This window comes from Camelus dromedarius, chromosome 5, assembly GCF_036321535.1.
Source record: "Camelus dromedarius isolate mCamDro1 chromosome 5, mCamDro1.pat, whole genome shotgun sequence".
Taxonomy (NCBI): Eukaryota; Metazoa; Chordata; class Mammalia; order Artiodactyla; family Camelidae; genus Camelus; species Camelus dromedarius.
In genome coordinates, this window is record NC_087440.1 from 89,851,584 (window position 1) to 89,921,911 (window position 70,328).

Sequence of the window (70,328 nt, forward strand, 5' to 3'; positions counted from 1 at the left end):
CCAGCCATACCCCACAATCACGCCACCGCCTCCCTGTGTTCCCAGATCTTACCTCACAGGCCAAGCCCAAGTGCCACCTCCTCCCAGAAGCTTCCCTGACCTGTGAGCCCAAGCTAGAAGCTCTGGTCACTACACGATAGGAAAGAACCTTTATACTCTATTAGCAGTTAATCACTAAAGGGATGTTGCCTATAAACTTACGTTACACATAATGGCCCATCTCTGGGAACCCTGACACCCAGGTAATGAGCATTAAGCTAAAATATCTGTGTTTTAGCAGGAAACATCCCCACCAGGTCCACCTGTGAGTGACTAGAGGCAGGAGGAAATAAACACATCCTCGCAGGAGTCTGAGCAGAACCAGAACGTTACTCCCTCCTCTGTTAATATAGAAGCTGCCTGAATTCTAATTCAGAGGAAGACGGTTCTTTCGGCTGCTAGTCCCCCATCTTCTTAGTCTGCTGCCTTTCCAAATAAAACCGCTATTCCTTGCCCCAACAATTCGTCTCTTGATTTGTTGGCCTGTTGTGCAGTGAGCCGTATGAGCCTGGGCTCAAAACAACTACCTCTGGGACCTCTGTCTTTCCTATCCTGCCCAAGGGACAGCACAGCCCCTGGACACAGACAGACCCGGCAGCTCTGCCTCTCACCTGCTGGGTGACCTTGGGCATACCACTTGACCTCGGAGCCTCGGTTTCCTCACCTGTAAAGTGGGGCTGCTCCTCTACTTCTCAGAGTGGTTGTAAACAAGAGCCTGTGTGGGAAGCAGCCGAGACCTCACCTGGCACACAGCAGGCCCTCAGTCAACAGCACTTGTCAGCAGGGAGAACCAGGCTACTCGCGGATGGCCAGAAGCCTCCATGGGGCCCTTGGCCTCTGCACAGGGACCCAGGCCCTGAGCACTCCTGTTAAGATTTAATTCATGACACCTTTTTGACTTAGTCATTTTCAAACACGTGGCTTAAGGATAAAATTAAAACCAACTAGAGAAGTCTGCCCTGATTCAGTAGGGGGAGGTTTCTAGCCACCCTCCACTCACAGACGAACCCAATCAGGGTTGAACATTTGGAGCAGGGGCAGCAGCGTCAGCCCCATGGGCGGGAGCCCACTCCAAGCCAGAAGTCAGACCCTTCTCCAGGTCATGCCAGCACCTCCCTTGGGCCGACAGTAAGCTGGGAGCCCTCACTCTCCCATCTCACAGCGGAGGAAACAGAGGCTCAGCGGGAAGTGGAGGCATGAGCTCTGGCTCAGGCTCGTCTGGCTTGCGTGCTCCGTGGAGCTGAGGCTTCCAAATCGAAGGTCTGGAAGGTTCTGGGTCTCCAGGGCCAGAGCCTCCGCCCAAGCCCGGTGTGACCGCATGGCCGCCAGGCACAGAGGCAGCCCAGGGTGGGCCCACTGCAGACTCAGTCATCTTTTGTCTATTCTCACCTGTCTGTAGGTCGTGTCAAGGTTCACCTGTGCAGGGCGTGCTCCTGGACCTGAGAGCCGGCAGAGACGTGTCTGAAGCTCAGACCTTGTTCAGGGTGTGAGGCTTCTAAGCGCCTTCACTGCCAACACCAAGCCAGTGCGAACACCTTCTGAGCTGGGGCTGGAGCTGGTCCATGGACAGAGGAGGCTGGGGGTTGAAATGCTGGAGGCAGGAAGATGCTCAGGTACCCCTCACAACACGCACACTAGCACACCATGGAAGTCAGAGTCGACCAGTCAGGCCCACTGGGGGCTCTGTTGGGGCTAGGATCACCCCCCACTGGGGTACAGTGGCTAATTCAGCAGAGTAGGGAGGGGGTAATGTGGAATCGCTGGCAGAGTGACCAGCCCCTGACATGTTCAGATATTTCAAAACCCCCAGGGTGTGGGAGAGCCCGCTCCTTAGAGATCTCTCCGGGGTCTATTTTTCAGCTTAACATGGTTGCATTTTCAAGGGGTAATCAATGTTTGTGGCCCACACAAATCCAGAGAGCCTCAGTGGCCTCAGACATATCCCCATCTGCACCGCCTGCATCTTCCTGAATCCCAAGAGAAGGGCGATGCCCCCTGCCACACCCAGGGCCTCCCATCACCCCCACTGGAACAGCCCTGGCCATGTGTCCTCAGCCGTGAAGAGTTCAGACATGGGCTACCTTGCACCTAGCAGCTGGCCTCACTCTCAGCGCCAAAGATGGGACGGAAATGTGAAAAGCCTGTTGTTGGCACAGCAGGAGGAGGGCCAGGAAAAGGAGACAGGGTGTCTTACGCAAAACCTGTAAAAATAAAATGAATGTAGATTCATCGCTAGAAATGTCTGCCAATACACCCACATCACAGAGTATTCTGACCAACATCTTTATGTGCTATGAGTGTTCCCATGTGTCTGTGTCCCCCTGTGCGTCTGTGAGTGTGTCTGCGAGTGTGGCATCTCGCTCTGTGTGCGTGAGCATGTGTTCCTACACAAACGAACCCTCTGGAGCAGCCCTGAAAGGACACTCCCAAGGGGAGAATGGGGGCAGGGATTACTTCTGGGAGGAGGGGCTGTAAAACCGGGGTTTTCATTTTAACGCTAGGTCCTGTTTGAGTTTTACAAGCTTAGATCATTTAAAAGAATAATAATAAAAAAAAACCCAACTATATGGACCAAAAACAAAAAATGTTGCTGTCATCAAGCCATCAGCCACTGCAGCCACCCCCCCAATGGTGGCCCTGAGGGCAAGTCAGGGTGGAGAAAAACTGGATACTGGCCAGAAATAGTTAAGATCCATATCAAAGATATAATTTCAAGAAGCCCAGACTCTTGCACAGTAAGGCACTAAAATCATTAACTTGAGATGTCTGGTTTTTGTGATTAACATCTTTTGATGTTCGACTACATTTTTTTTTTTCAGCAAAAACTCCTGTCTCCTGGTTCCTCCCTTCCCTCTTTGGAACAGTTTCTGAGAGCTATCTGAGAGGTAGTCTTCTGGACCGTAGTCTTCAGTAAGGTCACAAATAAAACATAGTTATCAGCACTTAAGTTGTGCTTTTTTTCCCCAGTTGCCAACTAATTTATTATTTTATATTATTATTGAAGTATAGTCAGTTTACAATGCTGGTCAATTTCTGGTGTACCAGTTGCCATGTAATTTAATGTTTTAAAATTAGCTAATTTCTGGGGGAGGGTATAGTTTAAGTGGTAAAGAGCTTGCTTAGCATGCATGACGTCCTGGGTTCAATTCCCAGTACCTCCTCTAAAAATAAAAAAAAATAAATAAAATTAGCTAACCTCTCTGGGTCAGCATCGCTGGGGTTGGACTCCTCCATCCCCACAGCCCGCCCGCGCCCCCTTCTGGCTGGGAGGTCCACCAGCGTCCCGAGTCCTCGCTGGGTTAAGATCGCCCAGTGGTCTTTGCCGGTTTGCCCCTGGGAACCCCACCCTGCAACCCCCAATCCCGGCCCACGGAGGCAGCTCAGCTCCGAAGGCCACGTCCCACTGCCCACCCCAGCTCCTGCCCATGAATCTTCCCCCACAGCGCCCGTCCCCATCCCAGGGCTCCCCCGGGACAGGGATAGGTGTGCAGCCCGTGGGAACCGGGGCGCCGGCGGCCAGAGGGCTTCCCCCAATCCCACCCTCCTGCGAGCGAGGGCCCAAGATAAGAAGGCCCCAGAGGGTGGCAGCGCAGGTTCAGCGCCTAGCGGGGGACAAAAGGAAGGGAAAACTTCACTTTTGAAATTCTTATTTTCTGTCCCTTTCTAGGGGAGGGGGCGCAACAGGCCCCTCCGCGGGCCACTCAGCGCCCTCTGCTCCCCAGACGCCAGCCACGCCCATCCCCGAGGCGCGGGGGAGGGGACAGAGGCCCAGATGCCACAAAGGCCTTGCCCGTGACCGCGGTGGGGGTGGGGATTCCTAATATGGGTTCCTCCGGCCTTCAAAGACGAGGGGACAGTTCCTGACCAGAGAGAGAAGAGGAAAGAGAGTTCCAGCGGAAGGCACCGCTGGGCAAACGCCTGGCAGCGGGAAGGAGCCAGCAGGCTGCGGCGGGAGAGGCAATGGCCGGGGGCTCGGGAGGGACTCCCGAGAGTGGGAGGGGAGAGGAGGCAGATGGCACACAGCCACCAGAGAGGACTATTAAAAGTCCTGTTAAACGAATCCATTCAGGAGTGAACCCTCTCTTAACATTTCTTCTTGGGTCCTTGCTCCTGGGGTCAACTCCACAGGGGCTGGGTGGGGGACACTTCCACCTCTGCAAAGAGAAAAAGGGACTGCAGCTGAGGCCTTGAAGGAGAGAATTGCATCGAGCAAGTCAGTCAATGGTTGAACCAGGGGAGGTGGGCAAACCTCTTGTTAGCCCTGTCAGAGAAAATGAGTTTGCTGCCCCCCAAAGGTGGGGTGCTGGAATGGCCTGCTCTAGGTGAGAGCAGAGACCATGACTAATATAACCAGGATGAAACCCTTGCTGATTTAATCACCCCGTGGGCCTAGGGCCCTGGCTCATTGAACCCTACCTGTCTCCCTGGCACTGACTGCAGCTTTCAAACCCCATTCACTGACTCACTGCACCCCACCCTTTATTCATCCATCAGCCACAGGGACAGGTTTGGAGAGATTTACCCAGGGCCAACACAGGGTCACACAGAGGGTGGGAGGGAGGGCCTAGCGCTCAGGTCCTGCACCTGCCCCAGAGGGAGTCTCTAGGGTTCACTAGCAGCACCCCTAGGCAGGGTCTTGGACCGGCCCCACAAAACTCTCTCCTGAATGCTGCTCTCATCCAGCACCCCGTCGCTGGCCCTTGAACACTTTCCCACTGCTAAGCCTTTGCGCAGGAGTTCCCTCTGCCTGGAATACCCTCACTTGGGCCTGGCAAAAGTTCCACACACCCTTCAAAGGGCACTTATTTGGAGAAAGGTTCCCAGACCCATCCCTGGAGCATGGCTCTCCTTGGCCTGCACAGGGCAGTGTATCGCTGGGTCCTCAGGCCACACAGTAGCTGCCTATTAGGTACTGAGTGCTTTCCTCAACCACTCACTGAAGAAAGACTCAGCCTGCATTTTGAGCCTGTTTCCCATCTGTGGATGGGATGCTGTTAAGAGCAGGCACCACCTGTCGCTCCCAGAGTGACCTGGTGCACAGGCATGACTTTGGGACCAATAAGAACACACCACCTAGAAGCCCCTGGGCGAAGATGCCAGCCCAGAGACTTCTACCTGGGGACTTTGGAGCAGGATGAGGGGATGTTTTCTCCTTCCGGGACCAAGCCCAGGGGTGCCTTGCATGTCTCATCTCCTGGCTACCTACCCAGACCACAGAGGACAAGAGCAGAGCCCACATGACAGGTGGAGACACCAAGGCTAGACAAGGAGCAGGCACTTGCCCTGAGTGGAGGGATGGAGGGGGGCAGGGCCCAGTGACCCCGAAAGACAACAGAAGCCACCAGCCTGAGGTGACCTCAGGACGCTGCCAGGGGCATTTATAAACAGCCAAGCCAAACCACAGATACCAATGACCAGTAAAATGAACTCCTTGGCATTCTCTGCTGCCCTGATTTCCACCTTCAGTAGTTTGCAACAATGGATTTGACTCAGGTCACAAGTCTCCTATAAAAAAAAGCTGAACGAGTTACATTCCCTCAACTAAGACTCACTATTAACTCATCACTTGCTGGGTGCCACGCCCTGGGGCGGGGAGGGAAGCAACTATTATTTTTATTGTTATTATTACAATAACATATAGACAAATAACATACAATAATGTTGAGTGAAAGAAGCCAGACCCAAGAGGGCACATACTACCTGATTCAATTTTTATAAAGCACCAAAAAAAAAATTAATCTATGGTGGTAAAAGTCAAAATAGTAGTTGCCCTTGGTGGGGGCTTTGGAGAGGCTGAAATGTGCTATACCTTGATCTGCATGGAGCCATATGGAAGAATCCATCTGGTTGCTTACATAAAGTCTTACATTTTAATGTAAATACACCAATAAAGCTGATATAATCATATACCAACATAATGGAAAAAAACTGAAAAAAAAATATAAATGTACGTAGGTATATGTATAACTGAAGCTTTGCTGTACACCTGAAACTAACATTGTAAATCGACTACACTTCGATAAAAAATAAGAATTAAAAAAAAATAACATATCAAAATACTAATGCTCGTTGTCCATTTTCGAGCCCCTTCCATGGTGGCAGGAGGGCCGTCTCCACCGCCGTGTCCTCCCAGCCAAGCTCAGGGCAGCCGCCGGCTGCAGCTCTCCCTCTCCAGCCTCACAGCGTTTACGGCCATGGATGGAAACTGTGGTTTGGTAGAAGTGGGTCTTGTTGGAAGCCAGTGCTCTTCCCAGAAACTTCTGGGCCGCAGTAGCTCTAGGAGGGGAGGCAGAACCATGAGTGCGAGGATGGAGCCTGAGCTGCAGGTGGCCGGGTGACCAGCTACAGCGGCCAGGCTGTGAGGGGCCAGAGGAGGGAGGGACTAATGCTTCCAGCAGGAGCTGAGGTTCAGGCTGAGTCTTAAGACAACGGGTGAGGTTGAGACCCGCAAAAACAGAAGGGAGGACGGCAGCCCAGGGAGAAGAAACAGGGGAAGCAAAGGCCTGGAGGGAGGCAAGTACAAGGTGTGGGCAGGAGAGGGGTGCCCTGCTTGGGCTGGCACATGGGAGCTAAAGGAGGCTCCACGCTGCAGGTGTGACCGGCACAGCCATGGGTTGGCACCAGACAATGCTGGGTTCTTTTGGGAACTCTGGGGTTCTGAGAAACTTCCAGAAGGCTTTAATAAGAGGACAGCAAACATAGTTTGCTTTTTAACTAGTGTCGGTCACACCCAGATTCACAAAAGAAGCTGGAGAAAGAGGAGCATCAAGGCAAGACGGATCTGGGATCTGACGCCATCTCCCGCTCCTCCCCCACCAGGCACTGAGCCTTCTCCACCCAGGTGGCTCCTACTGAGACACAGCTGTGATCACTGGTAAGGATACAGGACACCTTCCAAGTGGCCTTACGGAGGACAGGGACTCTTGGCAGCCCAGGCAGTGACGAAGGGTTCAGAGGGAAGAAAATCAAGATGCCCTTGATTTCCATCTTGAACATGACCCCCGTTAGCCCTCTGCAGGGATCGTGGAACAGAGGGGAACAGAGTTTTGTTTTTGTTCAAAAAGCTGTTACAACATCAGTGGAGCATCTTAAAAATCAATGACATCTTACACAAAAGGTCAAGTTATATATATACAATACAAATAGATGTATTTACCTGATGTTTGTTTTCATTTAAAATTATATTGTGAAAAGGAAGGAAAGACATGATAGTGTCATCATCACTCATAGCTGGGAGTCAATAGATACTCTTCAGAGAAATAAAGGAGTAAACGTGTTATATAAAATCATGAGGGGGAGGGTGTAGCTCAGTGGTAGAGTGTGTGCTTAGCACGCACAAGGTTCTGGGTTCAATCCCCAGTCCCTCTGTTAAAATAAATAAATAAACAAACCTAATTACCCCCCCACAAAAAAATAAGTAAAAATAAAATTATAGAGGCAGCCATAAGTACATAGCTGCAAAATTCCCAAAATATCAGAAGAAACGTTTGCACCCAAATTAAGCAAATATTTTACAAACTACAAAAATAGAAAGCATAAAATAAGATGACGTCATTGAGTCTAAGACAGATTTGTCACATCAATATATGCAAATGGATTAACTCATCTGTAAAGGGAAATGCCTGTCAGATGGTTCACATTCAACTCTAAGCTGGCAGCAAAAGACACTCCCCAAACCAGAAGACTCAGAAAGAATGAAACTAAAAGGATGGTGCAAGGGGTAACAGGCAAATACAAACAAAAGACAGCAGGGGTCAAGTTCAAGGCAAAACATTAGATGGGGCCAAGAGGAGTACTTTAAAATGAGAATGAATGCAAATCACAGCGAAGATATTGCATATCTAGCATGTATCAAACAGTACGCATTATTGATATTTCTGCATCAAACAACACAGTATCCACATTCATACAATGAAAGAAATACAAGGAGAAAGAGTAAGAAGTACATCAGTGGAGGAAATTTTAATTCCTCTCTCATAGATATGTGTACAAAAAATTAAGATTAAAGAAGACTTAATAATTATTGAGATAGATTTAATTAATTTATATCAAACTTTCTACCCTGAAAACAAACTTATTCTTTGCAGATGGACATCTGAACAGTCACAAAGATCGGTCACATGTTAAACCATTTTTTAAAAAACAAGATATTCTTTTTAGAATTAGTAAACAAGATATTTAGTTTTTAGTAAATATAGGAGAGAAAACACTCTCCAATCACAATGTAAATCAATAACCGAACTACAAAACAGAAAGACATTACTACCTGTTAATTTTAAAACTCTTAAATTGCTCTCAGGTTAGAAAGGAAATCAAATTGAAATTTCAGAATATCCAGAAACAACCATAATTGAAACACTGGATATCAGAACCTAAGGTGGTAAGTTAAAGCAGTACTCAGAGGGAAAGTCATAGCTTTAAATACTTCTATTAATAAGGATGAATAGAAATTAATGAACTAAGTTTCTAACTCAAGCTAGAGGTAAAAAAACAGCACCATCAACAAAAATTCAATACAAACAGTAGTACAGAAATAATAAAGATAAAAACGTGAAATGATTTAGAAGGGGAAAAAAGTAGAACTAATCAATGTAAAATGAATCCAGATGAAATAATTTTTTAAAAATTGAAAATAGTTATATCAGTAGTTGATCTCATCAAGAAAAGAAAGGAATAAAATACAAATACATTAAAATGATAACAGGGTAAACTTTTTACTGCACACCCTTTGGTGCCTTTAGAGCTGAACTTTCAAGGGGAGAGAGGCCATAGCAAGACAAATCAGTAAGGTTCAATTGCTTGTTTTGGCAAAGCCCTTGCTCCCATGTTCTCCGCAGCAGGACGTGCCACAGTCTAAGGAGAGTCTGTTTACCCTAAACTCTGCTCTGCGCTTTCTGTATTTTTGATGCTAAGTTACACGCCATTTTCATGGGCTGAATACTGTGTGCAAAGGATCCTCCCTTGGATGTTTTCTAAGGAGTATCTCCCTTCCCCCCGACCATCTGAAGGGTCAAAGTTAGTCACTGGTCTCCATCTGGACCGGTACAGGTGGAGGTTCGGAGAGGCCAGAAGACACCTTCTGGCTTCCCAGCCTTCACAAGGCACCGCTGGCCTTGGCAGAGGCCTCCCCGTCAGTTGAGGGTGAACCAGCTTCAGCCTTTTATTTCTCCTTGATGGACACCAACTAGCCTGGGGCCCTGGCTGGGGAGGGGGGCCTCTGCCTCCGGGAGAAACATCACCAGATAACGATGCTTCCAGGTCAAGAGAAAAGCACAGAGGTCTGGAGAGAGCGGGGGAGGCCAGCAGCCGGGGCTCCAGGGAGGGCTTCCTGGAAGAGGCGGTGTGGTGCACGCTGGGACTCAGAAGTCAGGACTTCACAAAGGGGGAGAGTGCGTGCTGGGGGGAGGAGAGGGCACTTGTAACTCCAGCTGCCCCGCAGACCCCTCACTCACACCCTCGGAAGCTTAGAACTCAGGCTCCGCAGAGCGGGGTGGGACCGTGACGAGGAGTGCTCACTGCGCGGTAAACGCCAGACGCGACCTCGGCGAACACACCTGTCCTGGAACGTTCATGAAAGTCGGTCTTTCGGCCGAGTGGACGTCCGGGAATTGCTAATCGTCGCCCCGCCGCGGGCCCCTTAGTAGCGCGTCCAGGCGGCCCGAGCCGCCCTTTGCCGCCCCCTGCCGGTCAGTCTGTCCGCGCCTCGCTGCGCCGCCAGGCGGGGCAGATCAGCCAGGTTGAGCTCCCGAACACGCCGGCCCGGCCCTGCCAATGCGAGGATTGGCCGCCCCGGGTCAGGTGCCTCCGCCCCCGGCCAACCAGCGAGGGAGGCGGAGTCTCACCCGGCGCGTACCCTTGCCCGGCCGGGCGGCGGGCGGGGCTGAGGGTCTGTTCGCGCCGCCCAGGGCCGCGGGCGGGGGCCGGGCTGTGCCCTTCCTGTCCCCTCGGGATTTCAGGTCCCGGCGCCCCGGAACTGTTGCTCCCACCTCCCTTCCCAACTCAGCGGCCGGAGCGAGGTTTTCAAACCCCAAAGTGGCTTTTTGGGGGATAAAGACAAATTCTTGCTGGGCTCCGAGGCGCTGCGGATCCGAGCCCTGCGGCCTCCCCTCCTCCCTTCCGGCCTCGTCTTTCCCGCCGCCTCCTCCTCTCCGGCCACCCTGGCCTTCCGCCACCTGCTCCCTCCTGCTCGGGCTTTTACGTCCTGTGCCCGGTGCCTGGCCTGCCCTTCCCCCCACCTCTCCTCAACTGCAGCCCCCTCCCCCCATTCTCCCGCTACGCTGACCCAGGCCAACTCCCCTATCCAGGCCGCTGGGGCTTGGCGCACGCCCTGCCTTCCGGGGCCGCCCAGCCCAGCCCAGCCCAGCCCAGCCCAGCCCCCATCACGTTGTCAAGCAGTCTCTACTTTCCAGACTCCAGTCGTGCTCAGAGTTTGCAGCCACCACTCCACTAGCCCCACCACTGTCCGAGGACCCGCAGATGCTGAGATCTGAGTTCAAACCGAGCCCTGTGCCCGACACATTTGTGGCCGCCCTGGGAGAACAGCTCATCAGCGTGCTTGCAAAACAATGACTACTTAGGGAGCACTCTGATTTGCTGGCACTGAGCTGGGGCTTTGGTGGACACTAAGTCTCCACAACCCAGCCTGCAAGGTCAGACACGTGAAAAGGGCCTTTCAGGTTCATAAAAGACTTGTTGACATTAACCAGCAACATCTGATAGTGAAAATAACCTGTCTTCAATATCAGAGTCTGATCTCTCTGGCCAAACGGTCTTCTGCCCCAATCCCAGAATCGGGTCCAGTGTGTCTGCAGGGCTCACCTCCATCTCAAGTCTGAACCCTGCCTCAGCTCTGAATCCCGTGTGATCTTGGACAAGTTACTTTACCTCTCTGATCCTGTTTTCTTTCTCTCTTCTTTATTTTCAATAAAATTAACAGGTACACTTTTAAAATTTTAAATTATTATTATTTTTAATGGAGATACTGGGGATTGAACCTCATGCATGCTAATCATGCACTCTATCACTGGGCCATACCATCCCCCAAAAGGTACACGTTTTTAAAGGACAAATATAAGGCTTATAGTGAAAAAAAAAATAGCAGTTTCCTGTCCCCCTCCCACTCCCTCCAGAGGCAGCCATTTGTGTTCTAGATGTTTCTTCTGGCACTCACCTCTATATGTGTGACAACCCCTACAGGTGTAAGTGACAGGTTTACGCTGAATTCACCGATTTTTCACTTTTGGATGCGATCCAACGATTGCCTGCTGCTGAATGATGGGGATTTAACCGTTAGACCCTGACACCCCCACACTCTCTGTTCTGCCCCACTATGTGACCACACCCCTCTAAGTCTCCCTCACCTGTAACAGGTGCTGTCTCCCCAGGCCTGGTGCAAGGAAAAAATGACCCCCTGGATCCTAGGAACATTTCACACACAGCTTGGCACACAGCAGATAATCAATAAATGCAGCTACTAGTGATAAGTATCTGCTGAATGGTTCAAGTATGTTTAAATTTTTTTATTATGAGCAGTTTCAAACATACATAAAAGTAGAGAGAATTAAAGTCTGATAAACCTCCAAGGACCCATCACCAGCGACAGCTACCTCAACCCACAGGCCTAAGGGCCACCACTTTATATTATGGGTTTTCCTTTCATCATTTCTTTCTAATGTAAAAATGTATATTTGTATGCCCCTTACTTTTTTAGACAGATGATGAGATAATATATAAGAATCAAGTGTTTTTAGGTAAACAAACAAAAAATGATTACAAATGTAGTAAGTTTATTGCAGAAAATCCAAAACACACATACATCTATAATCTCACTGCCCAGCTCTAAGCAGGGACCACATTGCAGGAACATGTGGAAATTGACAAAGATGTAGATGTTTTCATATATACTTTTTAATAACACATTTACTGAGATGCAATTCTCATAGCCTAGAATTCACCATTTAAAGTGTACAATTCACTGGTTTTTAGTATATTCAGAGTTCCACAACCATCACCACTAATTTTAGAGCATTTTCAACACCCTAACATGTTGTACCTAGTAGCATTCATGCCCCATTTCCCACCCCCAACTAATCTGCTTTCTGTCTCTTTGGATTTGCCAATTCTGGACATTCTATGTAAATTGAATCATACCAAAAAAATAATAAATTGGATCATACAATATGTGGCCTTTTGTCGCTGGCTTCTTTCACTTAGCATGATGTTTTCAAGATTCATCTATATGGTTGCATGTGTCAGGACTTCATTTCTTTTTATGGCCATATAATATTCCTTTGTGGTTATATATTGTTTTTAACTTGCTTTAAAAAAAAACTTTTTTAAAAAAGCATATTAGGAAGGTAACACACACATCATTGCAGGCAGTCCTCTCTGAAATGTCAGCCCTGCAAGGAGCTTAGAGAATATGGCAGGGCATGACTTTGTTATTCATTCATTCAACAAACACCTGCTGAGCACTGGTGTTGAGTTGGGCCCTGGAGACCCAGAGATGGAGCAGCCCTGGCTGAGTCCTTGTCTGGGTGAGTCCAGCAGGAGAGCCTGAACTGACTGCAAACCCCTGAAATCAATGCAGATGCTCTCAGAAGAGGTGGTCAGACAGTCAGGACTAGAGTGAGGGGGATTCCACACTGGGGTTGGGGCAAGAAGAGGCTTTCCAAGGAGACAGTGGAGTTGGTGGTGGCAGACGGGGCAAGGGGATGGGATAGAAAGGCCTAGCAGCGGGAACAACATGTGCAAAGGCCCAGAGGTGTAAAATTTGGCCCTGTGCTTCCGTTTTAAGTAGACCCACCCAATCATGAAGGCTTTTCCTCCCTCTGCCCCTCACCCCTCCCACTGTTCTCATAGCCCCTCTGACACAAGCCTATTACCCACAGCAGGGTTTTTAACCTCAGTTCTACAAAAAGAGGGGGAGACCAAAGGATAGAATTCAGGGGTTTCTGAAATTGAACAGAAAAAATTTTACATCCTCATTTCCACACACCTCTGACTACTATTTACTTTATCAATTAGGAATAGGGGGAACAAAACTTCAGTGGTGTCTGCTGCATCTGTGACTTTGTCAACAACAGAAATCCAGATATTTTCAAATCACGTGCTCACTGAAGCAAAATTTCTAGATATCATTTATACTCACTGCTACTTCAACAAGATGAATTTTAGACTTGCAGCTTTAGTCTTATTTAATGTGCTAATAAAATACACTACTACACTGTTCATGTGTTTAAGCTGAGGCAGGAAGGAGGGGCGGAGTCCCTCAGAGCAGCCTAATGCTGCAGGTGGCCCCAGGCTCTGCAGCACCACTCACCTTGTCACCCATCCTGAGCAGCTGCCTGACAGGCGAGGGGGCGTGGTGTCCAGAACATGTGCTTGCTTTGGGGCCATCGCCTTTGTGGGATGCTGGCTGGTGCAGGTTTCCTCTGGCCTGTGGGGGCGATTGCCCAGCCGCTGCCAAGGGGCCTACGGACTCAGATAAGCCAAGCCTGTGTGGGCCATGCGGGAGGGAGGTGGGCACAGCCAAGACAAAGACAAGGCAGGGCACAGCCTAGGGAGGCCCAGCACTGGGCAGAGGTCCCAGGGATGCCACCCCCTCAACAGAGGGATCCTCAAGGCCAGCTGTAATGTGACAGAATCTCAGCTCTTCTTTACAGATGTGAAAACTGAGGCCCAGAGAGGCCAAGTGACTAGCTTGAGGTCACACAGTGACTTGGTGGCAGGGACAGGAGGACCCAGGCCCCTGGACTCCCTGAGAAGGCAGTAGGTAGAGCCTGTGATGTGTGATACCAAGGTAGGGGCCAGAATGCACATTTCTGTGTTCCCAAGGTAAGATGTATGTTGTAAGAGAAATGAAAAATTTGGGCCCCCAAACAGGGACACATAGTTTGACCTTCAACTATATTTTTTAAAGAGCTGGTAGGAGTAGGGTAGCGTAGGGTATGGTGGGGATCTCAGAACCAGATTGCCTGAGTTAAAATCCAGATCTCAGTTGTTCCTGTGATCTTTGACTTTAGTGCTCTGTGCCTCAGTTTCCTCATCTGTAAAATAGGATAGTATATACCCATTCAGGTAGGTTACTAATGTATTTTTAAAGTTGGGAAGAAATGCCCCAATAGTTATCAGTGAGATTTGGGGAGATTTAATTTTGTTTTATTTATACTCATATCTGTACAGTGCAAGCTGTTTTATTTCCTCCTCACTGGAAAGTCCCAATATGATTGGAACCTGTCTGTCTTAGTTACTGATATATCCCAGCACCAAACATGATGGCTGGTACAGTTTGTTGACAGAATAAGTGAACTATCATAAACAATGCCTGTCCTCTTGGAATATCCACTTGACTAGAGAAAACTTCTACCCAAAGCAGTTCTGATACTGTGCAGAAAGAGAGAGCTACAGGACGGAGGGAACCCACAGCTAAAGGGAAGGGGCAGGCTTCCTGGAAGAGGCGACATTAGTGGCAAAGGGGTCGGGATGGACCAGACTTTTGTAGGGATCTTCATGGACAGACACTAGATGGGTCACAAGCTCAGCCGGGGACAGCATTAGGGAAGGGTGGACAGGCAGTCTGGGCACCGCTGAGGGCCGCGAGCATCTTGCTGTAGATCTGGATTTCACCTGGGGGCGGTGGGGACCGGTGGATGGTCTGAGGCAGGAGAGTGCTAGGATTGAGGTGGAGCTTTGGGAAGACTAGCTGGGGGAGCCCAGGGCAGTACCCCTTAGGGTGCCACAGTGGCCCAGCTGTGAGGTAGTCTGGTCTGGGAGGATGGAAAGGAAGGCATGACATTTTAGACAGAGAAAGTTGATCAGGAGTCGAACTTCCCAGAGAGCAAACTGCCAGCCCAGATGGCTTCCCCTGTGACTCTCACATGCATTTAAGGAACAAAGAGTTCTACTCTTACCCAAACTCGGATTGCAGAAGAAGAGGGAACTGCCCCACTCATTCTGTCACACCTTGACATCAACACCTGATAAGGGAAACGTGAAAAGAAAAAGTACAGGGACATCTCATTCAGGAAATATTTGCAAAAAATCCTACATGATTAACACACTGAATCCAGAAATATGTGAAAAGGATAAAACAACTCAGCCAAGCTGGGTTAATCCCCAGGGTGCAAGGAGATGGGTTCAGTATTGGAAAACTCAGCATAATCTGTTGCTTTAACAGAAAAAAAGAAGTCACACCATCTTCTCTACGATTGCAGGTAAAATTCAAGATCCATTCATGAGAAGAATGTTAGCAAACTAAAAATGGTCAGGACTTCCTTGCCCTGCTAAAGGGTAGGAAGCTACAAAACCCTGTGACAAGCATCACATATGGTGGTGGAGCACTGAAAGCTTTCCCTTAAGAATGGAAACACAACAAAGATGCCCATTGTTATCACTTCCAGTGTGGTTCAAACTATACTGGAGGTCCTGGCTAGAGCAGTAGGGCAAGGAAAAAAAGGTACAAAGATCCGAAAGAAAGAAACAAAACTGTCATTATTTAGAGATGATAGAAAAGTCACAGAACCAACAGATAAGTTACTAGAACACAAGGGTTTAGCAAGGTTGCTGGATATAAAAATCAACATAAAAAAAACCCCCACCCACATTAAAAAAATTCCAGCTGTAACAATTAGAAAATGAAGTAAGAACAACCACTTACAAGAACATCAAACACAGGCCTCTTAAAAACATGTACAAGGTCTCTGGAGAAAATCATAAAACTCAACTGAGATAAAGAGGCCTCCGTAAGTGGTGAGATATACCATGTCCATGGATTGGGAGACTTAACATTCATTATAAAGAGATCCACTCTCCCTACATGCTACATAAGTTCAATGCCATCCCAGTTAAAGCCCCAACAGGCTGTACCACAACACTGCACTGGAGTTACCTGCAAGGAGAAGGCAGGGTCGTGGTCAGGACAGGGCACAGACTCTGGGGTGCAGCAGTGGTTTTATGGGGGAGATCATTTTCAGGTGAAACTGGTCCATTGTTGCTGGCCTTCTAAGTTGGTGCATCCCTTTGGGGGCAAAATTTGATCATTACATATCAAGGTCTATGAGAGTGTTCCAGTGCTTTGACCCTGTAATTGCTCTCCTGAGAATAATCCAGAAGAAAAAAAAAAGTAAGAAAACCCCTCAATAGCCAGCAGTGGGGTTTGAATTCTGGCTCTGCCACTTACTAGCTGCTTGACACCAGGCAAGTCCCTTCTCCTCTGGGCTTTAGCTTCCTTCTGTGTGGAATGGAAGGAATGGTGCCCAGCCGCTTCGGATGATGGCACGGCATCTGGCACCCAACAGCCCCCTCAAGCCTTTCTGGAGTGAGTACAAAGGTTACATCCCCTTCCCATTCCCCATGCTTCCGGGAGATGACTCTCCTGAGGGTGATACAGCCAGCTGGGCTCAGCCACCAGCCCGGGTGCACCAGAGACAACGTCCCTACAGCTCCAAGCCCCCACCATTCTGCTCTGTTCAGCGCTTCACCCTGGCTTCCTGGACTCACCTGCAAGCCCCATCCTGAGGGGCCCCAGCCAGGCCCGGCTGTCACTGCTGTCACTGTCAGAGCAGACAGCAGCACCCGGCCAAAGCACAGCACCTGCTCATGCACCTGCTGGGCCCAGGCTAGACCTGGCTTCAAGGCAGCTGCCTGTCCGCCCACGGCCACTCACATCTGTTTGGATCAACTACCATTTCCTGAATTTCCTGTGCTCTGACTGACTTGGCACACGGTGAAAGAGGTGGCCCCCTGCCCCAGGGGCTCACGAGCTCCAGGGTAAGTTAGTGACCAGCTCCTGGGCTGACAGCTGTCTTCCACGAGGCCAGAAGGCCTCAACACAGATGCTGGGTAGAGGGAGCCCCTCCCCAGTCCTGCTAAGGGGTGCTCCTTGGTCTGCAGTCTCTCCACCCTGGGTCCTGAGCCCCTGAATGCTTCTGCATGTTACAGATAAAAGCCTATGAGATCTTTTCACATTTTAAATAAATGTTCTTTTGAACCTAAAAAAAAAAAAAGCCTATGAGAAATTAGCAGAAATGGGCCACACTGTGACTTGCTGGGATACTTTTCATAGTACCGTAAAATATGCCCATTTCAGCCTAAAGAGGACCTATCCAAAGCCACGTGGAGTTAGCGGAGATAAACGGAACCCAGGTCTCTGACTGTGGCCTAGCACCTGCCCCTCCCTCCTTGGCGCCAAGCTAAGGTGCTTTACACACAAAACCTCACTTCATTCTCACAACCACCTTGAAAGCCAGGCCTGTTTCCCCACTGGGACTCAGAGACGTTAGGTCTCTTGTCCAAGGTCGCACAGCTAGTAAGGAGTAATGATTGAAGCAGGGGCAGCTCTGTTCTTCCTATTCGGTTTCCTGCTCAGATTGCATTTAAGACACAGCAATGGAAGCAAAGAATTTGAGAGATGGAGGGGCAGGCGCTGGAGAAGTCCAGCTCACCCATGGCCAAAGCCCACCAGCTGCAGGGCTTCCCACGCTCACTGCAGCGGTCCCTGTAGTGTTTCCCTCCACAACCAGAAAGTAAGCAGAGTGGGGCTCCAGACCCAGGGTCCAAAGCCACGTGAGCCCACGAGCCAACACAAGCGCAGGCTGCTCAGCCTCCACTCCCCCCCGTCTTCACACCCTTTGTCCCACTTCACTCCTTTATCACCCACTCCAGGTCGTTTTGAAGGACAAATTCCCACGGAAAGGGACTGCTTAGTAGGAGCTCCAGGAAGTCGGCTCCATCCAGTTTGCCCCCCTTACCTCTCCTGCAAATCCAGGCGGCTTCCTCACCTCACCTCATCTTGAGACAGCTGTTCCACGCTAGATAGCACATATTTGTCTTACAACTTTTAAGCCAATACAGATTCCAGCCTCCTTTAAGGCAGAGTAGTTTCTTTGTCCCTGAGGGAAGCCTAGAAACCTGCCCTTGGGACAAAAAGTCACACCCAAGACACAGGTCCTGCTAAAGTTCTTTGATGGGTTTGGGTTGCTGGTGGGATCAGAACCTTCTAAAACCAACCAGCAACTAGGCTTAGTGGAGGGGCCTGGCCAGTTAAAACCACCCAGGGAGTACGCAGTGTGTAAAAGACAGGCGGGATTTAAAGCAGGAAGTGGCGGCGCTACTCAGTTCTACCCTCTCCCTGACGCCGAGGGCCCGTGGGAAACTGGAAAGACAGAGACTCCTGGACGGAAGTCACTGTCAGGACAGCTCCCACAGTAAGCCCCTGGCCTGGGATACCAGCAGTTCGCCCGGAGTGCTGCTGTGAGGTGGGTGTGGCCAAGGTGACTTCTACTCAGCAGTGGGGACGTGCTCTTCCACGTCCTCCTGTCCTTGTGCAGAAGGCACAACCGATACACAGCGCCTGTGCTCAAGGACGTCACTACAGGCACAAGAACCAGTTCAGAACTACACACTGAGATACTGGGGAAGGGATAACGGGGAGGGGAGGCTGCTCAGCAGGTGGTGAGAGGGGCTCTGTCTTGGTCAGTCCCGGCGCTATAATAAAGTACCGCAGGCCAGGTGGCTTATAACCGACGTATTTATTTCCCACAATTCTGGAGGCTGAAAGCCAGATCAGGGTGCCAGTGTGGCCGGGTCCTGGTGAGAGCTCTCTTCTGGGCTGCAGAGCAGAAGGAGCAGAGGGGCTCCCATGGGCTCTCCGTTATTAGGGCACTAATCCCATTCACAAGGGCTCCACCCTCCTGCCCTAATCACCCCCCACATCCCCACCTCAATACCATCCCCTTGGGGACTGGATTTTAACACATGAATTTCAATCAGGGAAACATTTAGTCCTCAGCACGTTCTCTGCAGTGGTGATATTTTAAATGGACAGAGTTGACACAATGAGTGAGTTTACAAAATCATCGGATGGGCTGAAAACAATGGGCCAAAGATCCAAGAATGGCTGACTTCCCAACAAGGGCCCAGACCAGGAAAGTGGGGAATCAGGCCACCAGCGGGAATGCCGAGTTCAAGGGTGTGCAGCACGGTGGTGCCCCAGGCATAAGAAAACAGTGCGGCTGGTGCTGCTGACTGCCTCTGGCATTCAGAAAGCGGAGGCATGGATAAGCAATGCACTGGTGTCTCTCCGATCTCGCCAGACAACAAAGTCCTGGGAAGCCTTGCACGGAGAGATGCTTCATATGAGAAACAGGCTGAACGCGACTCCTCTCCACAGCCTCTGTCTTTCCAATTCCCAAAGCAAACTAGCTAGCATCACCACTCCCTGCCTTAACCCTGGCCTGTCATTTACACACTGAGTACACCTGCATGCACCGCAGCTTTAACACTTTACTTCGGCCTTCCAAAATTGGGCGTCTGATTGAAGGAACTTGATTTTCACCCCAAACCCCAGCTACCAGGGCGTCTGGGAAACAGTTTTTATCATCCTGGTCTCTGCAGTCCCAGAAGCAGTGCCCAGCACACCCCATTCCCAGGACCAAGGCGGGCAGGAGAGAGGAGAACTTCCCACAGACCTGACACTGCTGGTCCAGGGACTGATGGGGAGGAGGAAAGAAAGCGGCAGCACGATGATGAGGGGAGGGCCAGGTTCAGCTCCCGCAGAGCTCAGAAGCCTCCTTTCCCCTGGGACGGTGGGGAGCTTTTCTGTAGAAGAGCAATGATCCAGGGGGAGAAAAATCAATGAAAGCCCATTGACTGAAAAAAAATAACCTGGGCTAGAATTTTTCTAGGGGGGGAAGCTCCAAACCATAACTCATCTACTGCTCTATTAGTAACACATAAAGCCACAGCTGATAGATAGAACCAGTGTGAAGTGTTAACTATACAAAAAAGAGAGGAGCCCAGTGAAGCAGGGGAGGGAAGACATCCGGGCACAAGAAAAGGGAAAAGGACAAACACAGAGAGGAAAGTGCAAGGAGGGAAGAAGCCTGCGAGACAAGATGCAAAAAGGAGAGGACAAGGAGGAGGGAGGGCTGGGGCAGAGAGACAGGGAAACAGTGGGCAACGCAGCCCAGCAGAGGCAGCGAGGGGGGGGGGGGGCAGAGGACCGCGTTCTCCCTACACAAGAGCTCTATTCAGCCCACCGTAAATATCAAGGATGTGCCACTCTTCTGGCTTCTGGAAGCAGCCTCCAACTCTTCTGCCCCGGTCACTGACGTAATCCATAACCAGGGCAAAGAGACTCGATTCACTTTTCAACCCGCTTCCTAGTGACCCAGATGTGCGCTGCCTGGCTCCTTCTAGCTTCAGGGCCTCTTATTTCACGCACTAGCTCAGAGTTCAACAGATAAGTTTGTTTCTAATTCTTTAGGCTCTCCCTGGCCTAAGGTAACCATTACTAACTAATGAGTGGTATCCTCCCATTCCTTTCTTCAAGCTCACATAACAGAAAGATACCTACAGAGAGACAGAAAGACAGAGAAAGGAGGGAAGGGGGTGGGGAAGGAGGGAGAGAGAGGGAGGGAGGGAGAGAGAGGGGGAAAGAGGGAGAGGGGGGGAGAGGGAGAGAGAGAGAGGGAGAGAGAGAGAGAGAGAGGAGGAGGAGGAGGAGGAGGGAGCGGAATGGAGGGAGGGAGGAGGGGGAGGTTTCAACATACACATACAAGCACAATTCCAAGCCTGAAGCTACATGTAACATAAACACCACGCTGACTGGAGACCACAGTTGCTCAAAGAGGGAGGGCTTATGTTGGGCTGGAATGCTGAGGAGGTGGCCTCAGATGTGGAAGTTGAAGGGTCCAGCGTCCAGAGGCGGAGCTTGGGGAGGAAGACGTTCCAGGGGGAAGGCAAGGCAGGGAGGGACAAGGCACATCTGAACAAGGTCAAGGTAGAATACCTGGCAGGACTGCAACGGGGGAGGGACACCTTGCACGATCAGAGCTCACGGGTGATGGCGATCCAGGAGGCTGAGAGCAGGAAAGGCACTTTCCCTCCAACCTACCACCTGACCGCCTCATCTGGGTGCCTCAGGGGGCTGGACTAAACCAGTTCTGGGGTCTCTGGACTCAATTCTACAACTCCCACCAAGCCAGTGAATTCTAACACCACTTCCTCCACCTGAAAAGAGAGGTTCCATGAAGAGCATCTGGTACCCAGTGGCTTGTTTCTGGCTGAACTCTGGGTGCCCAGCAGGGTGGCTGCCACGTGGGAACACTTGATCGTCAGCGAACTGAGCTCACTGTTTTCTGGATAGTTCGCTGGGGGAGACGGATGATGTCACCACAACCTAGTGAGTACATTAAAGGGATGCCCGGGGTTGTGGGGACACAGTGACTGACTCCCCAGGGCAGTTTCAGAGATGTGGAGGCCAAAGTGTTCTAGGGGAGATTTTCGGGGATAAGAAGTCATGCATGCTAGGCATGCACTCTACCACTGAGCTCTACTCTCAGGAAATGGGAAATGGGGACAGGAATGGAGTTTCAATCTTACAAGATGAAAATTCTAGTTCTGGGGATGGATAGTGGTGATGTATGCACAACAACTTGAGTGTACTTAATACCAATGAATGGCACACTTACAAATGGTTAAGATGGCAAGCTTTGTCTTTTACAATTAGAAAACTGAAAAATAAGGGGGAGGAGGATATAGCTCAGTGGTAGAGTGTGTGCTTAGCATGCACAAGGTCCTGGGTTCAATCCCCAGTATCTCCATTAAAAAAAAAAATGAAAAAGGAAAATACGTATGTAATAATGGCACACAAATATAAAGTCAAAAAAGAAACCAACTGCCCCAAATCCTAGTTCCCAGAAGCAAATGACATTGTTTTGACATATTAATGTTCCAATTTTTTCTATACTTTTTCCCAAAAAAGGATTATAACTTATACACAAGGTGCTATATTTTTGCTTATGATTTTATCATAGCATTTTTCATATTAAAAACATTTTCAAAATTAAAAACCATTACATACAAAATTATGGTTTTATAACATTCCATATGGGTGGACAGTGAAATTACCAAGAGCAAACACTTTAGACAAGCAGAAGACTAACCTTCTTCGATGTTCCATTCCCGCCATCCCACTCCCCATCCTCTTGTCCCCCCTCACCCCTGCCCTGGGGAAACCACTTACAGTCTCACCTGTGGCAATGTGGTGAGAATGGGCCCCTGCAAGTTACTGGCACTCCAGGACGAGGGTTTACACGAGGCCAGTGGTAGCAGCGGGTTCACGGCTCCACAGGGCCTGACCACTGACTCTGCAATTCTCTTAGCCTTTTCCTCACACTTGTAAGATAATGCCACAGTCCTAGCCATCACACCAGCTCTAGGGCAGGCAGGAAGATAAGCCTCTCTAAGAACACATATTTTCCTTGACATTTCATCGGCCAGAACCGGGTCACAGTCTCATCTCCTTCTCAGATTAAACACTGGCTAAAGGAAATAAAGCTGCCTGGGCTGTTTAGCCAATCGTGATGTATCCCCCAAGCTTAGGGAACTCCATCCCCTCCCCAAGGATGCTATATGAAGGAAAACGTGAGGCTCTGTAAGGAGGGAGTGCTGGGTGCTGGGAGGAGTGGTCACTGGCCAGGCAACAGTGCATGCCCTAGGGACCCAATGTATTCTGCTAAACAAATCGGCACGCATGCTTCTGTGTGACATACAGTAACATCTTCAACCACTCCTGGAGGTGGTTTCTAGACTGTATTCATGATGTCTAACACCAGCTTATGCAAATACAGGCCATGTGAGAGTGAGCTGCTAACAGCGAGCTGGCAGGATGACCTGCTGGATGACAGTCAAGATGGCTCCCAACTCCACAGGTTCCTATGACAGATGCAGCCAATCAGATGAAGGTTTATGTCTGATAGGTAACATGTAAGTTACTAAATTAGGATCCTAAAAAAACAACAGATTGAATATAGGATGGGAAATGCGATTTAAAAGCTCCATACGTGTGAAAGCAAGCAGTGGCTGGTCTGAGACTGAAAGGGATGAGTTCTAACGGGTCCTGACACCGTGGAGTCACCACTGAACATGGCTACACCCGCTTCAGGTTGAAGCCAGAAATGGATTGGTTCTAGTCTAGTCTCTTGTCGAGTAGGCTTTGCATCTAGAATTCAGCAGTTTTGGGGAGGTGGGGGGAAGGGAAGGGAGATGAGCAGAGAGTCCAAGAGAAATTGCCACTTACTGGCTGGAAGAGAAGTGTGAGCAGATCTATAAAGCACCTCTCTCTGCTGTTACCCAAACAGCATTGTTACCGGCTAACTATTGGGTTAATACAGGAATCAATAAGGCATTTATTTTGACAGGAAATGGTCTTTCTACACGGACTCCCTCTTTGTTGTGGTGGCTACAATGGGAGCCGGTCAGGATAAGATTATCTTTCTAAAGCAGTCTATGTAAAGGGTTACCTTCCTGGATACATTTTTGAGAAATAATTAGGAATATACACTTTCATGTAGTTTGGGGCAAGCAATATTCTTTAGTCTCTTTACATTATACACTAATGACTTCTCACTGTTTGAATTTTCTAGAATTATGTCGTTTCCAGACATTTGTTTATTTGCTTGCAAATGCGGAAATTTGTATTACTCAAAAAATCTTAAGGACAAGTAAGCTAAACTCAGAGGTCCCGAAGAGTTTGATTAAGCTAAGGCTCTGACACCCAGCTTAGCCCATGAAACAGCATTTTCTCGTCTACCTCCCATTTTCCCTCTCCAGCCCCCCATCAAAGTAAACAACCATTTAACTCTTAGTATGTTCCAGGCCCTGAATAGCTACAAAAAAGCAGAAAACATCCCTGCCTTCCAGATGCTTCCAACTCAGGAACAAGTAATTAAAGTAATTAAAGTCAAAGACAGCTCTAGCTGATAGCAAGTTGGGAATACTATGTGTACTATGGCCGTTATATTACAGGCTGGGGAACAGGAGACCAGGGAGGGGTTATTTGGAACTGGAGGGCGTGGGCATGCCTTGAGGCAGCATCTAAACTGAGCAGAGAGGCTGGTAGACAGGAGGAAGGCATTCCTTAATGAACGGGGTGTGAGCAAAGACATGGAAAAGCAAAGGGCATATTTACCAACAATGGAACTTTCGTGAGGTCGATGTGGTGGGGGGAGGATGGAGGAGAAGAGAGAGAGAAAAACAGTATAATGCTTCCAGGAGCTTGTAGGTATTATTTCAGTTAAGCTTTACAACAGTCTTGAACAACAATAGTCCTATTTTTACAGATCCAGAAACTGGCCCAGAGAGGTCAACAAACTCACCTGAGATTGCTTAACTGATAAACCGTGGAATATTCAAATCCAAGTCTGTCTAATCAAAGCTCCTATTTTTTTTCTGCCATGCCATGTGTCCTTAAAGCCTAGCTAAGGATTCTGGACTTTATTCCACAGGCAGTAGGGGTGGAGGACACAGGGATTAGCGTCAGCAGGTGTTTCTGCTCAGACAGGACCCACCACTTGTCCTGCATTGGGCAAATGAGAAGCTGTCCCTACCCTCACAGAATGTGCAGCTCTGTGGTTAGTGCAGCCACCTTCATTATAACGTGAGTACAATGACAGACGTTTGGGCAGAACGCTATGGAGATATCGTTCCAAGGAAGCCTTCCTAGAGCTGTCATCTGAGCTGTTTTGGAAGCGGGGTGAGGTTGAAGGAGGTGGGAAAGGATATTCTAGGTAGAGGAAAACAAGCAGTCTAAAAGCAAAGGTCTGAACCATCATGGGGCATGTATCTGGGGTAGCAAGAAGGGTGGAGAGTGAGGCAAGTGCTTTAGGAATGCCTTGCCAAAGAGCTGGTCCATCCTGAAGCACCCAGAGGCTTGAACTGGAGCAACGTGGTTCCATGTGTGTGTTAGAAAAATTTAGAAGCCTTCAGAAAAGAGGGCTGGGGGCAGAGAAGCTGGTTGGCAAAGGTTTAGGTGAGAGAGAGAGCGCGAGCCGGGGTCTGCACAAAGACAGTAACAGCGGAAATGGGGAAAAGTTTGAAAAACATTTAGGAGGACTTGGTGGCTACACATGGGGGATTATGGAGCCAGAGGACTCAAAGATGATCTCCAGATTTCGATCCTGGGCAACTGGGTGACTAGGGAGGGGTTCTAGAGTAGAGCAGAGAAGGCTGTGAGGCTGACCCCGTGGGACAATGAGCAGGAACAGTGGATGGGGGCTTAGGGCTCTGGGGAGAATCCAGACTAGAGACAGAAGCAAAGAATGGTCAGCACACAGGCAGCTGTTAAGCCATAAGGACGGATCAGGTGACGCAGGACAGTACGCAGAATAAGGAGAGGGGCTAGAGGAGGAAAAGTCAGAAGCAAGAAGATGGAGAAAAAGGAGAGCAGAGCCAAGGAAGGGATCTGGGGACCAAGAGGCTGGCCTCATCAGGTGCAGGAGAGGTTAAGAAAACGAGGTCAGAAGAGCCTGCGCCTGCTCGGGCATCACACGTGGATGCCGAACACCTGGGAGACTGTGGGAGACGCGGCCCAACAGGGGATGCAGAGACTGTTGACGTAGGCCTGGGTTCAGGAGGCTGAGCTGACCATGGAAAGAGGCGGGCAGTGGCTACAGGGAGACTCGGAGTCAGTTTTTAAAGACCAGGAGCAACTTAATCCAAAGGAAAAGAGCCAGGGACAAACGGCAGGTCTATGAGAGAAGACACGTGATGGCACAGGGACAGAGAGGAAGCCGAGGAGCAGCCTGGGCACAAGTGGAGGACACAGGCCCAGCTGGGAGCAGCCGAGCATGGCCAAGAGTGGCAGGAGCTCGTCAGTTATCTGAAGGGGAGATGGCACAAAGGGACAGCTGGCATCTGGGGAGATGAATTCTGACCTCTCCAACTCTTTCTTGAAGTAGGAGGCCCTGGAATTGGACTATTGGAGGAGGGTGGGGAGATGGACACAGGCAGATTTCTTCTGGAGTTGGAGGAAAGTAATTCAGAAAATTTGCTGAGCAACATGGTGAAGGGGGGTTGAGTCAGGACACATCAAAAGAACTGTCCGGTGACATCAAACACAGTACCCTGGTGGGGCTGGGGACCATGAGTATGTCACGGCTAAAATCTACATACACGAGTGGTGTTTCCTCCAGTAGATCCCAGGATTTCAGCAGTATGCAAAAGTGGGCTGATCCAAGTGTGATGTTTTATCAGATGTAAGTAGTACAGGAAGCTGAGGATGCTAGTCATCAACAGGGAGTTCTAGTCGGGGAAGGAAAGAGGGATGAGAAAATTGAAGGCCTGAGGCTGAAATAAAGGGATAGCAGGAAAGAAGGCGTGAAGAGTTGGAGAGGATAGGACATTGGGAGTTTAAGATTCCAGATGTGGGTTGGCTCCTAGGAAGGACAGGGGCCAGGACGTGGCAGCCGAAGAGGTGGGAACGAGGGTAACAGGAATCTCGCAGGGCAGAGCAGGAGCGGCTGCAGTGACTCAGACAACCCTGGGGGGCCGGCACGACTTAGGTGACAGAGAGAAGACTGAAGTCTAAGCACCAGGTCTGCAGTGAGCACGGAAAGGGAGAGGAGGTGTCAGAGGGACATCGTGGGATGATGGCTTCAGCCTCGAACCCTGTCAGGGTTAGCACCGTCGGGGGTATGACCTGGTGAGAAAGTCACCAGAAGATTCAGGCAGTTCATGATGGCATTCTTGCCACAGTGACACTGCTGTGTAAGGAGAACAGTGCAAGGACACCCTCGATCCGTTCCTCAGGTGGTGACAGGACGGCATGGCTTAGAATGTAACAGTCCTTCCTTCCCACCCCATCCTGTAAATCCCCAAATTGAAATTGTCCATTAGTTTCGAGTAAGTCTGGTGGCAGCTCTGTACCAGGGAGCAGAGAGAGGAGGCTGACGACATGACACGTCCCACATTTAACTTACCATCACAGCTGACTCCTAGAAGCCCGAAGACTGGCGTTGTTAGGCTTGTTTTATAGCTGAGGAAATGGAGGCGATGGCTTTGCTGATGTCAGCTGGATGACAAAGGGCACAGTAGGGACCTGGCCTGTTTAAATGACTCCAGTCTGCTCCTGCCACTGATCAGTTTTGCCTCCTCAGTACCTCTGCAGCCGATCTCCCTTCTGAGGCATGGGACTCCAAAATGATTTCCACTGTTAATCCCCAAGTTCAAATGGGAACTTTGAACAGGGAATGGCTCGGAAAAAACGAAAAAGAAAAAACCAAAAGTCAGACATGACGCTGGTAACCATGTACTGAGAACAACTCAGCCATCTTGATACCAGTTCCAGTGGATTAATTTGTTAATTTGATACATTTCCAAGGCAGAAGTAGCTCTTTTATACTGAGTGCTATGGACTTACGGCAAATATTTATAAATTTATCACCTAATTAATTTTATCTACTCCCTTTTTACATAGAAATTAACATTAAAAAAAAAAAAAAAGAAAAAGCAAGCTGGTTTGCAGCCAAATGCTGGCTTGGGCACTTTGTTCAACTCTCAAGTCCCAGGTGAAATGCCCCCTCCTCAGGAAGGCCTTTATCCAACTAGTCTGGGCTAGGCCCTCTGGTCCCCAGACTCTCCACTTCCTCCCAGGACTTCCCAGTGGACTGTAGACCAGTATCTGTGAGCTCTCTGGTCGCAGCCTGTCTCCTGCCTGGGCACATCGTCTTGTTCATGGCTGTACTCTCCAGCTCACACAGTAGATGCTTGACAAGCGGGGATAAACAGCTGCGCTTACCTAATCCACCACATCACTCCTGTCACTCCCCACGAGAGGCTGTGTGTCTGTGGTGCTCTTCCCGCTCGGCAATGACCTGCCTCTCACGGACATGCACCCATAAGTCACTTCCTGCATTTCTCCGTTGCAACAGGGGTGCCATGAAACAAGCTACCATGGATTGAGACAGAACTTTCTGCTCGTCCTGTTCAAGTGAACATGCTTCACTCATTTGGATGGGGAGGTGGCAGGAGCAACTGCAGTACCAATAAGTTGATTTGGCCTCTACCTTGGAAGGGCATACTACGGGCAAAGTAGAGAAAAATGAGGTGAATTTATTACTAGAGATTTCAACTTTCCTTAGATTTACAGGCAATAATCAGATTCATTCACTGTTCTAAGCCACTTAGCCTCAAAGAGTTTGATGGAGACCTTATAAAAGTGAAGGACACAGACTGTTGCATTAATGGTGTGAGCTTTATAAACTTGTGCAGTTAGGGCATTTCACCACAATTTAAGCTCCAAATCTAATAAATGCATTGACTGGGGGAGGGGGGCCCTTGAATAGCCCAGGTTTCAAAAATTCCACAATCAAGAACAAACTATAGTTTAGAAGATTAAGAAAACATGTACACGCCTACAGTTCTTCATTTAACTTGTATTGCTCCAAACTGGGGTAACTAATTTAGATGCATGAACACAAATTTCCACCCTGATTTTTCTAAGTATTTTACTGGAAACTCAGCATGGATCTGAACTGGAACGGGGTCCTGACCCCCAAAGTTACAGTGGCTTTGTAGCCTAACAAAATGCAGGAAATGTTGACTCTACCTGTAGCCCCATCACTACCTTGCAATGTGCCCTTGAAGAGCTCCTCTTTCAGCTGCTTTCCTTAACTGCACAACAGACTGGGCTGGTTCTGCCCAGTGATAATTCTCCATACTGTAATGGATGCCCAGCACCAACTGCCTGCTGCTAGAAGTAACATCAATAGCACAAGACATCAGAACTAACCAAAAAGCAATTTCATGAGGCAGCCAAACTACTTTGTGGTAAAGGAAATTACTTAGCATGGGTTCACTGCCTGAATCATTTCCAATCTCTCAGAAATAGAAATATGGTAGAATAGGATTTAAGTTAGCCTTCCTATAATTAATAAATGAGAAGGTGGTCTGAAAGAAGGATGGTAAGAGATACTAGGCATCCTTTAATTTACACCCTATTTATTCCTCCACCCACTTCCACCCTCTACTCTCTCCACGTGTCCCTTCTTAAACCACCATTCAATTGGAAATGTAATGGAAGTTCAGGAAGCAAACTATTAGGAAGGGGGAAGGTGAGGAGACATCTAAAGACCTGTGGGTTAACAGTCCACACTTTTGCCCTATGCTGTCCCGCCAAGGGACACATTCCTTGCAGGATACTGGTCACCACATCTCCTCAGCCATTAGTGAGTTCTGACTTCTCAGAGAGTCTAGAAAGTTTACACAACTCGTAAGATTCTTCTAATCTTGCTTATTCTTCTATAGTTGTTGACGTTCATTTCTCTGGTAGACTGGAAACTTTGTACAAGGTTGGAGCTTTTTAGACCCCTGAAATGGACAAGCACAACCACACAGAACTCCCATCATGGCGCCTTCCATTTCTTTTCTTTTCTTTTTTTTAAATTACAGTTCCTTTTAAAAAAGTTTTTGTCTTTTTTATTTATTTGGGGTGGGGAGGTAATTAGGTTTACTTATTTAGTGGAGGTACTGGGGACTGAACCCAGGACCTCATGCATGCTAAGCACACACTCTACCACTGAGCTATACCCTCACCACCAATTTCATGTTTTGTTGGACCAAAAAGGAAACAATCATTCCACATACAAGGCATTGAGCTATACACAGACCCAGCAGTCATCTCTGCCCTCACAGCTGTAAGGGCAAAAGCACGCAGACATGGGTGTAAAATACTTGTTTAATTAAGTGGCATTAGTCATTTGTCTCGTTGCCAAAACAAAAGGACTCTAGAAATTTGGAGGGAAGGCTCATAGGCCCCAAATTACTCTGCTCAAACAGAAGAGAATAAAAGCAGTGAAATGATCCCTCTAAAAAGGCCCAAGGCTCTGGAACTGCACTATAACCTGTCCTTTTAAATGGATTTTCACCTTTAGCAGCAAATACAAGCAGGCTGGCACCAATACAGCACAGTATCTTTGAGTGTCTATCCATAAGCTACTCCACAGCTAGAGGAGAGATAAGACTATCTCCCACTACTGAAAACTCCAGGGCGATCCAATAGGTCACCTGCTCTGGGGCAATTTTTAAAAGATATTCATGGAGCAGGTGCTGAGATAGCACCAAGGAACATCTTGGTGCTTTCTCCCACCTACCACCCTTCCTGAGAAGTTAAACCCTCTTCAGCTTTCTCCAGCTGATTGTGAAGTCTACAGATCTATGACTCAGAAGCTAGGCTGCCTAACAGGGTACTTCCCCATCTCTCTCCTATCTATGCAGAAGTACCAACTACTTACAATGACATCCTCTCATCAATTACTAGAGAGTGGGGAAAGTGAAATTAATAAAGCCACATAAAAACCAGTTCTCCCACAATTGGTTTTCACTTGTGAAATATTTATGCAAAATTTATAAGCTATGAAGCCAGAAATGACTTATTTCAGCAGGCTTGACTTTGTGAAACTGTGCAGGTGCAGCATTCCACAGGGAATTACTCAGATTTTAAAACTCAGATTCAAAGAGGCAATGATCTAATTTTTCACTCCATCTACTAACATTCTCAAAAATCAAGTACAATGACGTTTAAAAATAAGCAGGGACTAAATGAGAGTGATAAAGGTCACTTTTTAATCAGAATGCATAGTTTCTCTACAAAGTTCCCAAAAAGACGCTTGTTTTAACAAGTTGGATCTAAGACTGATACATTACAGTTCAGAACAATCACGGCCTTCAACCCCAAAAACACTAGAAGACAAACATAAATGTAGAGAATGTTTAAGAAATTCACACAGCCCTTAAGTTGGCCGAACGAGTACAACAAAGACACACCTTCCGAGGTTTTCAGGATTTTCTTAATAACCAGTTTTTTATCTGTTACTTAAGACCCTAAATCAGGTAGACCAAAAGAATGAGTAAGGGCAAAACCACTTCGCTGTGACATAGCTAGCTATTCAGGAAGATTTAACTTGCCGCTAATTAGTGCCAGGAAAAATACAGGCTCTGCTATATATAAAAAAGGAGAACAGGGCGGGAAATTGTTTAATTTTCAATGAGGAGACAGATGCAAGCCTGGTAAGCATAAGGAGGAGAAGCTATGTAAGTGAGAAATAGGTGAGGACAGTGGTCACGGGAAACAATGATTGGCTGGAGAGCGAAGACAGGGAAGCTCAGACATTTTAGAAAGCCATAAAGAGCTAAGCTGCAGTAGGACTAGCGGCTGGGATCCCGTCATTCTAAGATCCACGGGGAAGCAGGCACCCAACGGCTCCGTCCCAAGTTTCCGCGGGTCACAAAAGGATAACGGACATCCTCCCAACGGTGGACCTGGGGGCTCCGCGCGCCGCTTCCGCCCGGCTGCCCCGCCCGGCGTGCAACCCACCTGCGCTCGGCCCCGGACCCAGCAGAGCGCTGGGACCCGGTGCTCGCGGCGAGATGCGGGCCCGCGGACGCCGGCGGACGTTTCCTCTGCTGCCCGCTCGCCCGCCTTTGTTCGCCTGGTCCTCCTCCCTCACTCCGCCGCCATCGCCCATCCGAAGTCAGGCGTCAAGAGCAAGCGCCGTCCGACGCGAAAAAGGAGGCACAGGCGTCTCTCGTCAAAACAGACTTTATTGGGGCGCCCGGGCGGCGCGCGCGCGCCGCCCGCTTCCCCGCGCGAACCCCGGGCCGACCCCCGACCAGAATCCCACGCCCGGCCGGCCCCGCCCCACAGACCCCTTCCCCGCGGCGCCCGGGGCCGCGCCGACGGCTCGGCTCACCCGCTCCCGAGGTGGTGGCGGCCGCTGCGTCGACGCCCCGCTGCCGAGTGGTGCCTAGACACCGGGCGGCGGGACCTACTGCTGTTGCACCGCGGACGGCGGGAGCCGCGCGACTCTCGGCGGCGGTGGCGGCGCGCTGACGTCACGCGCAGCGGCCAGCCAGCGCGCGCGGGGGCCCTCCCGTCGGCCCCAATCCGGGAGGAGCCCGAGTTGAGTGGGCGGGGCCTCTGCGGCGAACGGGCAGATCGATTGGCAGAGGAGGAGGAGCGAGAGGGCGAACAGGCGAGTAGGAGAGAGGTGGGGGCGGGCCGAGGCAGCACGGAAGTCTCGCGAGGCCAAGCCTGAGCGGAGTGTGGCGGCGGCGGCGGCGGCGAGATCTGGGCTTGGGGTGAGGAGTTGGTATTTGTGTGGAAGGAGGCGGAGGCGCAGGAGGAAGGGGGAAGCGGAGCGCCGGCCCGGAGGGCGGGAGGAGGCGCGGCCAGAGAGGGCGGCCGAGGCGCGGCGCGGCGGGGCGCCGGGGCGAGCAGCGGCCGAGTGAGCGCGGGGCGCACGGAGGCGAGGAGGCGGGGAAGCCCGCCGCCGCCGCCGCCGCGCCCGCCCCTTCCCCCCGCCGCCCGCCCCCTCTCCCCCCGCCCGCCCGCCGCCTTCCTCCCTCAGCCTTCCTTCCCCACGGCCGGCCGCCTCCTCGCCCGCCTGCCCGCAGCCCCGGAGCTGAGGCCGCCGCGGCTCTGGCGGCCGAGCCCTCAGTCATGGCCTCGGGCGACACCCTCTACATCGCCACGGACGGCTCGGAGATGCCGGCCGAGATCGTGGAGCTGCACGAGATCGAGGTGGAGACCATCCCGGTGGAGACCATCGAGACCACGGTAGTGGGCGAGGAGGAGGAGGACGACGACGACGACGAGGACGGCGGCGGCGGCGACCACGGCGGCGGGGGCGGCCACGGGCACGCGGGCCACCACCACCACCACCACCACCACCACCACCCGCCCATGATCGCTCTGCAGCCGCTCGTCACCGACGACCCGACCCAGGTGCACCACCACCAGGAGGTGATCCTGGTGCAGACGCGCGAGGAAGTGGTGGGCGGCGACGACTCGGACGGGCTGCGCGCCGAGGACGGCTTCGAGGACCAGATTCTCATCCCGGTGCCCGCGCCGGCCGGCGGCGACGACGACTACATCGAGCAGACGCTGGTCACCGTGGCGGCGGCCGGCAAGAGTGGTGGCGGCGGCTCGTCGTCGTCGGGCGGCGGCCGCGTCAAGAAGGGCGGCGGCAAGAAGAGCGGCAAGAAGGGCTACCTCGGCGGCGGGGCCGGGGCGGCGGGCGGCGCGGACGCGGGCAACAAGAAGTGGGAGCAGAAGCAAGTGCAGATCAAGACCCTGGAGGGCGAGTTCTCGGTCACCATGTGGTCCTCAGGTGAGCGCCGGCGCGCGCCGGCCCCCGGGATGTTTTTGTTTTGAAGGGAAGCCATGTTTTATGTGTGTGATGGGCGCCGCCATCTTCTTCGCAGGGCAAGTATGGCGGCCCCAAAAGATGGCGGGCCACGGCGGGGGCGGTGGGGCCGGCGGGCGGCGGGCCGAAGATGGCGGCGGAGGCGAGGCGCCGCCCGCTAGGCCGCAATGGCGTAGTTTCCCCGGGCGGGGCGGTCGCGCGGCGCGGGGCGGGGCGCGCGGGGCGGGGCGCGCTCGGGCCAACGGACGGCCCGCCGGCCCGTTGTCCGCGGTCCCCTCCCGCCCGGCCCCACGAGAGGCCCGGGGCGCGGAGAGGGCGTTGGCGGGGCTGCGCCGCGCGGACCTCGCGCCTGGGCCAGGCCGGGCCACCGCCTTTCCCCCGCCTTCCTCTGGGGGATGTCGCAGGCGCACACCCCGCCCCCGCCCCTTCCCCGGAGCCTCAACTGCTCCCGGGAGGCGCCTTCCGAGGGGCGGGGGTGCGCGGCCCTTTCGCCCGATCGGCGCGCAGGCCCGACCCGGCCAGCGGCCGCGCTCCCCGCGCTCGCCTGGCGGGGCGGGACTTGGACGGACGTGGGGCTCGCGTGTGCGGGCTCCGCGTCTGCAGGGCCTGTCACCACGTTGCCGGCGAGCTCCTCTCTGCTCCGCTCGCGGCGCTTGGTGCTCGGGGTCCGCGAGTTTTGGGAGGTTACTCGGCCCCTTACGTCGGGGAAGTTTTGTTTTAAGTACGTGGCTCTTCGCAAATAGGCCGAGTAGTTACACAGCAATGGACGGTTGCCACTAAAATGATAAAATCGAGTATTTTCGTTTTGAGTTTCCGCAGGTTTTTTGCTTGGCATAAAACTCCTTATTTTCCCCGTGGAAAGAATTCTAGAAGGCGTTTTTCTTCCATTTTAATACGGCTTTGAACGGAGGCCAAAAAATGCCTAGGGCAGTAGAGAATTATCTGCATATATCAATCTTTTTGTCTTACTTTTTAACTATCCAAAGGCTGTTTTTTTCGTGTTGTAAATCCTATTAACTTCATTCCTATGCTATCTTGTTAAATTGCTGGGAAAGTAAGTAGACTGCCGGAACTAGTTAATCTAGTACCTGTGATGCCAAGATTTAAGCTGTATAACCCTTTCCCCCCATAATTACTTTAACGCCTATTAATAAATTCCCAGAATGGATGGAGCCTCAAAATGTGGTGAACGTTGAGCATTAAAGGATTGCTAAAATTCACAGTACCGAATGAAATAGGCAAAAAGGCTGGACTGAGAAACTGATCTTTTTGGATCTATTGAAAGCCCCAAGTTGAAATAACTAAAGCTGAATGGATCTGTGACTCAGGGGACTGAGCACAGGGAGTTTCTGTCAGTGTAATAGCCAGTACTAACAGGGGCTTCTGTTCAGTAGTTTGAGTTTAGCAGGAGCTATATGTTTAAATTAAACCTACATTTTAGTATGTTTAAAAGGTTATCAGAAGATACCTTGTGTATACATTTCGGTAGCGCAGAATGATTACACACTGATCATGCTGTAACTAAAAGCTATGTTTTTCTGTTAACAGAAATGGAGTAAGAAAGGGGGTGTTGGTTATTGATGAGTTTGCTGAATTCAGGGTATCATTTGAAATTAGATACATAGATAAACATACAGTAACCACAAAAGCTAAATTTAGTTTTTCTCTTGATATGGACATGTTGGCTTTATAGTAACTGTGAAATTATAATAGTATTTTATATATTCTGCATTTGGCCTTACCAAATGTCTAACCCACTTTTCCATACCCAGAAAACTAAAGTGTAGGCTTTACTTGAAGTGATACGTATCAAGTTAGCTTAAAAGTCATTACTTCCCCTGTGCAAGTGGTTGCTTACAGACTTGTACAGTTGGGGATATTTTAATGTCCAGTTCTTTGAAGAGTTAGTTGTCAGGCATGTTATAGTACTCTGCAGAAAGGTGGTTATAAATATTGGATGGCAATAACAGTTATTGTTTTCTCAGACATGTTTGTGGTAAACTATTCCCCTTCCTTGTCCTTGTAGTTTGAAATTATTACCAAAGAGAAGTTAAACAGTTTGTGATTATGCACATTCCAAGTTCAAATTCTGTGTATGGTTTCATCTTCAGAACTGAAATAAGCAGATAATTGATAACAGGCCAAGAAATCAAAGCAGGTTAATTGTTAAGCTAAATTTCTCTCTCTCTGTGTGTGTGTGTGTGTGTGTGTGTTGACTGGTAGACATTGTGCATGATGCTTTCACGTACGTGATTGCTTTTGATCCTAGGCATGAGTTTTAAAGCAGTCCTTTAGCCTAAGCCCAAACTTAGTTAACCTGAAGTCCTTATTTAAAAAGTTAGTACACGTAGAATATTCATGTGCACATATTAACCAGGTTGTGCAATCATCACCACTGTCTAATTCCAGAACATTTTCATCACTCCAGAAAGAAACCCCATGGCTATTAGCAGTCACTTCCTATTTCCCTCTCCCCTCCAACCCCTGGCAACCACTAATCTTTCTCTAGATTTGCCTATTCTGGTCATTTTGATTACATGGAATCATGAATATGTTGCCTTTTGTGTCTGGCTTGGTCTTGTTTTCAAGATTTATCCACATGGTAGAGTGTACTTCGTTCCTTTTTACAGCTAAGTAATATTCAATTGTGTAGATAAAGCAGCAGGAACTGTTTAGTTTTTTTGCAGTTGAGAAAATTAAGGCCTAAATAAGGCTGACTGTGTTTTAATATTTAATCAACAGTTCAGCTGTGTTTTGAATATTCTTAATCCGTTGCTTTAAGGCCCATGTTTGTATTTTTCCTAAGATATAATTAATGAACATTTCATAGTTGCCAGATTTAGGGCATAATATTATGTTCCGCACCCCTAGATATTCATCACTGGTTTAGGAGTGACATCCTATTTTGTAGAACTTACTGTAAACTAAACCACTTAACTAGATCAAGTAGGAAAGCTAATAATAAAAGCTGAGTATTTAAAACACTTCGTTCTGAGAGAAACCCAAGAAATATTTAAAATTTTGAGGTTTCAGGTGGTAAGAATTTGTGACATTCTCTCAAGGCTGTTAATATTTTAATTATCTTCTGTTAGACCGAATATAGAAGTGCTTTGTGCTAGATTGAGTAAAACATCTAAGACCAGAAAACCATTGATATTAGAATCAGCAAACTGAAGGAAAGTTGAAAAGTATTAAATTTTTTCTCACTTTTATATATTCAGGAAATTCAGGTCTGCCAAAAATTACTGGTCCTGACCACTTGGTATTTTCTCTTTTTTCTTATGCTATTTATTACTAAGAAGAGATGCCACAAATGTAAATTCCCATGGAGCCAAGCCAGAGAAGCCCTCCAAAGTAATCATGTCAACCCCATGACCTACATAAGGCAGCCTAAGTCATAGATCCCAATTCCTGACCTGGTAGCTCTGGAAGCCTGGCTTACTGATAAAGCCTCTGCTGTCAGACTCTCCTCTCTGAGTTACTAACCTTCTGCCACCCTCAATCAACAGCTGTCTACCCCTAGTAGAAAAAGAAAACCCCTTATTACAGAAGGTCAGGGCTCCTGACCTACCGATGACTGACATTTTAGGCTTTTGGAAGAGAATAGTTTTTTAAAGTATGCCAGATTCCTAGGTGGATATTTACAAAAAGCTCATAACAGCCCTAAATTTCCTATTTTGCTATTACCAAAGACAGTTATTTAGAATCAACATTTCTTAAGATCTGCATTCTTTTGTTAACTCATGACCTGCTCTTTCCAGGTGACCATTTTATAAACTGCTTTTATAAACTTGTCATAGGAAGAGTGCACAAAAGTGAAAAGTTTTTATACTTTTTAAATCTGAATATTTACCAGTGAGTTATATTTTATATTATTAGATAAACACTGTATTTTGAAAATTTGGTATCTGAAACACTTCTTGGATGTTGAAGATAACATTCATTTCATTACTGTTAGAATATTAAGAAGATGTTATGAGGTCTTGGAAGTTAGTTGACTCTTGCATAAGGCTGTGCCTTCCTATTTCTGGTGGACTTTAATTACAGGAGAGGAGCCATTTCCTAGTCCTAAGTGCCTTATATTAGTAGGACTCATTCTGTTTAACTTTGTGATTAATTATCAATAACCAAGCCTAGTGGTTTCTGGAAATTATATTAGTAGTAGAATCAGATTTCCTCCTTAGAGGGCACTGACCAAAGATCTGGCCTTGGTGTATCTTAACTTCCGACCTTGAGATCTTTATTTATAAAATGACTTGGAGTGTGGGGGATCCCTAAAGGCATTGTTCAGTTCTTTATAGCAAAGAAATTCCACTCCTTTCTGAATTCCTATGCGACAAAAGGAAGCAACATACTCAATTTCTTACAGCAAAACTACCCAATTTTAACGTGATCTGGTGAATGAAATATTAGGAACTCTCTTGAGCAGAAATCTTAATGACTCTTCAGTTACTTTAGTCTTACAGTGTGGTTTCAGATATGATTAAACATTAAACCAGTGTAAATGGTTGCGATGGACTTTTTCTTGTGTAAATTATTCCCCTCAAATATAGGAACTGAGGGGCAGGGAAAGAGGCGCTGTTGTGCTCAAAGCTGTTCTGTGAGTGTCTGGATCTGTCTTCTAGGAGAGCTGCAAACTTCAGATAGAATTTCTAGTATCAGAGCATCACATTCTTAAAAACACCCCAAAGTGTCTTTCTCTTTTTGCAGTTATCAACTCAGACCTCTTCTTTCCGTTTTTTGTCTCCTTAGCTTCTAAGCATCCCAAAATAATTGAGGGGGAGAAGCTGCTGTCATAACTCCATACTGACAATTGGTTTTTAATTTTCTTGATAACTCACTTGTGATTTGTATTAATACATGAGATAGATTCTTAACAAAGACTAAATACAGATTTCTCGATTTCATTTCTGGGAATCCAGTCACGCACATACTCTTCCTTTCTGAATTTTCCAAGACTTAAATCATGTGACTTCACTCCCTTGCTTAAAAATTCCTCAAATACAACAATGTAAATATACTTAATGCCACTGAACTATAGATTTTAAAATGGTTAGAGTGGTAAAATTTTTGTTTGGTATTTTCACATACACACATCCTGGAAATAAAATACTACATTCAGTCAAATCCAGTCTTCTTATCAAAACCTGCGAGGCCGCATGTGGTTTGGCCCGGCCTTCTCTTTCTGATTTCCTCCCTCCTCCTGCTCCCATTATGCTCCAGCCTTCCTGGCCTTCTTTTAGTTCTTTGAACTTGTTCTTTTGCACTTGTTCTTACCTCTACTTCCAGTGCTCTGACCATAGATGTTCACACTCTTAGTGCTGCCTGGTTTTCAAGTCTCAGCTCTAAGACACACCCTCCCTGTTCATCCATTTAAATTAGCACCCTCCACCCCATCACTCTATCTCATAGTCCTGTTTTATTTTCTTTGTAGTGCTGCCTGGAATTGTCTTTTTCTTTTTTTTTTTTTTTTAACTGTCTGTCTGTCTCCTTTAGAGTGTAAGTCCTGGGCTGTAACCCTGCAGCCTTAGGATGGTACAAGGCACGTAGAAGATTCTCAGTAAATAACTGAGTGAGTGAGTGCGTGGCAGCTGTGCTGTAAGGCAGAGTCATGGCCTCAAGACCAAAATACCATTCTCATCTATTACTACATCAGGAAAGGGAGCAGTAAAGGTGGGGAGGGTGCAGAAGCATTCCTCTTGTAGAAGAGGCATGGACTTCGTAGTCTAGTTAATTCTAGATTCAAATCCTGGATCTACCACTCAGTGTACTTCTCCAAATATATTACTGGGTATTTCTTTTTGTTTGTTTGTTTTTCAGGGGGGGAGGTAATTAGGTTTATTTATTATTATTTTTTTTTTATTATTTAACTGGAGGTACTGGGGATCGAACCCTAGACCTTGTGCATACTAAGCACGCACTCTACTACTGAACTATACCCTCCCCCAATTCTGGGCATTTCTGAGGCTTAATTTCTTCCACCAGAAGCATGAGGTTAATATCTTAAAGGTTTTTTTTGAATTGAGGAAAGTGACAGTTGTTGGCATGAAACAAGTACTCAGTAAACGACAGTATCCCTTCTTAAGGTATCTGTTACTGGGGAAAAGTGGAAACATCCTAGGTCTGTTTCCCTATTGCTTATTAGTGAATCTCAAATATTTGCCTCTCCCCCATTTTAGTGATGATTTGGGTGATGGCATTGCTGAATAGATAATGTCATTTTGGCCAAAAGTCACCTGGAGTGGTTAGACCAAAGTTAATGGCCTAAGATGGAAGGTATGGAGAAACAAAATCATTAGGGTCAACCCTAATGAGCTTCCTGGCAATCAAATAAAAAAGGAAACCATACTACTGTTAACTAAATTCTAAAATAAACTGCTTTCTATTATAAAGGGGGCCACTGAGTGATAACAATGCAGATTTCAAACAGTATAGGGTCAGATTTCATGCAGGGTCTTAGAGCAGCCAGAGATTTTAAATGTAATCCAATTAGATGGTTCTTTACTTGCTTACTGTAGTTTTTAAAAGTTCAACATTTAAAAACCATTAAAAAAAAAAACCATTAAGTATAGGACCTGCTCTTTAAGGGAAAGTGGAATGGAGGTGTTTCTGCACACCTCTTTCCCAGACCACAGTGGTTGCCGTTTAATGTATTACCTTGTTTCAGTGTAATAAAGAGAGGTGGTCTGCCCTTTAATAAATGAGGAAACCAAATGAGGTTCTGTGATAGGACTGAGAGGCCTCTTGAAAGAAAGAGATCTTGATCTGGACTTTGGAAAGCCCAGATGGGGGATGAGAGGTGGGCAAGAAGGGAAGGGAAAGTTGTGTCTATCACATACCTTTTATCAGGCATTGAATAACATAGCAAAAAAAAAAAAACCCCAAAAACAGTTTGGAGCATGGAGGGCTTGTGAAACTACACTTTTTAACCTGTTTTCTGGACCTGTAGAGGCTCCCAGCCTTTCCATCTAGTTCCTTAATCATTTCTTTTTGGCTGTAAATGTTTTGAGTCTCTTTGCTCTGCCTCAAACTAGACTGGGAGTGGCTATAGCTTTGGTAACAAAGAAACTGAATAGCTAAGAGACAGGGATGGACAAAGGCTTATTTATGTGCCTGTTTAACCTTTTGAATAAATAGTTCCATGTGCAGAAAAAAGAATGTTTATAAAATGCGAATGAATAGATTGTCCTGAGATAATTCAAATCCCGCCCCCCCCCCCATTTCTGGCTGCTATTGGCTAGATTCTGGTTTTCCGCACCCTACATCTTACTCATTTCACTTTGGTCTGGTTGTTGTCGGTCATTTGCCTTTAACCAGAGTGTTAGTGAGCACTAGAGTCATCTAATCCACAGTTTTGATTAGAAGTTCACACTGTTGACATTTTTTCTCCTACCACCCCACTTCTTTCAGTGACTTGTATTCTCAGCTTTTTCCAAACAGGAATTCTGAGATTTGGTTTTATTTTGCTTTGCCCAGTTGTGTTCTGTGATCACAATTATAAATTTATTTATGGGTTCTTTGGGAGGCAGGGTATTTCGGATTACTTATTTATTTATTGTTTTTCAAAGTGGAGGTACTGGGGCTTGAACCCAGGACCTCCTGCATGCTAAGCATGCACTCTACCACTGATCTGTAGCCTTCCCCCTACCATTATAAATTTAGGTTACACTGGTTATAGAAACCCATTTTGAGGAAACTTCTAATGTGGATTAATCTTGTCCCCTTGAAACAATGAGATAATTAACGAAGTCCTGACCTCAAGGAAAACTCCAGAAAAGAATGAATATGCAAAATGATTTTTAAAGCAGATTTAGATAGTTGGCTTCATAAACATGCTTTACCTATATGTGTCTTTCATAATTACCCCACTGCCAGTCACTGGAACTCAGTAACATACATAACGCATTTGATATTCAGAGCTGATCAGTTAATATCTTCCCACCTCTATACAACAAATCTATTTCAGGAGTAATTATGAAATGAAAGGAGTGTAATAATGGCAAGTGCAGACAGTGAAAATCTGTATTTGAATACATATTACAATAGTAAAATGCTTTTGTTGGGGAGAGAATATAGCTCAGTGGTAGAGCATGTGCTTCCCATGCACAAGGTCCTGGGTTCAATCCCTGGTGCCTCCATTAAATAAATAAATAAATAAACTTAATTATCCCCCCCCCCCAATAATAGTAAAACATTTTTTAGAGCATCATAAATTTCTGGTATATTTGGCCAAAGCTTCTGAAGATGTTCTTTTGCAAAAATTAGATAAAACAGCTAAATTATAGCAAACATTGACATTATGTGATCTGTTGCTTTAGTATGTGTCCAGTTCTTGGTGAAAATGAGGCGAACGTTGTCTTTGATTTCTTGTGGCAGTAGATCCTAGCATCTTTGGTCATTTCTCTAGCAGTCTTCTTTTGAAATGTGATTTTTTTTCTGTATAAATAGTTCATTTTTTACATTTCATTGAATAGTCAACAACCATCTGTTTTACAATTTCTGTGTCCTAGTCTTCAAGGAGTCTCCCAAATTAACTTCCATGAAGTACACTGTTTATTAAGGAGTAAGAGACATGATAATATGAAGTTTTAAGTACATATTATGAAAGCGTACAGTAACCACAATAATTACTTAGAACTTAGACTAAGAAAATAATTTTTTTAGGCAAGAATATTATATCCCTGACATTGTTTTGAAGTGCAAGTGTAAAGTGATAATCAAAAGCAGATTTTTTTATCAGTTTGATTATGATTTTAAAATTATGTACTTCCTGTCTGTACTCGGACAGATTGCTTTCACTATGTGCCACTTTCCCTTGGTGTGTCACTGAGTCAAATCCCCATTGGACGAAGCTCGTTGCCCCCTTCCATCTGAACATAATCTCTTCAGTCTCCTTTGCAAAAGTCTTCATTCTCAATATTGGAATTACCCAGATTTTGGTTCCAAGTCTTCTGTCTATATTTTTGAATAGATAATGTTATATGGCTTTGTGGCTTTAAATACAGTCTGTATGCCAGTGATTCCCATAGATTTCTCTCCAACCTAGATTTCTTTTTATCTGCCTGTACTTGGATATCCAGGTACCTCCTTGAGGTCTGTCCACAAGTTGTCGTGCAGATGTCTAGTGGACCCAGACCACAGTGCACTTCCAGAACTTCTCCTGCACATTGTCTTTTCCCCCATTTTCCATCTCAGCTAATGACACCACCATCCTCCAAGAATCACAAACAAGAAACTTAGATGGCATACTTGACATCCCTCTCCCACCCCCACCCGTCTGATTCATCACCCAGCCAAGTTTATCTCGCCTCCAAAATGAAAATAAAACTTGAATCTATGTGTTTTAAACACCTACTGATAAATGTCATTTTGGGTAGTAAATCCCTTCATTCAGAAATCTCGCTGTCAGAAATCATTCCTTTTTTCAAGAAGAAAAATTCCCCTGTAGTTTAATCCCATTTTCTCTGAGTGAAATACCATCATAGAGATCAAAGCTCAGCTAGGTTTTTCTGTAAAGGGCTAGATAGTAGTATTTTAGGTTTTGTAGGTCCTAAGGCAACTAAGCAACTCCATGTGTCATTGAAGCAGGAAAGCAGCCGGAGACAATATGTGAGCAAATGAGTGTGGCTGTTTTAATAAAATTGTATTTACAAAAATAGACAGTGTATGTGTACACCATTGTTTATAGCAGCATTGTTCACAGTAGCCAAAAGGTGGAAACAACCCAAGTGTCCATCAGTAAATGGATAGATAAAGTAAATGTGGTCTGTTCATAGAGGAGTATTATTCAGCCACAAAAAGGAATGCGATTTTGATAAATGCTACAACACGAATGGACCTTGAAAACATGCTTAGTGAAGTTAAGCCCAAGCATGGGTGGACGAATACTGAATGATTCTACTTATGAAAAGGTACCTAGAGTAGGCAAATTCATAGAAACAAAGTAGAATAGAGGTTACCAGGGGTGAGGGAGAGAGATTGCTGTTGCATGGGTACCAGGTTTCTGTTGGAGGTGAAGTTTTGGGTATACATAATGGTGATTGGTTACACAACACCGTGAATGTACTTGATGTTACTGAATCACACAATTACAGGTGGTTAAGTGATAAATACTATGTTTATGTCTATTTTACCAAAATTTCAAAGAATAAAAGGAAGTCATGAAAATGGGTGTGCGGTCACATGCTGGGTTTGTCTAACCGGCTCTGTCTTTAGGCTTATTTTATGCATGTTTTGTTTTCTAATTCTTAATAATCTGACTGTTTTCTGGGTCCTTGATATTCTTAAATGTTAAAACTAAGAACTGATCCTCAAGAGGTGTTTCCTTATTTGACTTCAGTTTGTGTCACTGCAAAATTAATGTGTTGAAGCCCTAATCCCTGATGTGACAATATTTGGAGGTGGGGCCTCTGGAAAGTGATTTCGTTATGTGGGTGAAGCACTCATGGATGGGATTATTGCCATATAAGAAGAGACAGAAATTGTGTAGTGTGACGAGACAGCAAGAAAACATCTGTCTGTGAACCAGGGGGAAGGAACCGAGTGAGCTGGCACCTTGAGCTCTACAGCTGTGTTGAGACATAACCCTTGTCAGCAGCTTGCTCGGAGCAGCAGTGGTTCTCAACCTTACTGTTATTCTTGTAGCAGAAAGATACAAGGAGTTTTCCTTACTGTGAGGAGAAAAATAGCTTCAGTGAAGAAAAGCAGCCTCCCTTGCCACCAGTGTATTTTAGTACCGCTAGAAGGTTGGTGAAGTAGGAGTTGTGCCTAGGTTGGAGAGCCTGAGGGGTAAAGGAATGATCACAGTGCTGAGAAAAGAAATTAAAGAATCTCGTTACAATGCCAAGTCCCCGCTTTATAACTTACCACATTTCCTGCCCCTTCTTAGTAATACATCCGGCTACTTTTTCTTAGGCTTCTTCACAGGTAAACGGGTAACCTGGGATATAGTGTCTAGTTCTTTCCAGTTCCAGACAAGAGGTGGCTGAGCTTAACAGTTAAGTACTCAGGTCTTAGAGTTAAATTTCCTGAGTTCATGTCTGTCACTTACTAACTACTTAACCCTGAGCAAGTTACTTAACCTCACTATGCCTCAGCTTTCTCTTCTGTAAAATGAACTTGCTGTTTGCCCACTTCATAGGGTAATATGTGCAATGATTGAAATAGTGCTTGTATGTGAACATTAAATAAAATGTCAGCTGCAGTTGTATTCTGTGGTTCCTTGTAATGACCTAAAATGTTCGCTGAAGTGAAGAGTGGTTGGGCAGGAGAAGCATTTAAAGTTTAAAACTTGTATTCTGTGCTTTTCTTTGCTGAGAATGACTGAACTTGATAATGACCACTTGAATCAAATGAACCTGCATTCTGTCTTTGTTTTCCCTCATACTCTGATGTCATAGCTATGCATAGTTTTCTGGTGGTGACATCAATTGCAGGATTTGGTTTGGGTTTTTGGTCTTGTTTTTTAACACTGGTGGAAAGGTAATGCAAGTTGAGATTTGAACAAGCCCATTTTCACTTCTGAAAGTTCTTATTCTTAATACTCTTTGTGAAACAATTTGATGGAAAGCGGAAATTTTTACTTAACATTGAGACTGTTGGAGCATTCTGTTTTCTGCTTTAGTCACCAAAATAGTAGGAGACTGGTTTTGGCCTTTGGATGCTTTACTCTAGTTTGAGAGACAAAGCCAGCCAAAGTTCAGAATAGCTTGATTTAGAGTTCATCAATGTTATTATCCAGAAATAGTCTAGGAGTTCATAGAAAAGGTAAGCATCTCAGGCTAGCGTGATGTAATGAAACAACCCTCAAGAGAATTTGAGCTAGACTCCAGAGGGTAGGCTGGGATTGGAGAGAGGTAATAAGAGAGCAAAGGGAGAAACTTGTTTTTACTTAATATTTCCTGCCAAGCACTTGTGAATTAATCTGTGTGGGAAAACAGGCTTATTGAAATACAGGGGGCACGTGCAAAGGGGAAACAGAAGGTGAGAACTAGATATGTTAAAATGAGGCAGCCACCAGGCAGCACAGGACCCGGAATGCCTGGTGGCAGTAATTTATACCACTGTTGAGGGGGTGGTGCCAAAGTGAAAACATAGCAATTGTATTTTTTGTATCAGTTTATTCTTTAAAGCATCGCTGGAGCAGAGAACAGAACTGTGAAGATCAATTAAGAAATTATGATAGTCATTTCGGTCTGAGATAATAGTGATAAGAACTAAGTTGGTGGCAGTGGGACAAAGATAAGACCTTTTAAAAATAATCGATTGGATTTGGTGTCTGGGATACAGGAGATTAACTGTGGGAGTCAGTAGTCCTTTTTTTCCTTAGCCTGTTGGATTTGTGATGGTAGTAAGACATGAGGAGAGCTATTCTGCATTCTTTGAACACATAACTTATGAGGACCAACCTGTGTGCCTGCCTCTGACCAAGGCTTTGGGGATACATGGTGATCAAAAATGGCAAGTGTCCCTGTCCTTGTAGAGCTTACAGTCTAGAGGGAGAGGGCGACAGAAATCACACAGCTGTAATTTTTGTAGCCCATAATAGTCAGTGAAAATAGCACAAGTAAAGGCCATGCAGTTAAGGTGGATGGGCCGTGATACATTTGAGGAAATGAAAGGCCAGTACAGCTGGAGCAAAAGTAAAGAATGAGGACGCTGGAGAGGTGGGCAAGAGGCTGGCTAAGAGGTGAAGGCTATAAAGCCAGGTTTAAGTTGGCTTTGCAGAGTTGATGGTTAACAGGAAGTGTATGTGGTGGGCAAAATGCAGAACTCTGAGATGTAATGGGAGGAGAGGCAAGGAGGCTGAGAATAAGCCAGTTAGAGAAGTGGGTGAAGAACCAGGAAAAGTGAATGCCGAGGACAGTGATGGCGAACTCTTCCCACTGGGCTGAGAAGGAACATTAATGGAAAGGACGTTGACTTTGGCATTGGGGATTTTGGTGACCTTCAACAGAAACAGGATTTTAAGAGATTGAAGAGAAAGGCTGGGAGGTTAAGAGGTAATGGCTATAAATCACCCGTTTAAGAAGTTGCTAATGAAAGCAGTTTTTAGTAGTTTTTAAAATGTATTTGCCCACGTACACGTTTTTACTCAGCTAAGATGATCAATCTTCTGATGTGTTTCAGATGAAAAAAAAGATATTGACCATGAGACGGTGGTTGAAGAACAGATTATTGGAGAGAACTCACCTCCTGATTACTCAGAGTATATGACAGGAAAGAAACTCCCCCCTGGAGGGATACCTGGCATTGACCTCTCAGATCCCAAACAACTAGCAGAATTTGCTAGGTAAGTTGTAAGAACTTTCCTTTCTTCTAATTAAGTAAAGTACTTGAGGGTTGCCAGCTGTGTATTTTGGTGCCTAAGTTCCAATAGTGGTTTGTGTTCTTGCTCCAGGGAAGCTTCTGAAAACAAAAGCAGTTGGTTTTATTTTTAGTGGTAGCTATGCTATTGATGTAGTGGCACTGTTTCAGATCCTTGCAGACAATAAGAAGAAGCAAATACATACTCTTTAATTCCATAATTGACATTACTTGTGAATAAACAAAATTGCACGTAATTTGTTTGGAAATGGGTGTCTTTACACTACCCCCTGGCCTCTTTGTATACATTTTAAATTTGGATGTATTGTCCTGGACTAAAGCTGCAGAAGGCCTGGGTCTGTACTGGGTTTGTACAGCTAAACAAAGGACAGGACTGCATCAGTTCCGATTTCAGGGTGTCGTTAGTTAGACTCCCAGTGTTTTGTTAATTTAAGCCAGCATGACAGGAAGAGGTCAGATATTTATGGCTGGGACCCCTGTGACTGCCTGTCCAAGGTGCACGGAGGAAGATCTGAATCCATGGGATGTTTGTTTTGCCTGAAACTGGCTGAGTTCCTGTAGAAACTTTGCCCCCCCCCCTTATGTTATTTTCCAGTACTGTTTGGTAGTTTTTATAAAGACTAGAGAAAACCCACATAGTTGTAAAGTTTTAAGTATAATGAAGTGAACTATTAAAATTTAGAGCTACTCCTCTTCCCTGGCTGAGGTTGAATGGAGCCTGGAATAGCCCAGGAGATTGAGGCAAGGACAGGATCAGTAAGAAAGAAATGCTTGTGTTCCTGTTCTAACAGGATGGGGTGGGGGTCTTTTTGTTTTTTTGTTTGTTTGTTTTTTGTTTTGTCCTTTCTCTTGAGAGCAGAGCAGAGCAGAGTAGGAGAGAGCTGGAGACCCTGGGGTGTCTTGGTTTCTCCCGGCCCTGCCAAAAACAAGGTGGACAGCCTCCTACCACTTGGAGCCTGTTTCCCCACATGCCATGTGGGTGTGAGAATCCCATTGTGCTTTGATAAATGGATTTTTTCTCCTTTTCACTGAAACCGTAGTTATAGGGAATATACACATTAATTTATTTCTAAATTATCATGGTTTTTAAAAAGTTTAGGCTCTTTTTTTTTTTTTGTTAATGGCACTGTGTTCCAGCTTTTATTGCTATTAAAATGTTAAATGCAGGTATGTGAATTGAATATTAACTGCCCTCCTCCCCTCCCCCCAAGAAATACAAATAAAAATGGAATCTGCAGGATGCATAGTCAGTAGTGAGGTTAGAGGTTTTGGACAGGTTGAGCCAAATATGCCTGTGTTTAATGTCATGAGTTCCTAAAGATAGTCACATCTTCCTTGTGGTACTCAGATTTTGTCGGGGCTATAGGCTGCTACTCCAGGGATAGATATGGGACACAGAAGTCAAGGAACCCTTTGTAGAGGGGGCAGCATTTGATTTGGGCCTTGAAGAACATGGAACTTTGACAGCTAGAGGGGTTTCCTGGTGGGGTCTCCGTGCTGGAACAGCATAAGCACAGAATACACATTCAATATATTCAGAGGACAAAAGGAGTCAAGTTTGGCTGTGAATTGGGGCACTTTAAGTAAATGTAAACCAGATCATTAAAGTCTATGAAAACTGGGCCAAGATACGGGCTTTTTAGTATGCAGTGGATAACTGGTGAAGGTTTTTGAGCAGTAGAGAAGGGGGCTGGATGATCAGAGATTTAACTTGGGAGAATTACTTTGCGGCTGTATCTAGGCTGGATGGATGCAGGTACAAGCATGAAGTGGGAGAGACCAGGTGAACTAGAGCTCATGAAGGCCTGAGCCAGAATAGTAGCAGTCAGACCATGAAGAAATAGGTATGACAGATGACAGGAGACAAAGGAGACCGACTGAGAGGCAGATCGGCTGTATTGGGTGGGGGGGAGCAGTGCAAGAGGAGGAATCAAAATGCATGTTAAAAGCTTCACTCCTTAGGTGACAGGAAAGTGAGAGGGTGCTGGTTTGGGGTTCAGGGGAGGCAGTGTTTGGTTTTAGATGCTAATGAAATATCTGTGTGGGACTTGAGGTGGATTCCGGAAGTAAGTTGGGGCTAGAGTCGTTTGAGGAGGGATGGATAAGAGCATGAAAGTGCCGGGTAAGTAAGCCCTTGGGAAGCGGTGCGGGTTGGAGGGAAAAGAATAAAGTCCTGGGAAGGTCCTTGTACTAGAAACAGTGACAGCCAAAGGATCATTCAGACAGGTAGGAGAAGACAGTGTTGTGGAAGCCAGTGGAGTTTCCAGAAGGGCTAAGGGAGGGAAGAATAAAATTCCTCTAAATTATATATTGTGAAGTAATTGCAGTGGAGGAGCAGAGGGCTGAAGGGTGAGGTTGTGCAGAGAGAGGAACCTGTGGGAAGTGAGTGAGCAAGCAGCAGAAGTAATTAGGTGTTGGGGACCCTTGGCATTGTTTACCCTTCCTGGAGAATTGGGGCCGCTTGAGAATTGGGATCTTAAAGCTTGCCCCAGCCCTCCAAGCATCTGAACAGAAAATCCAGGATGTTTCGGCTCTAAACACAGGAGGCACATGTAGCTGTTTGGAATAGAAGCTTCTGCAACCAAGTGGCCTTTCCTCACTGCATCAGGCTGCCTGGGACCTTACTCCTTAGGAAAGGGCCACCTCCCAGGAACAGGGACCCAGGGCCAGATAGCCATCTATTTGTGATAGGCACACATTTCAAAACAATAAGGGTAAAGAACCTAAAAGTTTCCAGGGAGAAAAGTTAGATCACCTACAAAAGAATGATAATTAGGCCTGAATGAGAATTTTCTTCAACAGTGATAGATAATTAGAAGACAATGGAACAATATTTTGAGATTTCTGAGGGAAAATTACTATAAACACGGAATTATTGATCCAGCAAAGCTATCAATCCAACACAAAGGCAAAAGAATGACAGTTTTAGACGCCTAAGGATTCATTTTACGTTGCGTGCACCTTTTCTGAAGAGGTTACTTGAGGATATACTCCAGTAAAATAAGGATGAACATCAAAAGGAAGACATCCTAAAGAATACAGTGAGAAGAAACCAAGAATACAGTTGTGTAACAGGCTGGAAAACATGTTCAGTTTAGAATAGGAAGTCAGTGGCTTGTAAGAATTTCTTGAAGAAAAGTTCATTTCATTCATTAGTGGATAGAATGACTAAGAAGCCAGATCTTGGTGGTATGGGAAAGAGTCTTCTAAAAAAGAAGATAATCAGAAGCTCCATGATAGGGGTGGCAGAGCAAAGAAAACAATGGGGCATAATTTTGACTATTTAAAAAGAGAAAACTCATTTGACGTGAGTCTGGGAAAATTCTCTCCTTGGTACTGAAGCTGCTATATTGGACTTGCAAAGCAGGAAATCGGATTTTAGCACACAGTTAAATTCTGTAGTAAGCAATACTTATATAATCATCTGAGTATAGTGTGTGTTTATCTTCTTTTATAATCAACCTGTTAAGGATTTCATTTTGTACACAGAATGGGATGAAATCTTGCTCGTCTGTATACAAAATAAAGGTGTAGGGTTTGGGCTCATCCCTGTGTTCCACAGTATCTCTTGAAAAGATGAAGTAAAACTAAGTAAATCTCTAATTGGGCAGTGGTGGTGGTGAGAAACACTTGAGCCTGGAATGCCCTATTCTGTTAGGTCTTCATATTTGACAGTGTAATAGCTGCGACTAGAATTTTCCAGAGGCCCCAGAAATGGTGGCTGGGACTCTTAGAGCTGGAGACAAAGAACCACCAAGTTTCAAACTGTTGGGAGCCAGACCCCATCTTTGCTTATAAAAATGCACAGAACTTGTTCTGCTGGCCTCCGTTCTCATTCCCTTCACCCTGTGACTCAGTTCTTGACTTAAGGTGGCGTGTTTGCTGCTTTTCCCTCTCCTCCCTATAGCGGAGTGGTGAGGTTTTGGACTGGACTTGAAACTGTCCAAAGAATGTTCTGGTTCCTGCCACACTGAGCCTAGACTGCTTAGTAAATCACTTTATGTATGGATAAGTATAAGAAATAATAACTTAGGGGAGTGGGTATTGCTCAGTAGTAGAGCACATGCTTAACATGCATGAGGTCCAGGGTTCAATTCCCAGTACCTCCATTAAAAAAATAATGACTTGAAAGTCATGGTATTGGAGAGGTGGGACTACAGTGACTTTGTTCTTTCCTGAAATGTCTTTTTAGTAAATACTTCTGGGATTGGTCAGTGGGTGGGACCTGGAGAATTCTGTTTCCTGATGAAATTGACAAGCTTTGTGAATTTTTTGCATAACCCCTTGGAAACCTTTGGTCCAGAAAGATCAGAGTAACAAGTGGCTACGTCAGTCCCAAGTTAGTGGTGGCTTTTGCTGCTGCTGTTGTTGACTGCCCACCCTGAGACTTTCACTGGGTTAATGTAGAGGTGGAGTGTGACAGTGGAACCGAAAGCACCTTCCAGCTCTGTAACGCCGTCACATGGGTATACACGGTCTAAGAGAGAAGCCGCTTAACAGACGTGCCCCGTTACTCTCACACAACACTCTGCACACAGAAGGGAAGTGACTTATGCTTGCTGTGTTACACAGGAACTTCTTCTGTCCCGTCAGCACAGGTCAGAGTTGGTGGTTCCAGTCTGATCAACTAAACTGGTTTTGCAGAGAAAAGGCTTATTTTCATTCAAAAATCACTTCTTTAGAAATGTTTGATCTTGGCTTCTGGGACATTTGCAGATATCACTTAGTTGGAACTTCTGGTTTATATAATAATACCCTGCTGAAAATTGTCCAGGAAGTTCCTGCAGTTTTTGGTCCTGGTGTCCAACGTTTACAACGTTGTTCCTTCCATGTGTGCAGGTGTAACATCAATAGTCATGTCCTAGGGAACAGATTCTGTTTTTAATTGAACAGGAAACTTCTCTTGCTGGGTACCTGGCTCCTCCATATAATTTCTCATACATTGAGGGGGCCTTTCCGCTTTGCCTGTGCTGTTCTTTCTCCAGGCTCTCAGTTTTTCAGTTGAAAAGGGTGGTTTGGAGCCACCAGTACCTTCTGGGTTATTAAATACAGCTGGCATTTTTTAAAGGAATGAGGTTATTTTTGGCTAGGCCCATTTAGCACATAGCTGGTGATAATAATAGCTATGATTTTTCAAGAGCTTAACGTATATCATCTCTTTATCTTGACAGCTCTCAATAGGTAGCATTATACCTTTTTACACAATAAGAAACTGAGGCTGAGAAGTTAAGTGGTTTGCTCAAGGTCATGCAGCTAGCAGAGGTCAGCACCGAGCCACACGTCTCATTCCGTCTCATTCATGGTGCTTGTGCTGTCGTCGTCTCCGGTTCCAAAGAGCTTTGTCAAGTTCCACAGTCAATGAGAAACTCAAATCTTGGTTCCTTCTGTCTGACTGGTTTGGGTGGGTCAAGAAGATATTCTAACTAGGAGTATATGATTTTAGTCTATTTAAAAAATTACTTTCTTTTAAGGATTTCAAATACATATTTTTTATTTTGCAGGCTATATATCAATGGTTGCCATGAAGATTTTAATCTTAGTCTTTGCTCAATCTAAGCATACATTTTTGGAAAGTGACATTTACAGTGTTTGCATTCGAATATAATGCATAAGGTACCCACATACACTGGCTCGCTTGCCACTCTGAAGTGCAGAAGAGTGGCTCAGCAAGGAGCTTAAGAGTGGCTGCAATTAAGTACCTCTACCTTCTCCTTGAGCCCAAGGGTGTTTGCCCAGATGCATTTTAAACTCTCATCCTGAAATTAATTATATTGCTAACTACCAGCTCATGTAAATTAAGTTCCTAGGAATGAATTTAAGAAATTTGTGAGGTTGGGGGACCCTCCTAGGTAACTGGGCCACACCTAACCTCCTGGCACAGGCACTTCACCGCTGTTGACGGTGGAACAGGGAAGAGATTCTGTGCGACATATTTGTCAACCCAGTGAAAGTTTTTAAAGTTGGAGTTTTTTGGTTTTGTGATAATTTGCATACAGTAAAATTCACCCTCTTTTAAGGGAGTATCATTCTGTGAATTTGGACAAAGACAGTCATGTAGCTATCTTCCCGGCCAAGACAGAGCATTTGAGTGGAATCATCAAAGAGTAATAAACATCTTATTTGGGAAGGTTGAAGCTTGGTTTTTTGTTTTTTGTTTTTTGTTTTTGTTTTTAATTGAAGTACAGTCAGTTTACAATGTTGTGTCAGTTTCTGGTGTACAGCATGCTTCAGTCATACATATACATATGTATATTCCTCATCGTATTCTTTTACATTATAGATTGCTACAAGATATTGAATGTAGTTCCCTGAAGCTTGGTTCTTAATATACTCATTAATATTTTATTATTTACATTTGATTGGAGTGGAACCCTTTCATATGAAGGACTATTAGTTTTCAACCTCCAGGTGGCGCAGTGGCACCAAATTTTTGTCCTACCTAGTTTTGTGACTCAGACCCAAACTCCAGGATTTAATGGTATTTAAGATAACAAAAGCTAGTTCAGAGCCCTGTACACAGTAGGCACTTAGAAAATACTTGCTAACTGATGTGTTAATCTTACAAGTACATGTACAAGAAAGAACAAGTATCTGCAGGGTGGAACGGGGGAGGATACCAGACTGAAATGTTCTCCTAGAATTCCAGGTAGGAAATTTGTACAGTCTTGAACAAACTCCTTAGAGATAAGTTATAGCTACGAGGTAACTTGTTTCCCCTCTGCTCTTCCAGGGCATGGAAAATTTAACCAGATGATTTCATGGGTTCGTGTTTTATAAAATAAGAAGCATCAGGGAATCCTTTTCCCAGATCGAGGGTGGAGGAGGATATTGTTAGAGCCTGTGCTGACTTAGCAGTGGAAATATTTCATAGTAAAAAAGTTGTGGTAAATTAGCTTACCGTTAAGGAAGCATCAGCTTAATTTATTAAACATGCATTCTTCACAAAGGAGTGTGAGATGGTGCAAAACTAGGGACAAGAACATTGGTTTTGGAGATTTAAACCTTTTTCTAGTTTTTCTAGGAACTCTTTAATTTCTCACCCCTCTACCACACACAGATCTATAGGGAGTTTTGGAGAGAAAGTTTTGACAAAAGACCAAAGGTTGGTTCAGTGGAAATAGCAGGTAGGTAAGTTACAGTTAATCAGCAAGCTCTCTGGATAGTGATTCCACTCAGGGCTCTACCTGGCTGCCCAAGTGGAAACCGTAATCTCCCTCCCACCACCACCACCGAAACTAATAGTGCGATAGAAATTAAACAGTGTGAATGAGTTTGAGGTGATCCCACCTGTCTACCATCCCTTGGGGCTCCTGCCCAGAGTAACCAGTCCTTAGTTTGTTACGTTTCCTTCTAGGGCTATTATACATGTATAGTTCTCTGTCTAAAAGGATTGCTCTGTACCCTTTAAAAAAATGACCTATCATAAAGATCATTTCTGTCAGTATGAGATGAGACTCCCCCTCCCCCTTTTTAAGACTCTCCCATATCTTCCTTCCTTTTTATAAGGCACTTTTATTAGCCTAGCAGCTGCTTTTGGATACCTCGTTTTGCTCCCATTAAGAGTTCATGTGTGGTTTTGGGGTTGTTGGTCTCGTGGCATTTTTTAGAGAGTTTAGAGGAAAGAGTGAAATCACAGTTCACAGTGCCATCCTGAGCTGTCCCAGCTTACTAGCTGTGACACTGTGGGCAACAGCTGGTCGGGCTCGTTCGTGAGTCCTGCTCTGTAGGTGGGACAGTGCTTCACGGTCACAGGTCGCAGCCACGTGAGCTTTCTCATCCCTTCCCCTTCACAGAAGTGTATTGTAATCTTAGTTTCTGTGCCTCTAGGGAAAACATGTTAGGGACTTACATGATTATGCCAGATGAGTCTACCCACTCCTACAAATCTCTCTTTCTCTCTCTCTTTTTTTTCCCCCCCTTTGGTAAGAATGAAGCCAAGAAAAATTAAAGAAGATGATGCTCCAAGAACAATAGCTTGCCCTCATAAAGTAAGTAATGCTAGGGGGAAAGTGTTCATTACTGTGAATGAAGTTTTAGAGAGATTGTAATAAGAAATCGCACTTTTATTTCTGTCTTCATAATTGAGATTAAACAAGGAACTATAAACTGGTTTCTAAATTCAGGAGAGTATATTCTGTGATGTAAGTTTTGTTCCATAAAGACCACTTAAATACTATTAAATGGGGTCACCTTAGGACACCAATGTTTTTATTATCACTGTATACAGAATATACCGTGGTAGGATTTTATTTCTTGTTTCTGGATCATTAACAAGTCAGTCTTAAGACATTGGGTTGTGTCTCACCCATGGACCTTTGTGGGACTGTGGGCTGCTTATGGAACTCTGGAAATGATTCTGGATGTTGCTAAAGTAAGCCTAACAAGACTATCATTTCCTTCGTGATTTTCCTTAATTTACCGTTGATTATGTGTTGGGGGGGACACTTAATTGTTTTCAAATGTGGTTATTTTTAGTCAAAAAAGTAAAACAGTAGCCTAAAAAGTACTTTGAGGCATTGGTTGGGTCTGCTTCAGATTTTTATTGGAGGTAAAACTAATGGGAAAATTAAGTAATCACGAAGGTAGTACAGAAAAACAAAGCGGGAGGTTTTTTTAATGGAATAAAAAATTTAAAAAAAAACAATTGGAGAAGGATAAGTTTAGTTTCATGGTGTCGCCTCTGGTGACTGTACCCACAAATTCTTTCTTTTTAATGTTCTTAATGTGGAGATTTTGAAATGTTAAAAGGATTTCTGTTGAGGCCAAGTACTAAATAAACATTTGAAAACAGTTATACCTTAAGTGCTCATCATCTCTCTAGCTTCTCTGTGTACTTCTTTTCCAATTAGATTTTTTTTTAATTCCATTTTCTAAATGGAAACAGCCTAGGGGTCAAGGTGTAAAAACTGTGGCTCCCCCCGCTTTGCCCGTGAAATTGTCTGTCGTTCTGTCCGGTCATGTCCCCCTTCACCCCATTATTGGGCAACAACTGCAGAAGAAATGGTGAAGGACATGCTTCTCCCAACGCTGCTCACCCGTCTGCCTTCCCCACCCTATTCTGCTGTCATTTTGCCTGCTTCTTTTCCTAGTGTCTCACAGAATAAATTTCTTCTGTAGTTGCCATTCCTTGGACACCCTCTTGCTTCTTTCTCTGTCAAGAAGGGGAAAGAGGCAAAGAGAGAAGAGGGAACAGTAGGCGATGGAGAATGACAGCCCATTCTTGCAGCACAGAATGTGGGGCCCACCAAAGGTAGTGGTGGACGGCCGTCATTTTAACTCCGTTTATCTATCAGTGCTTCTGTTACTTCATTTGGGGGACACAGTTGGGTGAGGCAGCTATGGTGTAGCTGGAAGCCAGGGTGTTGGGTTCTACTCCCAGTGTGGCTTCTACTAGTCGTGTGACCTTGGGCAAGTCTACTTAAAGACATCTCTAAGCCTCAGTTTCCTCGTCTGTAAAACAAGAGTTTGCATTAAATGATAAGGCCTCTTTCAGCTGTCTGGTTTTTTTTGTCTTAAATAATTCTAGTGTACTGTGAACTAAAATTTAAATGGGAAGGTGGGGGAGGGTGTTTTGTTTCAACGTGTCAGTGAGGGCTGTTAAGTGCTTGAATCGTTTGTTACAGTTTGCAGCGTGAACCACTAAGCTTCTCTCTCTGTTTGAAGGGCTGCACAAAGATGTTCAGGGATAACTCTGCCATGAGAAAACATCTGCACACCCACGGCCCCAGAGTCCACGTCTGTGCAGAATGTGGCAAAGCTTTTGTTGAGAGCTCAAAACTAAAGCGACATCAGCTGGTTCATACTGGAGAGAAGCCCTTTCAGGTAGAGCCCGTCCCTTCTCCCCTCCCCACTCCCCTGTAAGTGTAGACAAAGCGACAGTGAAGCTGGAGACACCGCCGGAGGGTCAGGGTCTTAGTGCTTCTGAGTGAGAAGCGGAAACAGTGTCCTGACTGTCCTGACGGGGCCCCTGGCTCCTGACTTCCCCATGTGTGGTCCGAGTGGTGCTAGAGACGGGGGGCATCGAGGTATTTACGGGGCATACTCTACATCAGGAGAAACACAGGATTGCTTAAGAGCAAACCTGAGACAATTTCTAGTGCATTCACTATGGGGCTGAAGCAGTTTATTTGCTGTAGCTGATTTATTTTTTGTAGTGTATTGAACTATTAATTGACCTAATGTTTTTTTGGTTTTTTGTTTTGTTTTGGTTTTTTTGATATTTGACACCAGAAACCTTCCTAACAATTTGTATTTTATTTGAAATATTTACACAGATGTTAGGGCCCTAACATGATATTTAGGAAGATTCTTGCTCTTTTGCTGAATATTTCTCTTATGTTGTGTTTAAACAACTCAACGAAGGCTATTCAAGGGTTTTAGGAGTTGATCACGTGGAAAAATCAGTGCTCTCTGCCCCCTAATTCTAGAATGTGTCTAGAAAATTGCCCCTGGGGTGGGGAGGAGGCGTTAGAAGAACTAGGCTGTTCTCCCCCAGAGGTGAGCTGCTCCCTCTCCCAGGCCTGGTCCGAGTCTGAGCGGATTCTCTCTGGTCTCTCCTCGACAGTGCACGTTCGAAGGCTGCGGGAAACGCTTTTCACTGGACTTCAATTTGCGCACACATGTGCGAATCCATACCGGAGACAGGCCCTATGTGTGCCCCTTCGACGGTTGTAATAAGAAGTTTGCTCAGTCGACTAACCTGAAATCTCACATCTTAACACATGCTAAGGCCAAAAACAACCAGTGAGAAGAAGAGAGAAGACCCTTCTCCGCCTTGGGAAGCCTCTTCCAGGAGTATGATTGGGAATAAATATGCCTCTCCTTTGTATATTGTTTCTAGGAAAGAATTTTAAAAATGAATCCTACATACCCAAGGGACATGTTTTGATAAAGTAGTAAAAATTAAAAAAAAAAACTTTAATAAGATGACATTGCTAAGATGCTCTATCTTGCTCTGTAATCTCGTTTCAAAAACACGGTGTTTTTGTAAAGTGTGGTCCCAACAGGAGGACAATTCATGAACTTCGCATCAAAAGACAATTCTTTATACAACAGTGCTAAAAATGGGACTTCTTTTCACATTCTTATAAATATGAAGCTCACCTGTTGCTTACAATTTTTTTAATTTTGTATTTTCCAAGTGTGCATATTGTACACTTTTTGGGGATATGCTTAGTAATGCAATGTGTGATTTTTCTGGAGGTTGATAACTTTGCTTGCAGTAGATTTTCTTTAAAAGAATGGGCAGTTACATGCATACTTCAAAAGTATTTTCCTGTAAAAAAAAAAAGTTATATAGGTTTTGTTTGCTATCTTAATTTTGGTTGTATTCTTTGATGTTAACACATTTTGTATAATTGTATCGTATAGCTGTATTGAATCATGTAGTATCAAATATTAGATGTGATTTAATAGTGTTAATCAATTTAAACCCATTTTAGTCACTTTTTTTTTCCGAAAAATACTGCCAGATGCTGATGTTCCGTGTAATTTCTTTGCCTGTTCAGTTACAGAACGTGGTGCTCAGTCGTAGAATGTATTGTACCTTTTACCACCTGATGTGTACATCCCGTGTAACAGAAAGGGCAACAATAAAATAGCAGTCCTACAGAAAGAATATGGCAGAAGAAGAGCTGTAAGCACAGTCTTATTTCCTTTTGTTGTCCAGAATAATTATAATTCTTGAGCCTCCCAGAAATTGGAAGCTAAATAAAGCAACTCAAGTTTCCTTTATTTTGCACTCAATTACAGTGACTTGTGATTAAAGCGATGATGCATGGATATTTTAATACTTCCTATGTGTACTGAGTTCTGAAAGAGAGTAGGTAACAGGCATCCCGAGTTAAGGAACTACCTCAGAGTACCCCAAACCGGGCCCATCGGAGATAGGATTTTGATTTTAGCTCCCCCAGCAAACATGTGAGTGAAGCAGTTGTGCCCTGGCCTGTGTGTGTTTTCAAGGTAAGGTGTTAACTGGCAGGTGTGCGAGCTAAGGGGAGCCCAGGCCTTTCTGTGGCTCGGGCTGCCTTCAAGGCAGCTCCCTCAGGTCCTGGCTTGTCTAACAGGATATGCTTATGGTTATTGGCTATTTAGTTTGAGAGCCTTGGTTTCTCCGTCTAGTGGAATCTTTAAATGCTAGCACATTGCAGCAATTGGGCGCCAGTAGCTTGCTTTTGTGCTTCTAAGTGGATACTGAGTGCAGATTGGCAAGGTGATTAGGTTATAAAGAAAATTGTACTCAGTGAGTACTTTACCTCTCACATCGTGACCTCTTAAATGTACAATTATAATTTTTGGATTTTACTTAGAGTCAAATAACAGACTCATGAGACTATTTTATAAGCTGCCATGATACAGCAAAATCCCATTTATTCAAAATGCAGACATACTGTGTGTCTTTGTGCTGTATGCTTGACTTTGCAAAGTAATTGACAAACTAGCTAATATCAGAGATTCATTTATAAGATGTCCAGGACACTGTCAGGTCAAAAAGCCCTATCTCTTACAGCTTCTCCATCGGTCCTGTACAGGAGGATTGGTGACCTAGTAACAGTGACCCTGTGGCTCTCCGGAATTTTGAAGTGCCTTCTGAATCATAAATGAAAATTTTAACTTGAGACACTTTTTGTTTTATTTGTTCAGAATCTGTTATCCATTGAGTAGTTTGATGGAACTGAGTTAAATCAGAAGACCCGAGGTGTTGTCTGGATAAGCCAGGCTTTGCTGTATCTGGTAGTCAGGAGAGAGGTAAGCCCACGGTGGAGGTCCCCTTCAGAATGGAGTGCCCTAGTGCGGACGTGTGGTTCTTTGACTAGACCTGGGGCAGAGGCCTCCACTGATGCCTGTGGTGTGAGTGCCCACCCTTCCCGCCCCACCATCAGGTGAGCAGTCCCTCAGTGGCTGTATTACTAGTCTGGGCCGCATCACCCTGGCCCAGCGCTGTGCTGCTCTGGAGCCTGGCCCTGGCGCTGTCCTCAGGACCACTGCCCGGGACCCACAGCAATCAGATTTATGCCATGGGAAGGTCTCCCTGGCAGCCTGGAGAGCCATGCCGTGACCGACAGAAGCCAGGCTCCTGAGTGGGAGGTCCCTCTGTGCCTTGACCCTAGGGGGACGCCTTTGGTCATCTCTTCTGTCCCCTTCTGTCTCTGAGTGCAATAGTCATCACTCCCCTTGACTCTCCCTCTGTTCACGTGTCTTCTCTCAATCTGCAGAGTTAATTTCTGAAAGGAATTTAATTGGTGTCTGAAGAAAATTTCATGTCAAGTTCCTCGCTGATACAGCACTCTCAGCTCACAGCAGTAGTGTAGGAGGCTGACAAGTGAGCGACAGCTTAGAGTAGAGGTAGTTCTCGTTGGGTGTAACTTAAACCCATTTTGCTTGTGGTTAGAATTTATAATTTTGCTAAAGAAGTAATTCACTAAAATTTAAAATGGTGTTCTAACAGTGAGTCAATTGTCTTGAGGATTAATCTGATTTATAAGTAATACTGATAGACATATTTTCTTACATCTGAGCTGAAATAAATGCATGTTTCTAGCATATGTAATATAAAAACTCCAGAGGATGAGTTTACATTTAATGAGATGTTGTTTTCTATTTTTGGATTTATTATTTTTCCCCCTTTTGGTAGTTGGGGGCTTAGGGGGAAGCATAATATTTGTATAAAGAACTGTCACTCCAGAGTGACATTTATTTTCCAGGTGACATTGAACTCACTGTTGGTTTCATATGGTGTTTGTGTGTGCTCTGCCTAGATTCAAGGCCTGAGGATTTGAGGAAAATCAAGATGTTTCCCCCTATTTGGTTTTCATGTACATTCTTAAATGTCAGTTGCTTTGCTGAATTTGAGTAAAGTAAGACCCTTTGAATAGCCAAGCCAAGTTCTAGTTCATTTCTTCCCAAATAGATGAAAGTCCTTCATTCAGCAAGAAGCCTGAAGAGACAGGCGGTTCTGCCTAGCAGTTGCTGGGGTGCGTTAAGCGGGCAGAACTCCTCTGCTGTACTGTATCCCAGGGTCTGTGTCTGTGGCACAGGAAGACCTGGCCCTCCAAACGCTGAGTTGGAAATCTGGTACTCCACCCGCCACTGCAGACAGAAAATGGATCACTTCCTGTGTCTTGACTCCTGATTTGGGATAAACATGGCTTAGGAAGGCCATGTTATTAGTCCCTAATTCCTATTTTCTTGACATCTGACCGCCAGTCCCAGAGGTCATAACAGTGGTGAGGGCTATGTCGGTTCCCAGGCATCCAGGCTTCCTGCCGGCTGGCTGTCAATCCCTGACCTCCGAGGGCCCTTGTCTGAATTGAGAGCCCTCTGTCCTGGCCCCTATTGGCGCCAGTGCAAGTGCAGTGCCTTTCAGCTCAGGCCCAGCAGGTTCCGGTAGGGGCCTTGCACCCAAACTTTTACCCCAAAACAGAGGAAGAGGCCCAGGCCCAAACTGCTTCTTCACAGCTCCGTCATGCACTCCACAGTCTGCTCTTCCACTTCATGGAAGGTCCTCAGGGCCGCGGGCAGGAGTGTTTGACTGAATGACTTCTCCCAACTTAACTGACCTTGATGGGCTTTGACTGTTACTGCCCAGATTGTGCTGAGGCTCCCTGGTTGCCTGAAGGCAGTGTGAGGGTGGGGCCTTGGCGAGTGGGCGTGCATGTGGCAAAAGGCCCTGGGTGTCCTCCCCAGGCCTGAGTGGGCTGCAGGGCACCCGAGAGGATGGTCTTTGAAGCTGGGGCTGGATTGAGACTTGATGGGAGGGGAAGGTGGCATGCTGTTGACACACTTCATCCTTATCTGCTCCCCTTATAAAAACGGGAAATGTTGCCAGCATTCTGGGAGTCTGCAGAGGAGGGTGAGTGTGGTGGCATCACGTTCATCTAAAGCACGATGATTGCTTTTCCACAGAGTGGCAAATTTGATCAAACTGCTTTTCATTAAAGACACTCAGATGCCATAAGAAACAGCATTGTGGTGTCACAAGGAGGGGCCCGTTGCTGTGCTGTGTTCTGTTCGCTGCTCTATCTGGGGGCCACGTAATGTCAGCATACATCACGGAGTGGGACAGGGCATCCATACCAGACGGTAACCTTTTTCCTACAACATCCATAATTGGTATGAGGCTCTCTTATCTACAGATGGTGATTGGTCAAACTATATTCATAGAACAATTCTGGTTTTATTCACTTTCTGGTAACTTCTGTAGGCCCTGGCTCAAGGACTTAGCATTGCGGTTCATGTACATCCTTTTCTTCAATGTTCTTTGCCATTTCTGGAATTGTCCTTGGTTTTTCCTTAGCTCATAGGTCATAGATGCAGAAATATTATAGTATTTAAGGCATTCGCATCAAGCATCAGATGGCTTTGCATCCAGAAAAACATTTAACAATAACTCAGTTTGAAGCACCAAGCATGTGTAACATGGCTCTATAAAATATAATAAACGCATAATGTTGTTAAGCTTTTTAATGCCTGTGGTTCTTGTTTTGTTCCTCAATTCTCTAAGCTGCCTCTTCTCCTGAGTTTCATTACATAGTATACTTGGCTGTAAGCTCCTGCTTGGTCTGCAGGCTGCCTGGACTGCCCAGGGCAGATCTTCATGGGTTTCCTTCTGGCACAGGGAGGGACACTCCCAGAGTTCAGTCTCACCAGCGAGAAATGCTTCCTTAACATAACCTCAGTTCCAAGATGGACTAATGGGCCAGGAGGAGTTTTAATGAGAACCTCACCCACTTTGCAGGAAGCACAGCCAAGTGAAATTCTCATGCAGTTGGGCCCATGATCCTCAGTGTTTGTTCTGGGAGCTCTTGTGCCAAAAAGAAAAACTTACTAACTGGAATAGTCTCTTTAAAACTGGATGAAATATACTGAGAGCTAGATAGGATTTGGCCAAAAGCAAAACTCAGAGAACAAAATGCTTCCCCCCCAGCCCTACCACTCCTCTCCCCAGCCAGGCCCTGGTGACTGATGTGCTGCAGAAGGTTTATTATTTCTCTCCTTTAAGTCATGTGACTTTACCTCCTCTTGGCTACTGATGGAGGGGGCTGCTGACAATGATGCTGAGGTGGCACGTCCAGGCCCTCATGAGGCCCAGAACTGCTGAGTGAAGGTCCGAGGTAGAGCTGAGCTGAGGAGCTACCTTTTGTCAAAAATAGTGTGTGCAAAAAAAAAAAAAAATAGTGTGTGCATCTTCACATCTGAGATGGGAAGGAACTGGGGTCACTGAGGGATTGCCTTCTGTGGGCACCTCCAGATAACAGACCGGTGTCCCTCTGTACCTGCCCGTATCTCCACCTGGCTCTAATAAACATTTGTTGAGAACTGAACTGTGCCCGGGACCATGCTAAGCATTGGTGAACACCTGAATTTCAGTTATTCCTCCAAACCGCCCTTGGAGGAATTCCATAGATTACTCTATGTCATGGGGGAGGGTCACTGGTGAAGGTCTGGGCAGCTGCAGTTCACAACCCAGGGCTACCTGGCTTCCATTGCACTCTGCTTGCCATGGGCCCCTCAGCCTGAGTTCATCTCCAGCGCCCTTTCAGAGAAGCCGTGGTCCCTGTTTGTGGCGGGACACGGAGGCCTCTCTGGCTCTTAGAACAGGGCATCTCCTGGTCCTGGATCTGGCTCAGGGATCCCCCACCGCCATCAGTTTCCAGCTCTTCGTTCTGGTAGCTACTGGGCCAATCTCCAGCGTGGGAGACTCACCAACCAACCCAGAAGTACAGTGACTCCCCGGTCCCTACCCAAGAAAACCCCAAGCCTCAGCCCTGACCTACTTTTCCAACCTCTCTTCACCTCCTTGGAGTTTTTCATTTCCAAGGCTTCCCTATCCTTGAATTCCCAGATTTTCACTCGACAAATACTGAGCACCACCTAAGTGTGGGGGCTCTGCTTTAGGTGCTAGTGGAAGTGCACTGATGGAACTTCCACTACATCTAGTACACCAGTCGTGAGAAGAACATAAAAGAAATACGGGAAGCGCTAGGAAAGAAAGCAAGGAAGGGGCGGAGGAGAGGGGTAGGGAGTGCAGGTCTCTGAGGAAATGTGCCTGGCGGAAAGGGACCTGGTCCAGGACCCCTCGCATCACCTCCTTGCTTATGGACTAGATCCCTTGACACAGGCGGGACCTGGTGGCCACAAGCCCTCTCCAGCTCTGTCCACCGCTCCCTGGCAGGGCTGCCCGCCCACCATCTCCTCCATCCTCTCCCCCTCGCCTCGGCTCTGCCCGAGCCCTCCCTCCCACGCGGCCTCCTTCCGGGCCTTTCTCCGAGGCCGCCGCCGCCGCCGCCGCCGCCTTGTCAGTTCCGCGTCTCCAGCTCCCGTGGAGCCCGGCCAGCGGGGGGCGCTATTCTCCGGCCGCTCCCGTGGGCGGGGCCGGGACCGAGTCCCAGGCCGGGTACGGGCCAGGTGCCCGCGCGTGCGCGGCATCGGGGTGCCAGGGCACCCTCGAAGACTCCGGGCGGTTTTGGGAGCCCAAATGCGGTGGGGGAGCAGTCCGTGCCCGCCGCGGACACCCTCGGGCCGGCGCGCGGGCCCCAAGAGGCCGAGGAGGGTGGGTTTCATGCTCCAGCGCGGCAGAGCTCCGGACCTGCAGGTGGTCCCCATATCCGCGTGGCGGGAGGGGACATGGAGGGAGGCCTGGGTGGAAAGGCCTTGGCATTAGGCCAAGCAGAAGGGCACATGACCTCGGGCCTCTGGAGCTTAGCTTTCCTCGACAGAAGACGGGAGGCCTGCCCACCGTGAGGAGGGGCGGAAGGGTAGCCGGGGGCCAAAGGGAGGGGCGGGGCGGGCGTTGGGCTGGCCCCCAGGAGAGGCCCGGAGGGAAGGGGAGGCGTTTGGGTGCCCTTGTAGGGCAGGCTTGAATTGGGGCGGGCGGCAGAAACATTCCAGGAGGAGCTACAGAGCAAGGCTGGGGCTGGGAGGGCTCCTGGGGCGCTCCCAGTCCAGGGAGAAAGGTGTCGCCTGCCCTTGAAGGGTGGGGCAGGGGAGCAGTGGTCCCAGGTGGCCACACCACCCTCACGTCCCGGATGAAGTCAGGCACTGGTATTGGTAGGGAGTGGCAGAGCTTTAGTGAGGGGGGCTGGGAGCCCTCCAGGCCCAGGCTGCTTTGTCTCCCCAACCCTGGTTCCACAGGCCAGGGGTGTGTGTGTGGGGGTTCTCCTCTTCATCCCTTTTCTACCCCCTCCCATCTCCTCTCTTCTGCAGTCACCCCATTCTAATGCTGGGTCACCTGCTCCCCACCACCTGGTGACGTTAGCATCCATCCCAAAGGATGCTTCATCCCCGTCTGGCCTGTCTGTTCCTTGGCCTCTTCCTTCTGATGACGCCACCCCTGCCTGCCACTACCATGGCTGTCCCTATATTGCTTGGTCTTCACCAACACTTGCCCTCTCCAATCTGTCCCCAGGGGTCCTGCTCTCTGATTGCCACTCCTGTTTCTCAGCCTGCAGGCTCACAGCAGATCACCTGTCGCCATCTGGCCACTCAGCCCCACATCCCGGCTTCACTCTCTCCTACATCCTTGCCTTCCCTCACCCCTGGCTCACCTGGCAGAACCCACCTGGCCCTGTATCCAGTAGCCTCTGTCCTCCTCCAACCACTCATCTGCTCATCCATTCACTCATGCATTCATCCAACAATATGCTTTCTTCACACCCACTCCCTGCCCAGATGTTGCCCCATGTCTGCTCCCCATCCTGTGCTCCCACTGTGCTCCCAGCATTCACGAGGACATTCAAGCCAGAACTCCCAAAGAGGGTGTCATGGCAGCCTCCTCCTCCTTCCACCCACTCCTCACATCCACTTGGGCATCAGTCCTGCCCACTTTGCTTCCCAAACCTGTCCTGGATGCCCCAGGGCAGCTTACAGTGTCCACCCAACAGGTGAAGGGGCTGCCGAGCCTGAAGAGCCACACAGGGGTGACAGTGGGAGGGAGCTCCAGGGTGGACCCAGCTTGCACCCCAGACAGTCCCTGCCAGCCTTCCAGGCTCCCCAGTCGGCAGTCATTCTTTCACCCAAACTCTATGAAGAACCATCCTCCTGCCTGCGGGACTCCCTCGCAGTGGAAGGGGGGTACCAGCAAACTGATCATTACAGCCCATAAATGCTATTAGCTGTCCTGGGAGAGCTTGGCCGTGGTCCGGACGGGGGGCACTGGGGAGGGCTTCCAGTTGCGGGGGTGGGGTGTCCCCATGGGCTGAGCCAGCGTAGCTGCTGTGAGGTCAGGGTCAGGAGGCCACAGTGGCGAGGATGTTGCGACTAGGGATCACACAGAGTGGGTCCAGGCCCAGGCCCCTCTCCTCTGTTGCTGGCCCTGCCACTCCAGCCACAGAACTTGGTGAGTTGGCTACTGGGAGCCTGGGGGACCAACCCAGGCTGATCCTGGCCCTTGTGAAGTTGGTGGGGGGTGTGGGTGGCCCGTCCAACACTCAGTCCAGCCTGGGGCAGTAAGTGGGGCCAGGGCCCTCCCCCACCGGTGCTCTCTGCTGCAAAATGGGGGCCACAGTGCTGACTTTGTAGGGCTGTTAAGAACGTTAAAGAGTGGAGAGGGCTGACTTGTCCCTGCGGTCACGAGAACCTGCCACCCACAGGGGTCGTGAAGGCCCCAGCTCTGTGTGGGACCAGGCGCTTTTGATTCATGAGAAATGACTAAACAGTCCTCACTTCCGCAGCGCACGGCTAAAAGTGGAGCGATACGTGCAGATTACCACAGCCCCGGCACAAGGCTGACACACGGTTCAGGAAGTGCCCCACATTTCTCTGATACTATAATAAATGTCTCATTTTAGCAGAGTTTGGGAGGTACATGTGTCAGTTATTTTGAGATCTGTAGAATATCTATCATCCATCTCTACTGGCAGAGATGTATGCCCCCCGAAATACATGGGTTTATTTTAAAACAAACAAATAAGGACTAAATAACTCCGTGAAGGGGAGAGTGTAGCTCAGTGGCAGAGCGCATGCTTAGCACGCACGAGGTCCTGGGTTCAAGTCCTAGCAGAATTCTTGAAAAAAAAAAAACAAAACAAAACAAGAAAAAAACTAAGTGAAAGCGGGCCAGGCTGGGCCAGTGAGGAAAGGATGCATGCTTTATTGACTCCCTGCGCCTGGGGCCCAAAGGGCGAAAAAAAGAAAAGGCGGTCAGTGACCGTGTTTGGCCCAAGGGAGCCCTGGGGAAGGCGGGCTTGCTTTTCCACGGCCGGCCTCCTGGGCTGTGGAAATCGGGGAAACGGTCTGGAGGGTTGACTCAAGGTGTCCCTTGAAGTGCCGCGGGGGCCCACCCTGGTGCGTGCAGCCCACCCGCCTCACACCCTCCGGCCTACAGGCGTGAGCCACAGCCTGTCACTCCCCCGGGCACAACCTGCCAACTCCGTACCATGGCCGGGATGCATTCGGGTGGCAAATGACAGAGAAGCTGGGCCACAGTGTGTGAGCGGCCTTCCTCGGGCCAGGCTGGCTGGCTCAGTGACCCACCAAGGCCACAGGGCCACTGTATCTGAACATGCCTGCAGGTACCCTGTCCCCATTTCATCAGGAAAAGGGGGCAGGGGTAGAGGTCAAGGAATGTGCCACAGCTGCGTCCGGCCCTTTTGCAGAGCCCAGCCACTGCCTCCATCTCACTGGCAGGATCTGGACACTCGGCCACCTCTAGCCACGGAGGCCTGGTCTCCCTCTCAGACCGTCCAGCTGTCTCCTCCATGTTCCTCTCCCTAGCCTAGCTAGAGAAATAAGGAACAGTCACCCGAAGAAATGCCACACAACTATTTACAAAAACGTGGCCAGTGTGAACACACTGCTAGGAAAGCTCTGTCGTGGGTTGAACTGAGGTCCTCACCTCAGGTACCGGCGAAGGCAACCTTATCTGGAAATAGTCTTTGCAGGTCTTAATCATTAAGAGGGCTTCCTGGAGTAGGGTGGGCTCTCAAGCCAACGACTGGTGCCCTTATAAAAAGAGGTGAAGAACAGAGACATAGAGGGGAGAAGGCCACGTGAAGATGGAGGCACGTTGGAGAAATGTGCCTACAAGCCAAGGACTGCCGGGCGCCTGATGCCGGGAGAGGCCAGAAAGGTTCTTCCCTGGAAACTTCAGGAGGAACCAACCCTGCTGACAGCTCAGTTTCACACTTCTGGCCCCCAGGACTTAAGAGAATAAATGTCTATTGTTTCTGCCACAGTTTGTGGGACATTGTTCTGGGAACCCTGGGAACCTGCTACAATCTCCCAGATAATCGTCAACTGCAGAAAGCAAAGAACAGCACGGTCAGTCCCTGGGCCAGTCTTTGCGGGAGCCTGGAGGTCCCCACGTGCTGGGACTTGCCCGGGACTTGCTGGCAGGTCTCCAGCCACTGGAGGGGGTCCTGCTCCGGGAAGGGGGGCACCGGCTGGGAGGGGTGGGGACAAGTTTTCCTCTTCACTGTACAGTGTGGGTTCTGTTTGCATTTGTTATTTTTAACCACATTACTGTATTACTCATTCCAAATAAAATAAATAAAAATTCAAATCAGGGAGAAGATGGAGTGTCCAAAAATTTATTAAAAACCCCGCACCTCTGCCAACCTGTCCTCCTGCCTGACTTGGTAATGTTTAACCATCAGTGGCTTGGGCGGGAACGGGGGACCCTGGGTTTTAGCATCTGCATGGTTTCTTTCAGAGGAAAGAGTAGGGAGAGAGGCCAGGAAAATTTCATTGGGGAAGGATGCTGCCTGGGACCCCATTGGGCTGGGGGGCTCCGCTGGGTTCATGGAGCCTGTGATGCATCTGAGGACACCTTGCCTGGGGTCACCAGCTAGCCCCTTCCCACCTGCCTGTCCCTGGTAACTGCAGACAAGCCTGAGGTCACAGGCTGGTGCTGGGGGTTCAATGGGGTATAAAGGCCCAGGAGAGCGGGCGCCCTCTGGGAGGGAACGTTGAGGGGGGCCTCTCTCCTGCCCCCTCTGCAGGTGGGCAGAGGCTTCTGGCTCAGTGGTTGGAAGGTTAGAGACTCCAGGTTGGCAGCTGTGGAGACTCAGGGAGCCCAGGATTGACGCCAGGAGGCTGAGCAGATGTGGGGGTGGGCAGACATGAAGACACCCCTTTGGCATGCAAGGCCTCCTCCAGGAAGCCATCAGAGACTGTGTAGGTTGGGTTAGGTCTAACCTCAGATGGACAGGTCCATTCACCCTTCAGAGCTCCACGGAGACCTCCCTGCTCTGGGAAGACGTTTCTGGCCTCAGGTAGAGTCCTCTGAGCCTCCACACTGCAGCCTTTCCAGAGAAGTCACAGCACACAGCCTCCAGCTGGAGGACGGCGAGCACCAGGCCTCCCATCACTTGCTGAATGGCTGAGCTGCATCCAACGGGCCTGTGAGATTTACTCACTTAATCCCCAGGCCTCCACTAGCCCCATTTTGTAGATGAGGAAACTGAATATCTGGAGGTAGCCCACAGCCCACCCAGGCCACACAGCTGGGGCTGCCATCAGGGCCTGAGGGCACATTGGCCACCAAGCCGGCTCCTCGGGCTCCAGTGAGGGGGTGGGGAAACCCCTTCCTCTGTGATCCACAAGTGCAGCCCAGTTCTCCTGAAAAAACAAAGAACACTTTATTCCCTTGGTGGTTTCTGTACAACAACGATGCCACAAGGTGGGAGTCCTGTCTTCCTTGAACAGTCTGTCTCCTGGGAGAGCTTATCATATCAGCCAGGAGGCTGAGCCTCACTCAGGGCAAAGGAGACCTCAGGCACCTCCAACTTGTGCAGAAGTATTCGCCACCTCCTCGTCCCATCTCACGGCCACAATGTACTGGAAGTGCCAGGCTGCCCTAAGCTCACACCTCCACTCTGCTTCTGGTGACAGCCCCTGGAGGGTGGGCTCAGGTGCTGTTCAGTCTGAAGGGGTCCAACCCTGCCGTACCTGTGCCCACTAACAGGCCCTGCCTGGCCTCGCGGAAACACCAGGCAGTGAGATCGCCTAGGAAAGACACCGCCGGCTGGGGTGGGGGCTCCCTATACTGCTTTCCCTGCTGACCCCTCTGCACACGTTGGGAAAACTTGGATGGCAGTAGTGGGCCAGCGCCCCAGACATCAGCTGACCTATGCCCCCATTTTAAAAATGGGCAGCCTGAGGCCCAGATGGTGAAAAGACTTCCCTTTCCTCAGCTGTATTTAATTGAGATCACCTCTCCTACTGGCCTGTGCCCACTCCCCTACTCCAGCCCCTAGGCTAATATGGAGCCTCTAGAAGGTTCTTCTTAGTGGGTCCCCCAAGTTACCCTCCAGTGGGATTGGCAGTAGGGGTACTCGTGGCAGTGCCACATGGAGAAGCTGTGATCACTGGCAGAGGGTTCAGTTCTATGACACCAGGAGGCCTGAGCTGCCTGCCTGTCCCATACAGACCACACAAGAGGCCAAGACGTCCCCAGAGCTCTGCCTGGCTGAGGGTTTCCAACTAGTGAGTCGCTGAGCAGCCCATCGATGGGGAGAGAGACCCTGTGGGGCTGTGGCTGGGATCCCAGGGAAGGCTGGAGTGTTGGCTGGGTTTCTGGAAGACTCAAAGTAACCGTGCCAGGCTGGCACTGCACCAGGCATCATCTCTGAGCTTCCTGACTGTACAATGTGGGTGCGAGGATCCCCATTTCACAGTGGAGAAAACTGAGAAAGTCAAATTTGTGGCCAAGGTCACCCAGCCGAGGAGAAGAATTCAACCCAGGTCTGATGGAGTGCATGGCCCATGGAGTTTGGGAGTCTGGGCAGGGCGATCGGCCAGGGGTCAATTTATATCTATGTTGTGTTTTTGAAAAGCGGTCCTTGGGGAGGTCAGGCTCTTCCCTGCCAGGGTCCCAGGCATCACAGGCTGGAGGGCTGGGCCAGGGTAGGACCTGCTGGGGCAGCAGAGGTAGCGGGCACAGCCTCGCCCTCAGGCCGGGCCTCCTCACCACGTGCATAGGTGAGCACCACAGTGACGGTGGCAAAGGTGGCGGCGTTGACAGGGAAGGCGCGCAAC

General features: G+C 47.5%; 2 protein-coding genes, 2 long non-coding RNA genes and 1 other non-coding gene across 12 annotated transcripts in view; 2 read left to right on the forward strand and 3 right to left on the reverse strand.

Moving 5' to 3' along the window:
* Positions 1 to 5,634: 5,634 nt before the first annotated feature.
* Positions 5,635 to 9,897, reverse strand: LOC116153616 (uncharacterized). The gene is made up of 2 exons (XR_010381076.1): positions 9,594 to 9,897; positions 5,635 to 6,315 (listed from the first exon to the last, which is right to left on the reverse strand). It is a non-coding gene; the product is annotated as an uncharacterized LOC116153616 (long non-coding RNA).
* A 1,911-nt stretch (positions 9,898 to 11,808) lies between these two features.
* LOC116153617 (uncharacterized) lies at positions 11,809 to 32,120 on the reverse strand. 6 transcript variants are annotated; one of them, XR_010381080.1, is made up of 5 exons: positions 26,802 to 32,120; positions 19,509 to 19,638; positions 15,929 to 16,057; positions 14,952 to 15,017; positions 11,809 to 14,807 (listed from the first exon to the last, which is right to left on the reverse strand). It is a non-coding gene; the product is annotated as an uncharacterized LOC116153617 (long non-coding RNA). The 6 variants fall into 6 exon arrangements; XR_010381082.1 differs by having other exon boundaries at positions 11,809 to 16,057; positions 26,802 to 27,901; positions 31,572 to 32,120; XR_010381079.1 differs by having other exon boundaries at positions 11,809 to 16,057; positions 26,802 to 27,901; positions 31,196 to 32,120.
* Positions 32,121 to 32,201: 81 nt separating this feature from the next.
* Positions 32,202 to 58,085, forward strand: YY1 (YY1 transcription factor). The gene is made up of 5 exons (XM_031454301.2): positions 32,202 to 32,990; positions 46,155 to 46,317; positions 54,280 to 54,340; positions 56,016 to 56,174; positions 56,917 to 58,085. Exons 1-5 carry the CDS (start codon positions 32,321 to 32,323, stop codon positions 57,097 to 57,099), a joined length of 1,236 nt encoding a protein of 411 aa, XP_031310161.2. The 5' UTR covers positions 32,202 to 32,320; the 3' UTR covers positions 57,100 to 58,085.
* On the forward strand, positions 41,090 to 41,164 carry TRNAG-CCC (transfer RNA glycine (anticodon CCC)). The gene has a single exon. It is a non-coding gene; the product is annotated as a tRNA-Gly (tRNA).
* A 9,778-nt stretch (positions 58,086 to 67,863) lies between the features above and the next one.
* SLC25A29 (solute carrier family 25 member 29) overlaps positions 67,864 to 70,328 on the reverse strand; it is a 14,276-nt gene continuing 11,811 nt past the window's right edge. For all 3 annotated transcript variants that reach the window (XM_064486251.1, XM_064486250.1, XM_010987497.3), the window contains one exon: positions 67,864 to 70,328. This exon is cut by the window's right edge and continues 602 nt beyond it. In XM_064486251.1, the coding sequence (XP_064342321.1) occupies positions 70,172 to 70,328 (157 nt within the window). In that variant the 3' untranslated portion in view covers positions 67,864 to 70,171.

Excerpts from the sequence above, each read along its gene's own strand:
- YY1 (XM_031454301.2), top strand. The coding sequence starts at position 32,321 with ATGGCCTCGGGCGACACCCTCTACATCGCCACGGACGGCTCGGAGATG. Across the intron at positions 46,318-54,279 it reads CAACTAGCAGAATTTGCTAG|AATGAAGCCAAGAAAAATTA; the intron begins GTAAGTTGTAAG and ends CCCTTTGGTAAG. Across the intron at positions 54,341-56,015 it reads CAATAGCTTGCCCTCATAAA|GGCTGCACAAAGATGTTCAG; the intron begins GTAAGTAATGCT and ends CTCTGTTTGAAG.